Here is a 72089-nt window from a genome sequence, read left to right as displayed (position 1 = left end):
CATGGCCAAAGGCACCACAATAGAGGCAGAGGCCATTATCACATCGATGTTGTCGTTGGGCATCGGTTAATGGGTGGAACCAAGCATGGTCGATCTCCATTGGGGTATGGGGGTCGACCTCCATCGGGGTATGAGTATCATTGGAGGATGGCAACCATGGTGTGCTTGGCGAAACTGATATATATGGCCTTGTGAGTGGAGCATTGCGGGAGGAAGACGGGAAGCCTCGAGTCCCCTATTCCTTCTGTTGAAGCTCACAAAGACGATTATCACATTGAACAGTTTGGGAGATTACTTGAGACAATGATGTGGGCTCCAGAAAGTTTAAGAGAAGAGTCTTGACATCGTTTCAGAGGCCTCGACGAAATTGGTCGCATAAGGCTTGGTCATCCTAGCTGACATTGAACGCAATCTGACGAAACTCTGAAGCATAGAGCGAAGTTGGATGAGAGCCTTGTTGTAAGGAATAGGGCTTCATGAGTGTTGTTCATCATCGGTCTGTCTCTCCGAATGTGGCTCCAAACTTCACAAGGAAGGCATGAAAGTTGTCTAAGAGTGGGGATGAGGTCTCAATCAAGGGTGCAAACCACGCTTGTGCCGGCCCAGAGAGAAGGGTGCCAACGAGGCTGAGCCGAGAGAAATTGCTAGCATAAACGTTGGGGTTGTAAGCGGATGATAAGCCAAATTTGATTGATGAAGCTGCGAAGATGCGCCCTAGAGCCATTGAATTTGTCAGGTAGGCTGACGCTAGGTTCAAGGACATTGAATGTGAAGAGGAAGGGGTTGGGCTAGGTGCTGACGGAGGGTGAGGCTCGACGAGTGGGGGATTGTTGGATGTGCCATTTTTTAGCTCTCATAATGATTGACAAAGGCTTTCATTTTCTAGTTGAAGTTGTTACAAGACAACCATTACTTGGTTTACGTTGTTGACCAAGTCGGACATGGTAACAAGAAGAGGAAGGTGAACAAACTGTCATGGCCGACGAGGTTAAATACTAAGAGAGCGAGAGAGAGAGCGAGAGAGAGAGAGAGAGAGAGAGAGAGAAGAAGTAGACAAGAGGGTGAGAATTGAATTATGCTTCTGTAACTGGTGTTGTTCACATTGATTGTAATCAAGGTGCACCCAAGTATTTATACAAGAATGTGGAGATATGCATGTAAGGTAGGAAACATCTAGAGAGTGCATGAAGGTGCATTCTCTAGAGGTTTCTAGTGATTAACCTACAATGTAATAAGTTGAATCTTATAATACAATGCAATAATGCATAGATGGATGTAGCTCAACTAGTAAGGTTTCCCAATAAGACCAGGAGGTCATGGGTTCAACCCCCTACATTCCATCGTGTCCATAACATCTACAAGTTAAGAAACAAACGCCATACATCCTCCTCCTCCTTGAGACGGGATCGCTTCCCATTGAGATCATGGTCATGAAATGGTTGTTGAGTACATTCTTAGTCCCATTGAGATCATGGTCATGAAAAGGGTTGTTGAGTACATTCTTAGTCCCATTGAGATCATGGTTATGAAAAGGGTTGTTGAGTACATTCTTAAGGTTCAAAAAAGTCCCTCACATCGACTCCCTAGAATTGCATGGGAAGCAGGCAAAAAGACACACAAAAACAAAATGTTGTGTTTCGGTTGGACGCAAGATATGAAAAAGTGGTTTGGTAGATAGGATGCAACACATTTGCTTCATGATGCATCACTAGATTCCTTTGTAAATGAGGCCTTTTTGCAATGCCAATATATCATGACATGGGAAAAAAGTGGAGGCTCACGCTTCACACATTTATACTACACATGTTGCACCTAGTTACAAAATCATATTCTTTGCAAAATGGGTAAACCATACACATTGATACATGTTAGAGCCCATCCCATTGTCTGCCATCTGAACCATTGCTTTCATGTGACTTAACTCACATGCATTGTAAATGCATAGTTTGCCCGAAACAAGTTCAAGATTCTGAATATCACACTTTGATACAATGCTCTACCTTTGATCATATTCGACTAGTATGCTTTCACACATCTTTGACCAAACCCAATCCTTGTATGAATTGCCCTCACAATCACAATGTGCATGCTCAATTGTGATATTCATTGGTAATGTTTTTGAATATCGAGAGTCGCTACTCACTTTCGCATATATTACGTGAAATGTAATATTTTTTGTCTCATTGGTTATATTTGATCTCCAAAGATGATAGTAGAATCTCTCTCTCTCTCTCTCTCTGTTTATCAGGGTACAAGATTGTACTTCTAGACAATATGAAGAGAGCTATGGAACACTGTGACAAGAATATTTGGTTAGGAAATGGTTGTCAAGGTAGAGTTTCAACATGGCCTTGGACGAGGGAACTAGTCAAGTAGCAACCAATTAATTTCATGGAATCCGCAAGTATAGGGATAACTTGGATGGTTAAATACATGTCACTTTGCCTTCCAAATAAAGAAGACATATATTGAAGTAAAATTCTTGAAATGTAAGCCATACTACTCATTGCATGCATAGCCCTAAAAAGGTTTGTTGTGGGTTTTGGTTAAGTTGTCAATGATGGTTATTGACCTAACTGTTGATATCTAAAGAACAATTAGTGGGTAACCAAAGGTTGATTACATTTAGAATCACGATATTGATCACATGCATAATAGTCATTGGGCCGATTTAAATAGTTTGTAAAAATATTTGTTGAGAATCAAGCTCTGATACCATGTAAATAATCGGATATGACTCACTCACTCGACAATGAGTTCGGTGGCTTTGATGTGCCTCTTATGAGGTCACCCAAAGTTAAGAAAGCACTCACATCGACAAATGAGAAACTTTGTCTCCCCATTTGAGAGAAGAATCTGGTTAACCAATTCGACTACAACGACTATATGGCGTACCACTATGCCTTTATGATAAAGGTGGTAGCAATTCGAGAGCCGGAAAGTTTTTCCAAAGCAGCCAAGGATACACGAAGGGTCGAAGCAATGAACGAGGAGATGCAGGCACTATGCAAGAACAAGACATGGGATCTCATCCCCCACTCACCTCAAAAGAAGGCAATCAATTGCAGGTGGATATACAAAGTGAAGTATAATGTCGACGGCTCTATCAACCGCTATAAAGCTTGACATGTAACAAAAGGTTATGCTCAAACACATGGAGTCGACTATGAAGAAAACTTTGCCCCGGTGGCAAAGATAACGACTGTGTGGACCGTGGTTGCACTTGCAACGACGAAAGGGTGACATCTCCAAGGAGAATTAGAAGAGGAGGTGTACATGGTTCAACCACCCGACTTTGAATCGAACACACATCTAGCACCAGTGTGCCGACTAAAGAAGTCACTATATGGCCTTAAGCAAGTGCCACGGGCTTGGCATTCTAAGATAACACAATATCTTCATCAAATTGGCTTCAAAATGTCCAAATCCGACAACTTTCTCTATGTTAGAAGCGATTCTAGAAGTCCGATTGTCATCATCTTATACGTGGATGATCTAGTAATTGGAGGTGAAAATCTAGTCGACATCAACAAGGTCAAGTCCCTCCTCTTCGGAAAATTCGAGATGACGGACATGAAAGAGGTGTATTACTTCCTTGGCATCGAGGTAATTCGGACTCCAACCGGCATTATGATCTCCCAACAACACTACATCCTTAACTTGTTATACAAGTTCGGGATGACTAAGTGCAAATCTGTGGCAACCCCTCTTGATCGAAACCTCAAATTAGATGCCGACTTCGGCACCACAGAGTGTGAGTCAACTCAGTATCAACAACTGATCGGGAGCCTCATCTATCTCACAATCACTTGACCCGACCTCAGCTACCCGATCGGTCTCCCTAGCCAATTCATGCAAAAGCCACGTGACATTCACTTGGATTGTGCTACGCGAGTGCCAACGGCACAATGGATTGTGGCATTCTCTACAAATTGGCCACACCAATTTGACTCGAAGGGTACATAGATGCCAACTAGGCTGACTACAGAGCATACCGACTATCGACCTCTGGATTTTTCTTCTCTCTCGGAAGTCGAGCCATCTCTTGGAGTAGCAAGAAGCAACCAACTATTGCACTTTTGAGCACAGAGGCTGAATAAAGGGGTGTTGCCATGGTTCCATGTGAAGTCGTTTGGTTGAAGCGAATCTTGAAGGATTTGGGCATTCCCATCAAGGATCTGACTCCCCTTTACTGCAACAACATGAGCAATATCTATCTGGCTCGGAACCTGGTGTTCATGCACGCACGAAGCATATTGAAGTGCACTCTCACTTCATCCGAGAGTGCATTCAGGCTGGAGATGTCGACCTTCAACACATCAACATGAATATTCAAACAACCGACATCTTCACCAAAGCCTTAGGAGCCGACAAGCTTCGGCAATTCATGTAAGACCTTGGACTAACATTCCCTTACTTGCCAAGCTTGAGGGGGAGTACAAAGAGAGAATTGGACACCGTTCGAACCGGATACCAGCCGAAGTGGACATCAACTGAAAGAAGCCGACCAAAATTGAGCTTGAGGGGACATGTTGAGAATCAAGCTCTGATACTATGTAAAGAAACGGATATGATTATGTGCAACGAAAGAGATGTGTGTTATAGTGAGTTGATGAAGAGAGAGGGTGACCTTATATAAAGCACTTTCCTCCTACTTCATAATGTGTCAGTTGTTGCTCCGTGTAATGCTACATTTTTGTACATTATATTATCCTTGTTAATATATTTCTTCTTCTTGACTACTTCGTTTCTCTTATCTATCTCGTGTCTCTCTTTTGTCCTATCCTCTCCTCTTCACACACACACACACACACACACACACACACACACACATCTCTTCCGCTGCATGGAATCATATTTGATTCTTTACAATATTATTCGACAAGTAGTGTATATTAACATTTGTCTCTTAATGTTAACCATTGGTAAGGCTTATTGACGTGACTTTTAAAGCAAAATAAGGAGTTACATGATGAAATCGCTTTTCAATTGTAGACTATCTACTTCAAAATTAGATTTTTGTGTGTATATGTACAAAAAGTGCCATTTGGCTAGATAATATACATTCCCTCTAGACAACGAAAAGTCTAACACACCTTTGAGACAACGGATTTCATAGAAAGACTTTAAGTTAATACTTTATTGCCTTAGGGTTTGGTAATGGCTATATCTTGTGGAGTATGATTGTTGACATCTTCACGTTAGAGGACGCTTCCACTAGAGGCAAGCATTTTAGCAAAGAATAGTTGCCTTGTCGCAATGTTTTAGTCATCACAATGATTTTGCGTCACATGTGTAAATTATGCAAACACCCACTGTCTAGGCGTCAAATAACACCATGATAAAACTTGCCAAATTTGAGAAATGCAACTCCCAATTAATGTGTAATACAGAAACCAATGCAAATTGGTTCTATACAAGCATACCCTTCTCAAGATTCCCTCTTGCAACTTGTAGAAACATGAAAGAATCATTTGCCAAAGCTTGTGTTACTAGTTTCCCTCTCGATGGAAGGTGTAGACCCACAATGTCATCATTCGTTGCAAGCCTTGATAAAATCACTAACAAAGGGATGAGTAATAATAGCAAACAACAATAGACTAAGTAGGCATCCTTGAAGAACAGATCTTGTGAGGGCAATATATGAGTAACTCACCCATTAAGCATTACTCGAGACACCACATCAGCTTGTCCTAATAAAAATATGAGGTGAGACATACGTGGTCTAAAGCCTATTGTATGTGTTAACCCAGAAACAAAGGACCAATTAATATGGTCATAAGATTTCTCCAAATCCAATTGCACATAATCAATTCTTGATTAGTGTGTCGTGCATAGTCCATGGCTATTTGAACATTTAACACATTATGAGATATATTCTTACATGTAATAAAACCATATTGGGTGGTATGTATCAACTTTGGCAAATACTTTTGTAATATATATGCCAAGACCTTTGTAAATATCTTATATAGCCCATTCATCAAAGAAATAGGTCTCTATTGATGAAATGACTCGGGAGATGCCACTTTCAGAACTAATTTAATTAGACAAACCTTCCAAACTTGAGGCATACAACCAGAATCCCAACAACATTGAAACATCAAAGTTAACGGCCCCTTTAAAATGTTCAAATATCGCATAAAAACTTTATTTGTCAAGTCATCCCAACCAGGGCTCTTACCACTAGGAAGATGCCTTCAAACCCATGTCCACCTTATCCTCGGTGAAATATGCATCCAATTCATGACTAATGAGGTCGTGCACAATATATCCAACCACACCACAAAACTTATGGCATGCTCTACTCACCTCATTTTTCATTAACAATGTTGGGCCAATCAACTCCTTAAAAGTAATGAAAACATATTGCAATTATTGTAGCAGGATCCACTATAAATTCATCCCCTTGCGTCACATGTACCATAATAAATTGAGCATTGGTAGGATGTAACACTTGGAATAACAAATGAGATTGACACTGATTATCTATGAACCCATCCCTAAGTTGTCACATCTTAGCATAACGATAACTTTTGCATTGCATCTGAGTAATAATAATATGCAATTGAGTAGATAGATATCCAAAAGCTCATCATTTAATGGGTCATGTATCAATAATGCATTACACCTAGAGAGAACTTGTGAGAATTGTCGAAGAAGATCTCATCGTCGTTGGGCATTAGTTACCCCATACATATGATGAATTGATCTTAATGTTTCATAAAGTGATATCCCATGCTTTAACTCCTTGAAGATCCACTTCTTGTGGAAAATTCACCAAAATTTTCTCCATGAGAGAATCAAAGTGAGGTTGAAGCAAAAGAGAAGAGTTAAAGTGTAATGGAGGCTTTCCAAGTAATGATTTATACAAGTCAATTGCATGACTACAAACCTCCAAACAAATAGGAAAGTAATATGAAGTTCCCACATCTTGTAGAATTGTCATGAATACGAAGGGATGTCGGTAAAAAACAATCGTTGTGCATCACATACATTCTATCTAACCGACTCCATGTTTGTCTATCTTGAGCAGATTCAAAGGTAAAACCTAGTTCCTTCCAATGCAACCATGTCCAAACATCCAACGTTAGAACCTCCATTGCCAATGAAACCCAAACAACTTGCTCCAAATCATCCATGATTGAAAGTTTAGACGTAGATTGAGATGCATCAAAACACATGTTAAAATCGCCCATAATTAATCTTGGACGACCCACACATAGGGTCTAAAGGAGTGAGACTCATAATGCAATACGTTGAGTGACTTGGTGCAACCAACCACACAACTTGGTGAAGATAAGTGATTTCTATAACCAAAAACTGACCATGCCCGAATAATTATTACTAAGATGTCATGCATAGAATGATTAATATCCATGCAAATGAATTGTGGATCCTGCTAACTCATGACACTTATGCTCAACTACAAATAATATACCTCATTCTCTACATAACAAAGTTTCTCATAATATATAGTACTTCTTATGTTACGAGCATGACCATATAATATCCTGTGGTAAGAATTTACTGTAGTATTCTATACACGTGGATAAGTGTGAGGGTCAAACGAGAGTGTAAAGAAGGGGAGGATTACTTTTAATCCTCGGGATTGAGACAACCCATTAGGCCAAGTGTGAACTTGCCTGGGGGCCTTGGGTATCGCTATAAATAAGAGGCCTAACTACCCTCATTTGATGATCTTGTTGACTACGTCGAGACTCTGTCTTGTGGTGGGTCAACTCTTGTAGCGAGCGTGCCAGCACCAGGAACGACTCGACGCCACGACGGTGGTATGGGACGCCGATCGAGGCTCGAGTCCGTCTCGATCCCTTTGCTCAGGGGTGGTCGGGTGGATCGGCACCCTTCTTTCTCTCTCTCCTTTTTTTCTATTCATCTATATTCTATCCTTATCTAATGCTTACATTAGTCTATGTCTCTAACAGTTGGTATCCGAGCTCATTTTCTAATGTTTCTTTTGTTGTCTTTTGTGTTCTTGATTGATGGCGATCAATCTATGTGCAGTCGGCTTTCATGCAGACAAGGATCAACAAAGGAACTTTGGTAATCTTTCTTGTTTTGTTTTTGTCTATTTTTTCTTCTCCCACCTAATCATGTGTATGGTTAATATGTAGATTTTTTTCATTAATTCAATGATGTTGTAGTGGTAATTCATTGGTTGTATAAAACGTTTACATATGTGCATGAGGCCAATACCTCATTTGACGTATATTGAATATGTGATGAGTGTCGTATGCGCACGAGGTTAATACCTCAATTGCGTATTACGTTCACAAACATATGTTACGTTTGCGTATGAGGTCAATACCTCGATTCGTTGTAAATGATATGTGTTTGGTCTCGTATGCGTAAGAGGTCAATACCTCACTTGTGTATTACGATTAACCCTTATTTGTGGATGTCTCGTGTGCGTAGAGGTATATGCCTCGATTACGTCATTTTTTGCTATTAAATATAACGATTTCTTTAATATAGGCATATGTGGTCACGTGTATACGTAGTTGATCGTATATATGTGATAATATACATATGTAAATATACGTTATGACGTGATTTTAAATCGAATGTTTTCCTTTTCGGGGAAAGGATCTTGGTGGCCGTCCTCACATTTTTGTGAGAATAGCGTTGTCACCATCCCTTTTTTCAACAATTTTTTATTGTTGAAATCCCCGTTGGTGACTTTGATATTTTGTTATGTAAAGAAATGCCAATAGCGATAATGATGTTGAGTACATAGGGCTTGACCTACTTCATGTGAGGTCGCTCCTATGACACACGTATCCAACATCCTTCCCTCATTACATGGATATGATGCCACCATGAGATCATTCTTACGAGAGGCATTCGTAATGATGTGACCATGTGATGGGCCACGTGGGCCTACTACGAAAAGGGGGCTCATTTGGCTTGACCATTAGGTTGCACTTTGGCGTATGCCATCGTAATTACGAGACTTGAGGTTAGGTAACGTACCAACATAGTTGTAGTAAATGAGGGCGAAATAAGGACTCTTGACATATATGTTTCTTTTAAAAAAACATATATGGGCAAATGCCTTGCATATCTTTTATACGCATGAAACATTAAACATTCAAAGAAGAGCAATCTACTTGGTTGGCTCAAGTGTTTAATGCATTTGTTCTTGACGTCTCGAGTTCAAATATGACCAAGACCATACAACATCGTTGATACATATGCCTATAACACATGTTTAGACTTAAGGTCTAACTGCACTTCGGGGTCCTCGTAATAGGTCTTAAAGAGCTGAAACCACGTATGTGGGCACAGAAACATAGTTTATTGTTAACATTTTTTTCGTGTATAAACTACTCATGACACGGACATACATGGTTGAGCCTCGGGGAGCCGCCATATAAAATCGATATAGAGATCAGGGAAAGACATTCATTTGTCACCCCCATGGTTTTTAAAACACCTTTGTGTTACCATAGTAACCTGATCTTGAACCTCAACTCATACGTCTAGAGGGGTGTTGACGTGAGATCATGATATCGATTAATGTTTGCCCATGATATGTTTACATCACGACATGATGTTATGACTATCTCTCTAACCTTATCCTATTTCTTTTCCAGAAATAATCATTTAATGGCTCAAAATAACGACCCAATGTCATCCCCTCAAGCGGAAGGAACTCAAGGGAATCCTCCTGGACAAATGTCCATTGAGATGTATTTTTCTCAAATAACCCAATACCTTAGTTTCATCGCTCAACAGATGACCGAACTTCGGCAATCTCAAAGTGCTCTCGAAGCACGTGTCATTAGTCTACAACGTGAGACTAATAGACCTGATGAGCGACAGGGTGAACCATCGTTTGTTGTTAAGCCATTTATGGGAGACAAAAAGGAAAGAACCGAAGAAGCAATCTACACGTGGTTGGGCCGATGGGAGTCTCATTTTGAGCTCTATCCCACACCAGATAGTACGAAGATTGCATATGTCGGCTGAGAACTAGGGGGTAAGGTCGCCACCTGGTGGCGTGGGCTCCGTACTTTGGGTAAATTTCCCGATACCTAGACAAATTTTGTCAGAGTTTTCAAGGGCAAATTTCTGCAACCTCCCTCTCGAACCGAGGCAGCCCAAGCTTTAATGAACCTCTCTAGCAAGAAGTTTTCCTCGCTAGAAGACCATGTTCACCATGCTAGAACCCAAATCCAGAAATCGGGTCTAGAAGGGGACAATTGGTTAATAGCTTGTTTTGTCAATGGCATTCCCAATTCGGACTATCACTGGATAGTGCACGATAAGGATCCAAAATCCTTCGAAGAGGCCGTTGAAATAGTTCTTCGCTATCAATGCACTTTGATGAAGGACCACAATAAACCCAACGAAGCGCCTAGGACTAAGCAGTTACAATTAGCTGGGAAACGCAAGACACCCAACAAATTCATGGATCGCGATTGTAAGCGACAACATCCTTTTTGCGTATTCTGCAAAAAGAAGGGTCATACAAAAGAGCAATGTCGAAAGCTCCAACGAAAAGAGCACGACAACAAAGCTAAAGTTGCAGACCATAAAGGTCAGATTCCTAATGTCCTTCAGGTCTATACACATCATTTAAGTAATTATCAATGTTCTTTCCCTCACTATGTATTGGGACCCAGTGATTTACTGCGTGCAAACGGGTATATCAATGGATCTCCCGTACAATTTTTATTTGATTCGGGAAGCTCACACAATTTTGTGAATAATCATTTGGTTCAGATATGGGGAATCCAACCCACCGTAAGTGACCACACCTATAGGGTGCACTTGGCTAATGGAAGAGTACAATACATCAACAGGGCGATTCATTCATTAGGAATTGCTATTGATACTTATATAGAGGAAGTAGACTTCCATGTAATGAATCTTTGTACCAGTGATGTAATATTGGGTTATCCCTGGTTTTTTAATAAAAACTCTTCTTTATCTATTGATTGGGTTCATCATTCAATTACTTTTGTACTGGACAATTGCACTCATTTTATTCAATGTGTCAAAAAACAATCCTTGTCGATTGTTTCCTCATGTCCATAAATATCCGAGTTGTCTTGTTCTACTCTATTTTATTGTGTACTTGATCCGGACATTCATGTTTACAATATCGATAATGTCTCGGTTCAATTAACATATTTTGAACAACAACAACTTGATGAAATCTTAAATGATTTTCGTGATGTTTTTCCAAGTGAACTACCAGATGGTTTACCTCCTAAACGTAATATAGACCATCGTATAGATATTGTACCAGGTGTTGCACCAATAAGTATACCTCCTTATCGCTTAAGTCGATCCGAAGAGGATGAGGTATCTAAGCAACTCAAGGACTATTCACGAATGGGTTATATACGTTATAGTAAATCTCTATGGGGTGCACCAGTTCTCTTGGTTAAAAAGAAAGAGGGCACATGGCGTATGTGTATTAATTACCGACGCTTGAATAAAGTGACGATCAAGAATTCGTATCCATTGCCCCAGGCTGACAATCTAATTGACCGTCTCCAAGAAGCTCGGTATTTTACGAAACTTGATCTTCGTACTAGCTACCATCAAATTCGTATAAGTGAGGACGATGTTCCTAAAGCGGCATTTCGTACGCGTTATGGCCATTATGAGTTTTTGGTTATGCCTTTTGGTTTGACCAATGCTCCGACTACATTTCAACAAGAAATGAATGACATTTTCCAAGAACAACTTGGAAAATTTGTCGTTATTTTCTTGGTTGATATTTTTGTTTATAGCCGTACATTACAAGAACATGTTAAACATGTCCGCTTTATTTTACAAACATTGCGTGACAAACAGTTTTACGCGAAGATCTCAAAATGTGAGTTCTTCAAGAAATCAATTACTTATCTTGGACATCTCATAACCAAACGAGGAGTTGAAATTGATCCTTCTCGCATCAAGAAAATCAAGTTTTGGCCCACTCTTCGGAACATTCGAGAAGTTCGATCATTCCTTGGTTTTGTTAGGTTTTTGCGAAAATCCTGTTATTCGTTTAGCCGGACAAGGCCTAACACAAGGTGTCACGGAGACACTTCACCAAAGGGTGATTACGGCATAGGATTAAGATTCAACGATTACACCGACTTACGTAAGTTACACGATTAGATTGCTTTGGTTAATTACACGCGTAAGATATAACAGTGATTACAGAACGGAAATCAAGACAGAAGTATAAACATCAGAATCTCTATTAATTATCCGCTGTCATTACAATGGGGTCCGGGCCTTTAAATAGGTTTCCGGCCCGTAGTACAAAACGGTGCCTCTCGCACCTATTCGGGATCCGTCCGGATCTGGAACGGCATACCGTTTCCAGTCCGTCCGTCCACACTATGCTCATTTACAACCATATCTAATTAATTCCTTCACTCCGTATTTTGGACTCCTTGCCGGCCGGTAACACATGGCACGCCCGTGGGACAGTACCTTGTACGTCGAACCCTTCTCGGCCCCTTCATTGTTCACCCAAATTGTCCAAATTACTTTGTTCAAGAATTTCCACTTGTTCTTCCGGTTGTGGTTGTTGCGGCTGTGCTTGCTGCTGCTGCTGTGGTTGCGGTTGGGACTGAGGCTGCTCCGGCTGCTCTGCTTGTTGCTGCTGCTCCGTTTGTTTCGCTGACTCTGGCTGCTCCGTTTGTCTCTCTGGCTCCGGCATCTCCGTTTGACTGCTTCCGGTCCGGTCTCCTTCCAATAACGGTTCCTCATCACTGAGGTTGACCGTAACTGGTTCTCGTTCTTTCTCTCCCCGGATCCGGGACCTCTCGTAGCTTTCAAACTGGATCTGCGCCTCCAGCCTGTCGTCGTCCAGCTGAGCTACAAGTTGCCGGACTTGCTCTAGTTGGTCTTCTGCCAAGGCTTGAAAGTCTTCGGCAAGCTCATCTCTTATGCCGGTGAAATCTTCGGAAGTTAGCATATAGCAATCATCTCCCTCCTTCCGCCGGTTCTCTACGTCAGCCCGGAGCAATTGGAGTTCCGCCGCGTTCGTGGCCCACTTGGTCCACCATTTGACGGAGCCGTTGTCAATCAAGCTCTTGGTCTGGTTCAACCAGGCCCGCATTATATCTTGGATGCGACTTGCTCCCATTTGTGCTCTGCTTTCCACCACTTGTCGCTCCTCCTTCAACTGCTTGATGAGATTTGCCGTATCCTCCGCCTGCTCCCTGTAGCGCGTCAGCTGCCCTTGATATGTCGTTTGCAGCCTCTGCAGTACCTCCGCCGCTCTTTCTTTTTCCGCCTGCTGTTGCCTGAGGAGCTCTGTCCGAACCTTCTCCTCCTCTTCCAACCGTCTTCTGTTTTCCGCTTGTTCCTTGGCGAATGCGGTTGCGGTCCGATCAACGGCTTGCCGGAGCTCATCCGTCCGTTCCTTGTGCTCCGTTTGCAACCGTTTATACTCCCGGTGCAATTGCTCAAATTCCTCCGTTTTTTGTTTGAGCTTGCCGTTGATTTGGCGATGGTTCCGGTCCTCCCGGTCCTTTACCTGCCGGAGTTCCTCTTTCAGGCGCTCTACTTCTGTTTCGGCGTTCCTTCGGAGCTTGTCCTTCTCTTGCAGCATTTTCTCCTTTTCCTCCTTGAGCCGGTCGTATGCTTGGTGGCCTTTCCGTAAGCTCTCCTCGGCCCGGCGTAGATTCTCAGCAGTCTTTTTGAGTTCTGCCTCCGCTGCCGTCTTCAATTCTCTTTCGCGGCTCCTCAGCGCTTCTTGGGCAGCTAGCTCATCCTTTAAATCCGCAAGCTCTTGGCTTGTGCCGCATTTCTCTCCGGAACGGTTTCCGTTGCCGGGGTCTGATTGCTATGTACAGGTTGATTTGATACTTTATTCTGTACATTGCCCGGAGTCACCGGTGCTTGGACTTGTGTTTCCCTTGTGACCCTGTCCAAGTCTTCTTCAAGGCTCCGGATTCTGGACCGGGCCGTCTCTAGATCTACGGTTGTGACGAGCAACCGTTCCTGGTGCGTTCTCTCTTCCGCCTCTATATACTCGACCACTCCGGCGATTTGCTCGCCTACCCACCGTAGCCACATGCTACTGGTGCCCTGTTGCTGTACTGGTCGCGTCGCCTCATTCACCGTGGAATTGTCTGGCCTGATTGCCTGCATATGCCGTTCTGGTTCTACTCCTTGGCCGCCGTGTGCTCTGGCTGGGCTCGCCGGCTGTTGAGTTCCGGTTCTCGCCGTCTCCGGAGCCGTTGGACTGACTTCTTCTATAGAAGTCGACAAGACCGGTTCCCTACGTACCGGTTCCGGTTCTTCCCTTGTGGTTTGCTCAGGTTGAGTTGGGGGCGTCTCTGCCTCTCGCGGGTACGACCGCTCCCCTCCTGTCTCGGCGGTCCTACTTCTTGACCGTCGTTGGAGGTGCTCTTCTGGCTCCTCCGTTTCCTCTTCCTGTGTCACGGCATATTTCTGTGCCGTCAAGGGTTCCGGTTCCTTCTGTCCCGGTCTCCGTAAGGTTATCTTGACGGGTCGGACCGGTGACACTTCCTCCGGTTCTGGGGCCCGTTTCTTCCCTTTTGTCGCCTTCGACGCCAGCAGCTGCTGTCGTTTGGACGCCGGCTTCGAGGTGCTTCCTTCCGAAACTCTTGGCCGCTTCTTTGGCTGGGCGGTCTCGACCGGCGGCACGAGCAATGTTATCCATTGAGCTACGGCGTGCCACAGCTTCCGGCCCTCCTTGCCGTCCTTCCCTCGTACCATGTCGATTGCCATGCACAACCCGTCTGCAATCAACACCGGCCAGTCCACCTTGACCCCTTCATAGGTGGCTATGATCATCCCTGCCCGATTTTTTGGCATGACAGGGGGTCGGGGGTACACGTGACCGTACTCATGGAGCACTCGAGCTATCTCCCTGAATAGCGGATCTTCGCCGCCCTGCGTCCGATAGCCTTTGCCGGCAACAGAGTACTCACCGAAATATCGGGTGAGTTGCTCCGAGGTTGGGTTATCGATCTGAAAGATTCCTCCCTCCGGAAGGCCTGTTAGCGCGCGGATCGCTTCCTCGGTGATGACCTCTGTGGCGAGCTCCTTGATGACCCGGTCGGCTTCTCTGTGCGGCGGTGCCTCCATGATGGCCAAGAACCCCTCCAGTCCGTTTTGCCTGAACCATTTCCTGGCCGCTTCCGACAGCGTTTGTGGTTCCATGTCTGCTTCAAGGTCGAGGGAAGATGGCGAGGTAGAGTGGTGATGAGGGTGAGAGCGAGAAAGAGAGCGTTCTGAGCGCGGGGGTTCTCTGCGTGCAGGTTCGCGTTTGCTCAGCTTCCACTGCCTTGGTGCTTCTGTGCTTCTTGGCTCGCGAAAAAAAAAGGTCTCCATGCGCTCCTCTTTTTCTCTGTGCGTCTTGGCGCCTTTTTTCGAGCGTGCGCACGTCCTGTCCCGATTTAGTATTAAGTACGTGGCGTCTCTTAAATGCCCACTACGTACCTTTTCGCGCCTCGCTTTCACACCCGTTCATACCTCGATTTTTAATGTTTTTTTTTTTTTTTTTTTTTTTTTTTTTTCAATCTTTAATGACGGTGTGTGACCTTACACATCCGTAGGTCCCTTCGGACCCTGACCGTTTTCCTTACGGGTTGCTACGGGTTCCCCGTCGTCTTTTTCTTCCGAATCGATCCGTACCGATCCCGGACAAGTTCCTGGTGTAGTGCCGGTGAGCTGCATAAACGGGTTCTTTGGCATCGGTCCTTTATAGGGTTTTAGTCGAAATCCGTTTACCCACTTGCCTAGTACTTCACCGGCTAGTGTCCCTATCTGATAGGACCCGTTGTATTCCCGTGTCAGCCAATACGGGCCTGTCCATCTGAACCGGAGTTTACCCGGCATTTTGCCCATCCTTGTTTGGAATACTAGCACCGGCTTTCCGATTTCGAACATCTTCTCATTACCTTTCCGGTGACGGTCAACGAACGCTTTCCGTCGTCGTTGCTCCAGTTCCATGTGTAGGATGCTGGCCAGCCGTTGCTCCTCCAATTCGCATAGTGCTGCTAGCCGCATTTCCTCCGACTTCTTTTCATTCAGCCGTTCCCGTAGTTGGATCCGTAAGCTTGGTACCTGAAACTCGACCGGCATGACCGCTTCTAAGCCGAATGCTAACCGGAACGGCGTTGTCCGGATACTCGTTTTGTATGCCGTTCTGTACGCCCATAGCGCGCTATTGAGCTTTGTATCCCAGTCCGTCCGGTTTTCGTTGACGATTTTGCGGAGAATGTTCTGCAGCGTTTTGTTGGTGGATTCCGCTAACCCGTTCGCCTGTGGGTAGTACGGTGTGCTTCTTTTATGCACCACGGCATAGAACGTTGTTAAGCTTTCCACTACCTGGCCGAGGAAATGCCCTCCTTGGTCGCTGATCAGTTCAATCGGACATCCATATCGGCACCAAATGTTTTCGTACAGGAATTTTGCTGTGGATGACGCGGTGTTGTCTCTCAGGGCCTTAGCTTCCACCCATTTCGTGCAATAATCCGTTGCCACGATGACATAACGATTACCCGTTCTCATTGCCGGTGGCTTGAACGGTCCGACAAAATCCAACCCCCACTTCTGGAATGGCTCTAGTGGAAGTACCGGTTGGTGTGGCATCCGTGCTTGCTCCGTAGGCTGGCCCATTCGTTGGCATAGGTCACATTCCTTAGCATACTTGACGGCATCTTTTAGCGTCGTGGGCCACCATAAGCCGCTCTGCCATACCTTTCTTGCCGTCGCTTCCCCGGCATAGTGTCCTCCGGCAACCCCACAGTTTTGGCGACCACGATTCCTGCTTTCTCGCAGCGAACGACGGTAATGGATGACTAGACCAACGCACGACTTGGTTACAGACCGAGCTCGACGCATCGCCGAACGGCAAAGACGGCGTGAGACTTTCCAGCAAGCAGCGCAGGAAATTCGCTCGGATCGTTCGTTCTCCAACGAGATCCGGAGAGTCGCGGAGGAATCTCTCCGGTTACGGCAAACTCGCAACCAGGACGACGGAAGCAGTCTAAGTAGTCTCCGAGAAACCGAACGACTCCTGGAGGCGCTGGCAAGCGGAGAAAACGAGGCAGAAGCCTTTTCAGCCTACGAATCAGATTCCGAAGGGGGATACAGCGTGCACACGAACTACCGGAGCAGCAACGATACCCCCGGCGGCCCGGAAGACGACGGATCGGATACCGTGCCGACTCCAGAACCGGAACCGCTCAACCAGGGCTATCCGGAACCGCAAACGGAAGCCGTCAACCCACCAACACCGGAAGCGGAAGAAGCAAAGCCACCAACACCAACGAAAGAGCCGGCAAAGGTACCGGAAGAAGAGCCGGAAAAAGAACCGGAAAAAGGACCGGCAAAAGAACCGGAAGTGGAACCGGAGAAAGAACCGGCAAAAGATCAACAAACGCCACTAAACCGCGGCTTAATACTGGACGACGACATGCCGTTCCAATACTCAAAGTACCGCGATGATCCGGATGCGGAAGCGCATGTGGATGACTTCGAGCAGACATGGGAAGCAAATCACACGTCCCAGCGAATGACACCGGAGGAAGAAGAACGCTCGAAGATAGCAGAATTCGGAGTCACGTTGGAGGGACCAGCGACACGATGGCGGCGGTCGCAGGACCCGGCGACCATCACAACATTTGCAGAATTAAAAGCAAAATTCTTGCATTTTTTCCACAAGGAGGTCGACCAGACGACAATGGTGGGCCTGTTTTATACGATCCGACAGGAGGCAGGGGAAAGCATTCCCCAATTCGTCATCCGTTTCCAACGAATGCATAGCCAGCTTGCCCGTGCACCCCCGGAGGAGGAATTACGGACGATATTTTTAAACGCACTCCGGGAACCGTTACGCACGGTGTGTACGGTAATCGACTTTCGAGGATGCACCATCGATCAGGTCATTGACCGGGTCAGAGAAATGGAAAAGACAAGCTCATGGCTTACGCTGGGAACACTGCAACGGGCGTTACCCACCGAGGAAGATCTCCGGTTCCGGCAGGCAATTCAATGCACAATCTGCTTGAATGCCGGACACTCGGCAGTAGAGTGCACCATGCGCACTCAGTGTGTGATTTGTCAATCCAAGAGTCATACAACGGACCGGTGCGAGTACAACCTGTTAAATCGACAAGCACCACCCGTCCGACGGATCGAGCCAAGAAGCAGCCGAGACGAAGATGACGATCGTTGGCAAAGAGGGAACCGGTACCCACCGGCACAAGATGTCCGGTACGGAGACAGGCAAGAGAATGATGGCCGGTACGGGAATCGGCGTGATAACTACGACCGGTATGAGCGATCGGACCGTTATCGGGAGCCCAACAGGCGACACGAGCAATACGACAGAGACCATTCGCCTAGTTACCGACGGCACCAGGAGGACTATGGCCGATTTTACGATCCACCACGACCGGACTACCGAAATAAGAATAAGAATAATAAGAAACGTAACTTCAAGAAAGGTGGTCACCCTAGGGACCCGGAACATGGAATCCCAAGGAGCCAACCGGCACAGAACGCACCACTCGCTACGGGACCAACTCCGGCTACCAGCAATGCTGAATCCAGCAATACCCGTAAAGAGTACTGCTACTACTGCAGGCAGGAAGGCCACTACAGTAACCAGTGCCCGGTAAAGAGCTACGAGAAACGACCAGCAGTTAATATGGTGGTTCCGGAAGTGACGGATGTACAGCAAGTAACCACACGGTCGAAAGGCATGGCCAAAGAGTGGGAAACACAAGAGGCCATACGAAAACAGGCGACGGAATGGGTGAAGGAAGCCAATGAAAGAAACGTCGCGGACGCGGAACGGCAAAAGGCAAATACCATAGGGAGTGCCGGCGGTAGCCACCCAGAAAACGAGACATGGCAAGCACTGCAAGAATGTCAGATCACGTTGCCGTTAGGAAGACTCTTGCAGCTCGTGCCGCGATTTACGGAAGGGCTAAAAACGGGCATGACAGACGGCACAGCCCCACCGGCACCAGTCCTCTTCTCGAACCCGGAGGAGGGACCGACGGTGGTGGACACTAGTAGTCCGGCGATTACAGCTATTGTCAAAGGGCACGAACTTCCCGGCACGGTAATCGATGGAGGTTCCGGGGTAAACGTAATAAGCCTCCGTACGTGTGATGCCTTGGGTATACATGAATGGGAGCCATGTCCGTTCTGGCTACGGATGGCGGATACGAGCTCTGTACGGCCGACGGGCTTAATACGGAAATTGGAAGTAACCATAGGAGGCCACACATTTCACATCTCGGCTGTAGTGCTGCAACTACAGGCGCAAGGCGCGTACCCACTGCTGCTGGGTAGACCATGGTTGAAAACAGCACACATCAAGCAAAATTGGCGAAAAAATATGATTACCTTCCGGCGCGGAAAAGCCAAGGTCCGGGTACCGACACAACCACGGACGAGCAACGGTAAGGAATGCACACCGCTGTATGCGGAATGTGTGAACATGCTTGAAGGATTGGCAGACGACGAAGAAGCCCAGTACTTGGAGGAACATCCGAGGATCGTACCACTCTTCGAGATTGATGTAGCTGAAGCCGTAGCCGCATACTTGCCGCAGCGGGACGACGACACCGAAGCCGAACCAGACAAAGATGCGATTCGGGAATTACGGCAAGCACAGGAAGCATTGGAACGGGAAATGGCCGTTTCCCAACGGGTAAAAGCATCCCAGCTCGACGAAGTGAACCTAGGAAGCAAGGACGAATCAAAGCCGGTTCACATCGCCAAAGAAATGAAGCCGGAAGATAAAGCGGCGATGATCAAACTGCTTACGGAGTTTCGCGACGTATTCGCCTGGTCATACGAAGACATGCGAGGGCTGGACCCTCAATTATATCAGCATCAAATCCACTTAGGCAAGGACGCGAAACCAGTGGCGCAACGACGATACCGAATGAACCCCAACTACGCCGCCAAAGTAAAAGAGGAAATCGACAAACTCCTAAGAGTGGGCTTCATCCGGCCGCCTTCGTAATTACTCCCAATTGACAACGTTGTTTACTGATCTTTTAAAAGGTCAAACGCATAAGTCTACAAAACCTATTGTCTGGAATGCTACACTAGACCTCGCCTTTAAGGAACTCAAGGACCTGGTATGCAAGGCTCCTTCACTTCTTTTACCCGATCCTTCAAAACCTTTTGAGGTTCAAACCAATGCAAGCGATTATGCTATAGGTGCTCTCTTATATCAAGATGGTAAACCAATAGCATTCGAGAGTAAGAAACTTGATTTTGCTCAATGTCAGTATACCATTCAAGAAAATGAATTATTTGTAGGTATACATGCGCTCAAAACATGGCGCCATTATCTTTATGGAAATCGCTTTGTGGTAACTATAGACCACGAGTCCTTGAAATATTTTTGTGATCAACAAGACCTGAAAGGTCATAAGGCACGATGGGTTGATCTCATCCAAGACTTTGATTTTTCCATATGATATCGTAAAGGTTCCATGAATACTGTCGCTGATGCACTAAGTCGCATCTGTGAAGTTAACATGCTTAGCTTCACTGAAATTTCATTAGATCTTTATGATCACCTTCGAGGGAAGTATCTTGATGACAGTTATTTCACAAAATATTGGGCAAGAGTTGAGTCTGGAACAGACACCACCACATCCTCGAAGGAATACTTCCACATTATTAACGGTCTGTTCTACCGTAATGGGAAGGTTTGTGTTCCAGATTTACCCGAGGTCAAAAAGAGGATTCTTTTTGTATGCCATGATGCACCCTCAACAGGGCACCCTTGAATACATCGTACACTCGTTCTCATCTCCACTCAATTCTATTGGCCTAAGATGCGTCCTAACATACATAGTTATGTGACTAAATGTCACCAATGTCAGGTTAACAAAGCCGAGTGACTTAAAGCCGTAGGACTTTTACATCCCTTGGACATTCCCAATAATAAGTGGGAAAGTATATCCATGGATTTTATTGTTAGCCTTCCACGCACCCAAAAAGGCCATGATGCCATCTGGGTTGTGGTTGATAGACTAACTAAAATGGCCAGATTTATTGCTATTAAAACCACGGTAACAGCTTCTAAATTGGCTTACCAATTCGTGGACGAGTTATTTCGTTTTTATGGGTTACCGATGGATATCGTGAGTGATCGAGATCCAAAATTTACTAGTGAGTTCTGGACGCAAGTCTTTAAGTTAGAAACTACGTTGAGCATAAGCTCCATGGATCATCCTCAATCTGATGGACAAACAGAACGAGTAAATCAAATTATTGAGGACGTGCTTCGAGCATAGGTTGGTGCAAAACCAACAAAATGGGAATATTATCTCCCAATTTTGGAGTTTGCTTATAACAGCTCCAAGCATACGTCGACGGGATATAATCCTTTTATGTTGATGTATGGTTTTCATCCACGAGCCCCGATTGATGTCAATATACATCATGATGAGTTGCGAAGTACGCAAAACTTTCTTCGGGATATGCAAGATATGTTGCATATGGCATGAGATAATATAAAAATAGCTCAAGATAGAGCGCATTTTTATGCCGATCATCATAGGCAACCTCGTGTATTCAACCCTGGACAGAAGGTATTTTTACGTGTACCTCACAATTCTAAGACATTGTCTACGAGTAAGTGCGTTAAGTTAGCCCTACGGTTTTGTGGACCATTTACAGTCCTCAAACACATTGGGTCATCAACCTATCGTCTCGCTCTTCCCGATGGTGTTGGAATTCATCTAGTCTTTCATGTGAGTTGTCCAAAAGAACTTATAGGTTCTGGCGACAATACAGTTACAACTGAAACTCTAGTTACTTCTGAAGAATTATCTTCTAAACCACATGTACCAGAAAGAATTCTCGATGTTAAAACAAAAAAAATACGTACTAAAGAAATCCGAGAATTTAAAATAAAATGGATGGATAAATCAATAAAAGATGCCACATGGGAACGCGAAAATATTCTCAGAACTAACTTCCCTAACTTTCCATTGCAAGAGTGCAATGTTTTAAAGAGGGGGGGAGTATGTTACGGGCATGATCATATAATATCCCGTGGTGAGAATTTACCATAGTATTCTATACATGTGGATAAGTGTGAGGGTTAAACGAGAGTGTAAAGAAGGGGAGGATTACTTTTAATCCTCGGGATTGAGACAACCCATTAGGCCAAGTGTGAACTTGCATGGGGGCCTTGGGTATCGCTATAAATAAGAGGCCTAGCTACCCTCATTTGTTGATCTTGTTGACTACATCGAGACTCTGTCTTGTGGTGGGTCAACTCTTGTAGCGAGCGCGCTAGCACCAGGTACGACTCGACGCCACGACGGTGGTATGGGATGCGGATCGAGGCTTGAGTCCGTCTCGATCCCTTTGCTCGGGGATGGTCGGGTGGATCGGCACCCTTCTTTCTCTCTCTCCTTTTTTTCTATTCATCTATATTCTATCCTTATCTAATGCTTACATTAGTCTATGTCTCTAACATCTTATGAGGAGAACATGCCCCTCTCATATTCCATGTTACCACTTTTATTCAATCAACAATATTATGGGTACCCTTGCTCCTTCAGAGCAACAAATGTCATGAAACTAATCAAAGCATGTCCCAAAGCTACATATGGATTTTAATGCACCACATCCTTAGGGTTGTTTATCGAAACCTTTTGTTTAGGTCCTTCCACCTGACGGAAACCTCGAGAATTCGATGAATTTACAACCAATCCCAATGAATCAATTTGAAGTTGAAGGGGTAATCCCCTATCCGGAAATTGTTGTTGCCAATGAACTTTTTGAGGACCCTCTCTATTTCCTGAAGTACTTTGGCAAGTAGTCTCATGAGTAGTGGGCAAACTATTATGTTGCATATTCATTGATTTCCCCGTTGACTTCCCATTTACATGATGCCAATCTTTATCAACAACATTAATACTAGTCCTATCCAATCTTTTTTTCCCCTTTATCTGTAAGCACTAAACTTTGATTTTCCATATCCATAGATTGAGTTCCCTTATTCTTAGGGCCCAAACGTTGAAGTGAGGCCTCTTTATCACATGTTCTAAAAGATGTTCCTTCATCCATAACAACCACATTATCTGACACACCAACATTTCTCTCAAATCCTTCCTTACCATTCCCTTCATTAGGAACCTCCAAAGTTTAAGGACAATGACATTGCCATTCCACCATAAAGGGACCCCATTCACCACATCCAAACAATGACATGCAAATGTCTTCCACTTCAATTTAAAATAATGTCTTTTCATACCATGTGTGTTTATACACACCCATCCTAGCCTGTTATGACTTTTATCCCATAACACACAAAATCTGCACTTATTTGTAGCATTTGCATGTGGAGATACCAACACTTTACCCATTGGCTCACAACTTTGGTAAAATTGGGCATAGAAATGAATGCTTACAATCCACTATTATGCAAACGGGACATTCTTGTTTCAACAAAGCATGATAATCCACTACGATGGACCATTGCATTACATGTACTAATCGTTTATAAAAAAACTGTGGAACTTTATTGAACAATGCACTTCGATGTTCAGGGAAACAAAATACTACATCATAAAACCCTCGCAGGCCTGCATATATATTCTCAACACTTTTCGGTGACACGATAGTGTTGAACCATTTTTTAATCCAATTTATGTATAAGAGTTTCCCAGTACAAAATAATATAACCACACGATCATAATGATCATAGAATACATCAAAAGATTGCAACATTGCCTTAACATCAACTTCTACATCATGCACATCCTCATCGATGCATTCTTTTGTTGCGTTTTCATTTTCTTCTACAATATCAAACAACAAGGTATCGGTAATCCCCCATAAATTACCCCAATTACGATGATCCTTGTCAACCTCGTCTACATGTATTGCCTCGACATATGTCAATTTCTTCTCATTAATTTCCCCAAAATTGTCAAATCTTTTAGAGCTTCTAAATTCTTCCCTTTCACGATTACATTCTACCATCTCACTACTCTTTATTCGATCAATTGTGTCCATATCTGTGTCCCCCACAATGTGTGAGGAATTCATGTTTATATATGTTGTTCTTGATGTGATATCAATCCAGGATAAAAAAGAGTTTCCATGAACAAGAGAGAAAACTAGAACTCACTCAATTGAAGAGATTGAAGATGAAGAAGACAATAGGAGGTTCACAATGCGTGTTGAGTATGTCTAAATTGAAAACGCGTTATTCTTAATTTCTATCGTTGCTTCTAGTACAAACCACCAATTTAAACTTGCTATATATTGTCATGGAGCTCGAACCAAGGGTTTTCCAATGCTTATCTTTGTGCCAAATTTTGTTGCCGATAGAGAGTGCAGGAACAAAAACAAACTCTTCTTCTTCTTCTTCTTCTTCTTCTTCTTCTTCTTCTTCTTCTTCTTCTGGGCCTCTCCTCTCCTCTCTTTGTGTGTGTGTGTGTGTGTGTGTGTGTGTGTGTCTATGGCATGTCTATTTGCACCCAAATCATAAAGGGGCTTGGCGAGGGAATCATGGCCACAGATGGTGCAGGTTGCTTAGTTGAGGGCGCATGCGATCCACACCGTTTGATCCTCCTCCAAAAAAAACGCTCTAGTCAATAAGCTGACACCCTGTGTCGCTACACACCCGACCATTGAATATCTAGACACCTTACTCACGCTCTTCAGACACCCTACTCTCAATATCTAGACGCCCAACTCTTCGGAAGACGTCAGGGCCTACTCATACTCTTCAAACGCATTGCACCTAGGAAGGCGCCCTACTCACACTCTGGAAATGCCCTACACCCAAGAAGACGCCCTACTTATAATTATTGGGACTTATATTCAGGTATAAAACTTGATGCCTATCGATTTTTCAAATTTTTTGAAATAAGAGATTATGGTTTAGGAGGGATTGTTGATAGCCAAAGACGTGCACCCGACAACCACATGCACTTGCATTACAATCAACATCGCCACCTGCTCATTTTTTAGGTATGTATTTTATTACGCCTTTTTTTTGCTATATGAAAAAGTAGTTTCAAAGATTAGGGTTTTTGCGAATGGTTAATGTGTTCAAGTGGTTCAAAGTTTTCAATTAAAATGTTAAAATGGATTGTATAACTTTATTAAATCTGTTAAAATGTTAAAGTGGATTGCTAAAATGGAACAAAATCTGATTAAAATATAAATGATCACAAATGTAGGGGAGTAACTTTTCAAATCCAATGTTCAAGGACATTATATAGATGGTTGGAATGTTATTTGTAGACAGTTTCCTTCTACATATGACTCGAAAGACTTCGAAATGTTTGATGTCGAGTGGAGTGATGCATATCAGAGTGAAAGGAGGTATGTCACTTCCTCATATTTGAACAATGTATATTAGGGTACTTGTTTTAGAACAATAGTGAAAAATATGTTGAAACTTGTAGTGTAATGTTAAATTGCAATTCATCAATGCAATTTATACATATGAGATCTCCATGTCTATTTGGCAATGAAGAGTATTCTTACACATAATCAAGATAATGATGATAGGATTGCTAACATCTTGATATTATCAATGCAACTCAAACATATATATATATATATATATATTGTTCTCGACCAGAAAATTAGGGTTTCAGATGAAAACCCTAATTTCTGCCATAATTCTAATTTCGACAAAATTTCTTCCCTTCAGCCTGCGTCCTTGACTCCCTCTCATGCTCTACGCTAATCCTACATCCTATTGTCCGCTGCAAACTCAGGGTTTCAATGAAACCCCAAGTTTTGCGGAAGCCTTAATTAAATAATTATTAATTAATTAACTAATATTTTTCAATGAATTAATTAATGTTTTAATGAATTAAGATATGTATTGTAAATTAATTAATGTATTAGTGAATCAATTAATGTTTAAGTGAATTAATTAATTAATAGTAAATTAATTATTATATTAGTGAGTTAATTAATTATTGATGTATGTGTGTATATGTATCTATGTATGTGTGTATATGTGTATATGTATGTGTGTATATGTATATCAATATGTAAACGAATGGTTTTATAATATTCTTAGGGCAATTTTCTTTTCTCGAATATCACGAATATTACGGATGTCGAATACCACGGATATCACGCATGGGTCAATCTATGTGTATATATATATATATATATATGTAATAATGTGTGTATATAAGATCTCCTTTGACATGCAAATCACTTTCTCGATACATACATCAATTATGTTGCAATTGAAGTCTATCCATCACAATATATCCTACTTGGATGAGTCAAAATGAACTAATCCTCTCAAATAAGTTAATGTTAAATTGTATGTATAATCCGGAGATCACACCCATTTGCATAATTTGTACAAAGTAATTGACGTTTTTTAAGTTTTGTGTAATTGGAAGTTTTTAGTTTTTTAGTGGAATTTTGGTGTAAGATTTTGATGTCAATTTTATTTTTTTTTAACACTTGGAATTTTTTGAAGTTTTTGATGTCTGGATTTGAGTGAGGTGCCTAAATTGGGATGGTTGGGTGCCAACAATCAATCAATCAAACAAAGAGTAAGGTGGTTGGTGACAAAGGTGTCAAGCTTTTTGGATGACACATTTTTTTTCTTCCAAAGATCAAACGGTGCAGATCGCACTGTCCATGGCCCTCGCTAGTAACGATCGGCAACGGTTTGAGAGGGTCAAAACTGAACCGTTTAAATTTTTAGAAACCTGAACCGAATCAAACCAAACCACGAAACCGTTAAATTGAACCATTAAATTTTTTCCAAACTGTTAAGCCATTAAACCGGTAAAACCGCGGTTTCGATTTTTAGCTTAGGTCAAAATTTAAAATATTTCATTATTTCAAAATTTTAAAGATTTTCCTAAAATATGGGAATAAGGCATGAAAATGAAAAGATTGTTTAAAAACAATTTTTTATTATTATTTTTAAATTTAAAATAAAATAAAAAATAAATAACCATTTAAACCGCGGGTTCTAACTGTTAAAACCGAACCTGAACTGTTTAAATCGTTACCCCGCAGTTTTCGGTTCGGTTCGGTTCAAACCGAACAGTTGCCGATTGTTACTCACCAGCCCTCTTCATGATTTGATGGTTTCGGGTTTCGTTTCGGTTCAAACCGAACAGTTGCCGATTGTTACTCGCCAGCCCTCTTCATGATTTGGTGGTTTTGCGTTTCGGTTCGGTTCAAACCGAACCGTTGCCGATTGTTACTCACCAGCCCTCTTCATGATTTGGTAGCACAACAGAGAGCCTGTGTCTCTCTTAAGCTCTCTCTATCTCAGCAATTCATGTATCTGTTGATCCTCCCCATCTCTCGTGCAAAGACGAAGCTGAAGGATTGAAACGAACAGCTTCCTTGTCAATCCTTACCTCTCTCACACAGCTATGGCGCTATCTGAGCTTGTCTCATCGCTCGGCCTGAAGCCACATCCAGAAGGAGGATTCTACAAGGAGACCTTTCGTGATGAATCCGTTCTTCTCTCCGCCTCTTCACTTCCTCCACAGTGTAAGCATAATCCATAAAAACCAAACCTTTCTCGCTTCCTGTTTTCCGTGTGTGGCTATTTCCAATGAAGCTTCTTTTATTTTCACAATTTGAAAGGAAACTTAAAGGTACATTTTTCTCACAGTTTTAGACTTTTCCTGTATGGACATGTGTGATCGATCTTTCCTCACAATTGTAGATAAACCCAAAAACCTTCGTCTGGTCTTGCATTTCCTGTGTACATATGCTGGATCAAGCTTTCATTTATATTTCTCAAATTGTTTTTTCCTTTTTATTCTTTGCAGATAAGGTAGATCGTCCTGTGAGTACAGCGATCTACTATCTGCTTCCATCTGGAAGCATTTCAAAACTCCATAGATTACCTGCAGCCGAGGTTTGGCATTTCTACACGGGTCAAGCATTAACAGTAAGTCTTTCTTCTTGTCCTTGTCTTCCTCTTCCTGTTATCTTTCGTCCAAGGTAGCTGTGACTCTCGAATGTTCTCTTAAGATCCACCAAACACCAATATGTTTTTGCTTGATTGGCGGTTGGTACCAGTTCCCAAATGTCATGTTTAATTTCCTATCGTTCAGCTAGCATTGCATTGTAGTTTGTATGAAAGGTTGATCAAATTTTTAGAGCTGCTGCTGGAGCATGATTCTGGATCCATATGGATGTAAAACATATGTCTGCCAAAAACACTGCTCCTAGGAGGCATGAAAAGCATGGCATGGGCAATTTCAAGATTCATGTTTTTATTTCCTTTTGCTTCACTATTTTCAGATGGATTATAATGAGTGGTAAGTTTTATGAATTCATTGAGAGGTTCTGAAGGAATAAAATTCTTGAGTTGAATTTTACTACATCCATTATTTTCCATGAACAGAAAATTTCAGAAGCCAAGATTTCTGCTTAAGAATAATATGGAAACACAATAAGATAGAGGGCACGCACCCTGAAAAAACTCTTTAGATGTGGAGTGGTTTGAAAGAGATGAGATGACGTGGAGAACTACAAGGGAGTGGGCTGCTGTGTGAGGAGAGAAAAACTAGAGAAAACTGTGTAGAAAAATGGAGAGCAAGATCAAGCCGCTAAAAGTCTCCTATCTTGTTATAAGAGATTTGGGACCAATTCTTATTTATAAGTGACGTTTAGGTCATTTGGGCATGTTCACACATGGCCAATGAACAAAAGTTATAAAGATAATGTAAATGCCTATAAGCTCCCAAATTGGGCCCAAAAAATATAATAAAAATATGTCTAGACACATTGAAGGGTCAAAATATACCAAAAAGGAGAATCATCGGGGCCTTTATCCCCAACAACTTCCCACTTAAAGGAACAAGGAGGCTTCTTTAAGCTAAGTAAATCCCACCATCTTTATACATAGCTGATGTTGTGCCTTGGGTAGACACTTTGTGAGAGCATCTATAAGATTCTGTGAATTATTGACCTTGATCAAAGGGATTAGGCCATCCTTTAGCACCTCTCATACCAGATGCTCTTTTCCAGGAATGACATATACTTTTGGCTGTTTAATGTACACCTCTTCATCTATTACCATGCAAAATGGTTGTTTTAACATCCATTTGGAATAATTCCAAATCCAAGGCGGTTGTGAGAGAGAACAATCTTGGAAATCAATGCCCTCTTTTTGGGCTTATCCCTTAGCAACCAGTCTTGCCTTATACTAGGGTTTGCCGTCAACAATTTGATTTTGTATGGCCACTTGTTTGGAATGACTTTCCTACCTTTGGGCTACTCAACCAAATGCAAGGCTTTTATCTCTTCCTGCATGGCTAACCCCACGTCTTCTTTTGTTCACATAGTTTTGCCTCTTTATAAGAAAGAGGCTTACCCTCATCTGATAACATAATGTAATGTATAGAGGGGTCATATCTATTCACTTTCCTCCTAGGGCGTGTAGATCTTCTTACCCAATGGTCCATATTATCCGGAAATAGATCTACATCAGACTGTACATTGATATCTTCATCGTTAATGGGTTGCTGTATATCATTTCCAGCCCTGTTTCAACATGAATAGATGGCTGCATATGCTCATCAGGTGAGTCATTTTGCTGTCCAACATCATCTGGCTCAATAACCTCTGGCTCATTATCATTTCCAGCCAAATGTGGTGCATCCCGAGGGTTCATACCAGATTTAACTTGTGGCTGTACATGCTGAAATTTGACTCTTTTATGGCCACACTTAGAGGCACAATCATTTTTTAGCAGACTTACCTCATTAAGTACAACAACTTGGCTGTGTACTACTTTCTTGTGTTGAGGTAGCCAAATTCTATAGCTCATTTCACCTTCATCTGCATAACCCATAAACATTCCTTTGATAGAATTTGCATCTAACTTGGTTCACAACTCAGGCCTTATATGCACAAAAGCATCACAACCAAAGATGTGTAGTTAGCTGTATGAAGCTGGTTTGTCAGACCAAACCTCTTCAGGGATGCCACCTTTTAAGGACATATGAGGGGATCTATGGCAAACATGAACTGCAGGTTTTAAGGCCTCGCCCCAATATTCATGAGGGAGATTAGCTGTGGATAGCATGCTTTTCACCTTCTCACATAAAGTTCTGTTATTCCTTTCAGCCACACCATTGGAAGAGGGGTTGTATGGGACTGTTAGCTCTCTCTTAATACCAAGATATTCACAAAATCTATTAAATTCAGCACTTTGTAAACACACCCCCATTATCTGTGCGTAAGCATTTCCGCTTTTTACCCGTTTGGGTGGTTAGAAATGCGTGAAATTTCTTAAATGCAGGAAAGGCTTCATCCTTAGATTTTAGCAAATATACTGAAAGCTTCCCAGAATAGTCATCAACAAAAGAAATAAAATAAAGAGAGCCCCCCATAGATTTGGTGGACATGGTGCAAACATCAGAATGTCACTTAATGTAATAAGATGCATATGCAAGAGATAGGATGTTGGGTTTTTTTGTGAGAAAATATTTGTATTTAAAAAACATATTTGGATTAGTTAAGAATGATATTCTGCTTGATCTGTGAAAATGGCAAGAAACAAGTATAAAGGACGTAGGGCCAAGATTTGTGAAGTGGGTGACCAGTAAGTATAAATGTGCTTGTTTCACTTTATGTAATAAGATGCTTATGCAAGAGATAGGATATTGGTATTTTTTGTGAGAAAATATTTGTATGTAAATAACATATTTGGATTATTTAAGAATGATATTCTGCCTGATCTGTGAGGATGGTGAGAAACAAGTGTAAAGGACCTAGGGCCATCTTATGTAATAAGATCCACAGTGAAGAGATAGGATAAGGGTTTGTCTATTTAGTTAAGAATGATATTTGTAGAAAACATATTTGGATTAGTTAAGAATGATATTCTGCCTGATCTGTGAGGATGGCAAGAAACAAGTATAAATGACATAGGGCCATCTTATGTAATAAGATCCATAGTTAAGAGATAGGGTAAGGGTTTGTCTATTTAGTTAAGAATGATATTTGTATGTTAAAAACATATTTGGATTAGTTAAGAATGATATTCTGCTTGATCTGTGAGGATGGTAAGAAACAAGTATAAATGACATAGGGCCATCTTATGTAATAAGATCTATAGTGAAGAGATACGGTAAGGGTTTGTTTATTTAATTAAGAAATAAGCCAACAAGAGCTGATAACCAATATAAAGTTTGTTTTGTAAGAGTTTAAGAACTAATGTCGCTGGTGTTGATGGACAGGTTATGGAGATCAACGATGAAGGGCATGTGAAACATACAATCCTAGGGTCAGATGTAAATGCCGGCCAACTGCTGCAATATGTCGTGCCTCCTCTTGTGTGGTTTGGAGCATACCCCACCAACGATGTTGATACAGTATCAGATGATGGGTTGTCTATTGTCAGAAGTGAGAAAACTAAAGACCCAGAGTGTAATTTCTCTCTTGTTGGTTGCACTGTGGCGCCCGCCTTCCAATTTGAAGATTCAGAAATGGCCAAGCGGTCTGTCTTGTCTCGTCTCTTCCCACATGCAAAGAATTGCGTTGAATTCTTGACAGATGCCGATGAATGATGAATAAATGTCATTTCTCCACAAGATGAGACATCTATATCTTCACATGTTGCTTGTTTGCTTCTTATTGACTCATTTTATAATGCAAATTTTATTGACTCTAGTAAGCATGTGTGCACATGTTATATATGTGTGTGTTTGTAACATAGTGTGCTGGATGAATTATTTATGGGGCCATGTTTTAATTATAATATGCTCTTACTACGAGAAGAGTGTTCGGGGTTTGGGGTTTCAAATCTAGTAGCTTGACGAAGGGAAACCTGTAATGGCAGTTATTTGTTTGATTTTCTTTAGATTTGAGAAACAAATGACATTTTATTGGGATGTGGTTGAAGACCATCTATATTCATCCTATATGGTATTGAAATCTCTTTTATATTGTTTTAGCTGCCCAATTGAAAAGTGACCCTATCTGTAAGGGAGAAGTCATGGAGGAAAGAAATTCAATATATTTTCGTGCTAATGCCATGGTCTATCACAAAAACTGTAAACCAATTGCTATTTTTAATAATTAGTGGTCTCCACCATAAGATAGACGTTTGTCAGCAGTTTCTCACAAGGTACAAATTTGGGTTTTTAAGCTAAACTAAAAGATTTTCACAATCAAATTGATTTCCAATTCTCTAAATATGCAGGTTATAAATGACGTGACCTAAATCCTATGGTATGGAATCATTTTATGCTGCTATTTTAATGTCTCAACGAAATTTATCAGATTTTTTGGAAATTATAATCTTGGCATTTAGAATGAGGTAACAGCCTTCAATATAAAATATTAATTGCGTAACTCCATACAAGCGATTATTTACCCCTATGATGCTGTGCTTGTAGAGTTATAATAACTTGAGGAATTACTCAAAGAAAGTAGCAACAGACATTTAACAAAGACCAAACCTACAATCACTTCCTATGATATAATCTCATAACTTGTTTATTTCAATGAAGTCATTCCATATGACCAGAACTACGAATTCTAGCATAGTTCTATCCTATTATGTAAAAAGATTAATAGGCCACAGAAACCTATGGCATTTCCTCTTGTTTGTTTCTATGAGGTTGCACCTGATGATCCCTACCTAAACTAGAATGCATCATGATGGTCCACACAATCTTGTTAACCCTTGTGGGTTGACCAATATTTGCTTCGAACACAAAAAGAAGTTTCAAATAATTTCTCGATTAAGTGATCATGATAAATATAAGATTCCTTGACCATGTTACTTGTATAATTTTACAAAGTGAGTATTTCATTCATTGATTTGCTGGCTTCTCAAGATTATTCTTATGTTTTTTTGTTAGAAGATAAGAACATCACACTCATAACTCTTAAGAAATAAATTCCAGCTCTTTAATTTTGAATTTACATGTGAATTATGTGCATAACTTTGATCTCCTTCAATGAAATTGTGTGCCTCATCATTAACCTCCATATCTTTTCTATGTTGGACTGCATACACAGAGCTGTGCAACATGGAATCTTGATTGAAGTTTGATATAAGTGTGAATGCCAAGGATTTACCAAGACCCGTACCCATCACATGATATAGAAACGATTTTGCGAACTCAAGTTTACCATAAGTTTGGCAATGATTTAGCAAAGAAATCCAACTCACAATATCAGGTTCCAATGGCATTGTCTGAAGCACTTGATATGCTTCTTTTAACTGTCCTACACGGCCACAAAGATCAATCATACTGTTGTAATGTTCACGCATGGCTCTAAGGTTACACTCATCTCTCATTGTTATAAAATAATTGCAACCATCGGTTACTGAGCCTAGGTGGCTACACACTGACATTAGACAAAGTAAGGAAATGCCATCTGGTTTGACACCATGTTGTCCTAAATTAATACACAAATCCATTGCCCATTTGTATTTACCATTGAATGCACATCCAGCAATCATTGCATTCCATGTCTCAATGGATTCTTTCGACCCACTATCAAAAACCCTTGTAGCATCTTCAAGTTTCCCACATTTCGAGAACATATCGATTAGTGAACTCATGATATATGTATCCAACTCACAACTATCTTCAATGACAATTTCATGGATTAACATGCCCATTCTCGGGGCTATCACTATTGAACAAGCTTTTAGTGTGCTAAGTATTGTAACTTTATCTGGTTTCAAGCCACTTTGGTACACAAGATACAAGTACCGAAGAGCTTCGTCACTGTGACCATGTTCCACAAAACCTTCAATCATGATATTCCATGTCACCAGATCTCGATTTGGCAATTCCCAAAAGATTTTGCATGCATCCTTTATGTCCCCGTATTTTGTGTACAAATCGACTAGAGTGTTAGCAACAAATATATTGATATTTTCATTGTTTTCAGCAATTAATGCATGGACTAGTTTGTATAGATTTAAATCGACTGCAGTGCAACATGCTTTTAAGATACTAACAAATGTAGTGCTATCTGGCATTACACCTTCTTGTTGCATTTGCTTGAAAACCTTAAATGCCATGTCACCTGACTTGGTTTGGGCATATCCCATCATGATCGCATTCCAAGTGATAATGCTTGACTTGAATCCCTTTTGCTGCATTTCATGAAAGAGTTGTAAAGCTTCATTTATGTTACCATGTTGGGAATACCCCGCTATTATTGCAGTCCAGCTAACGACATCCTTCTTTTCAAACTTATCAAATATGAAGCGGGCCTCAATGAAGGTTGTGCACTTCGCATACATGTCAATGAGGGAATTCACAAAGAAAACATCCATTTCACATGCTATCTCTATACCAAGGGCATGAATAAGTTTTCCAAGAGATATATCTTGAAATTCTGAGATTACCTTCACTATATTTACAAGGGTGATATTGTCAGGACAAATTTGAGATTGGTGCATTTTCTCAAAGAGATGCATAGCTTCTAAAGCCTGTCCATTCAATGCATAACCTGCGATGATGGCATTCCATGTTACTACATCAATCATAGGAAATGCATTAAATATCACTCGTGCATCTTCGACACTACCACATTTACAATACATATCGATGAGAGAACTCTGCACAAATGCATCGACATTAGAGTTATCTTCTACAATATAGAAGTGCAATACCTTGCCTACATCCAAGGTTTCTTGACTTCTACATACTTTTAAAATATTAACTAAAGTAATAGCATCAGGTTTAATTCTTTCATCTTGCATTTTCTTGAAATATTGGAGAGCTTCTTGTACCATTGACCATTGGGAGCATCCACCGATGAGTGAATTCCACGTTACAATATCTTTTTTGGGGACTAAATTGAATACATTGTGAGCATCATACATATGACCAATCCTTCCATACATGTCTATGAGTGTATTGCAAACATGCATATCTAACTCGAAGCTACTTTCAAACACATGGGAATGTATCAGCATTCCATCTGAAATAGATGAAGCAAGAGAACATGCTTTGATAACACCAACAAAAGCATGTCCATCTGATCTTATATTACAATGTACCATCTGATAATACAATTCAATAGCGTGCTCAGCATAGCCATGGTTAACATATGATAGAATCATAGCACTACAAGCAAATACATTGTGTTCATGTATATGAGAAAATGCTCGGCTTGCATCTATTAAGCTTCCACATGAAGAGAACATGCGAATCAAACAGGATGCTAGAAAGCAGTGTGAATTCAGGCCTCTTTCTATGATAAAAGCATGGGCGTGTCTTGATGATTTCAAGTCTTTCTTGGTTCCTTGCAAGGTTACGTACATCTCTTCAATGGAAGGGAAGCTCAGGCATGGCCTCATCTGAACAGAGCATTTACTCCAGAACGAGGAACTGTGGGTGGGAACGATGCAGAATGGAGAACAGAGGTCATCGCATCACCATAGCCGAAGCACAAAAATTCTCTCAGCGTTTAGTGAAAACGGATTCACGATCATAAAAATGAAGAAAGTGCCACGTTTCACACCAGGATGAAAACACGAAGGAAATCACAGCCTTCAGGGAATGCCAAGGAACCCCGGAAAATCTATTGGTTCTTCCTTCACTTACATTTCACGTTCACAAGACAAAGATAGTAGACGTCGTCACCGAAGCCTGAATACCGATTTCTCATTTCGTGTCCCCGAATACTGATTGGGTCGTACATGACGGTTTTTCTAGATCATTCGGAACGTATAAACATTCTTAATTAGAGATTAGTCATGCCCGCAAGATCCTTTTGGAGATGCGCACACAACGTATGAATGGGTGCCATATAGTTTGCCAGTAGTAGTGATGATGTAGCAGTTGCCTATAATTATTTACTATTACTTATATGAACTGAGGTGTCCTCACTTATTTGTGTTTGTCTCTTTTGACAATGAAGCCCGTCTAACCTAGCAACCAAATCCTTCCAATTAGTTGAGTGGTGGGTCATCTCCCAAGCCATAATCATTACACAACCATGGTCAAATTGTGGCATCTTTACACAACTAATTGCCCCGAGAATCATGGTTCATGGTGGTGGGTTGGTTGGGAGATTTTGCAAGTGGCCAATATATGATACCAACAATGATCAAGAATGTCACAATTTTTGTAAAAATGGATGTCTTTTCCCGTGGCATGCAAAAAACATTCTAGTTGAACACCCTTGCTTATTGATGAATAACGATATTGGCATGGACAATTATTCCGCCTTAAAATGATGCATGATTACTTAATCCCCAAGTGCACCAACTCATTGCTTGTGCTTAAGGTTCAAATGCCAAATAATCACTACATGAGCTTCTTCTACAAGCAATCCTAATTATTGAGTAGTGTGCAACTAATTCACCAAATGCACAATTCATCAAGAACTAGGTGTCCATGACTCAAATTAATCCTCAATAATTCAACTTTGATGAAGCAAAATGACATTTACTAAAGAAAGAGATTGTTGTAATTTTTTATGAGAAACAATGGCTCATTCAACAACCCCCCTAGGACATACCATGCCGAGAAGTCGGTGAGGGATTTTGGAAATTAACTTGTCACATGTTGTACACAAGCCGTTCACTATCATCATGACAATTCAAGTTCTCGCATGTTTTGCTAGCCAACAAACCAAACACATAATAAATCGACAAAAAGATAGAATTGCCCCTTGACTTAGTAGCCAACGGTAGAAGCGAAGTGTGGCCCTGCCCCATATACAAACTGAATCTATGAATATCGAATTCTTGCTTGGTTTACGAGTTACTCGACAATCGAAAGCACCCGATTTGCGAAACACCCAATGTTGATGGGAACAATTTGTACTCAGAATGCTAGGCACTCATGTGAACAAGGCCTAATTAGAGGCATCCCTGTGGTATCAGAAGGTCTTCTGACATGAATCCAAGAGCTCGGGTTGGAGTTTTTGCCCATCTGCTGTGTTTTCACGGTTGTTTGCAAGTTTCCTAGAAAATAAAGGTAATACTGTGTTTTGGGAGATAGATAGATGGATTCTGGAATTAATCGATTCCAGGAATGCTGAATAGGTGATGGACTAATGAGGAAGAAATCTATACAGAGGAGCTTGAAGGGGTAATGCAAACAATTAAACTTTTCTCCTTAATACAGGTGCATTCATGAGTACAAGCAGTTTTGTTCACAAATTGAATGGCTGTGCAAGAAGATACATTCATAGCATGCCCTTGTTCATATATGCTGATGTTTATCAGAGAAGACACCTTCACCATACGCCCCAACCTACGCCCTTCTTAAGGTATGCTAATTGTTATGCAAGACAATACCTTCGCATGATTCCATTATTCATGCGTTTTTATGGTAAGCATTCAGCGAAACTTCGAGAAGATAAGCTAGATGCTTCTTACACATGCCTGAAACATCATTTCAGCTATGGAACTCTATCTTTGAATGGTATAAGGGTAGATAATGATGGTGATGCTTCCACATGCCTAATTCATCGTTTCAGCAATGGAAACCTATCTAATGCAACCACAAAGCTATGCGATCGTTATTATGATTCTACTACATGTCGAGAGCAACATTTCAACTGTGAATCTCTATTAAAGGAGACTAGAAAGGTAACAGATGATGGTGATGGTGATGCTTCTTCCATATGCCTGAAACATCATTTCAGCAATGAAACTCAATCTAAGGAGACTAGAAAGTTGTATAATGATGATCATGATGGTGATGTTTTTTCCACATGTGCAACACATCATCTCAGCTGTGGAACAGGAAATAAAGAGAGTGGAAAGCTATGTAATGATGATGCGTCATTATGTATGAAGCATAATTTCAGCTATGGAAATCGATCTTTGAACGCTAGCATTATACCTGCAGAACCTGAGCATGCTATATCTGATATAGCTAAGGAAGTTTTATCCCTCATGTTGGATGAAAAGGCGTGGTGTGCAGAGATTTGGACAAAGATAGAAAGAATCATAGGTAAAGTTACTCCTGATATTGTTTTTGAAGTGGTAAAAGGTCTTAAAGATCCTTCATTGGCTTTGCATTTCTTGAATTGGTCCAGTAGTAAGGAAGGTTATGAGCCGACAGTTGAAGCTTTTACTCACATAATTGCACGGATGACAAGAAAGAGAAATTTCAATGATGCTTGGCTCCTCCTCAATGAGATGAAAAAACATCATTTAAAGGCAGACTATGCATTTTCAATTTTTATTCACAGATTGAAGAGAGCAGGAAAGGTTGATGGCCTTGTCAAAGCAATGTGTGGCATGGATATCTTGAAGGTGACTCCTACTGTTCCTTTATATACTTGTGCGTTGGAGTTTCTTTTCAAACAAAATTATGTTGAAGATGTTGAACATCTTTACAATCGGATGTTGCAAGATGGGCTTATGCCAGACAAAAAATTGTTTGAGATTCTCATTAAAGGGTTTAGCAAAATGGGGAAATCCAATGCAGCCATGTTGGCCTTAGAAAGCATGAAAAATCGAGGTATTGTGCCTCATTTATCTGTGTATATAACAACCATTTGCCAAATGTCAGAGAGTGGAAAAGTAGAATGCGGGCATTGGTTTTACAAGGAAATGATCACTAGTGGTTGCTTGCCTAATATCTTTGGGTCTCATGAAGTAGCATGTGCTTTGTATGGAGATGATGTTATGAAGCAAATAGAGGAGTTTGAGAATGTTGTGCATACGATGCCTTCTATATTGAGGGTTCATTCCTTAAACAACCTCCTCCGATCCCTTTTTGACATTGGTAAGCATGATGAAGCAACAATAGTTTTCAATAGATTAAAATCCAACTTTTCAAACCAACCTGAAGAACATAAAAAGACACTCACTTGGAATATAGATTCTTATAGGATCTACATATTTGGTATGTATAAACTTGGGCATGTGGTCAATGCCATGGAAATGTACAAGGAATTATTGAGGAGAGGTCCTAAACCCACGAGTGATATCTCAAGCTTCCTATTGCTAAACTTAAGCAGTGAAAGTTTGGTAGATGAAGCTTTGGATGTGTGTAAACATATTATTAAGTGCCGAGATCCCATTAGTTCTGATGCACAAAAGTGTTTTTTTACTATGCTTCGTGTTGAGAAGCGCTTAGATATAGCTTGCAAATTGTTTATCACCATGAGAAAGAAAAGATGCATTGATGATGACTCTGACTTTGTAGCATTGGTTGGATTTAATGATGATAAGGATAGTCTATAGTCTTAATGATGAATGCAAACTAAAAAGGTCACAATGGCCTAGATTTTAAATAGTTGAAGCATTCAATATATTGTTTTTGCCTCTAATGGAGGATCTTGTCATGCGTTTGTCCTTGTTTAGATACTCGAATGCAATTACGAACATGCATGTTAGAAAATACTCGAATTTCTCTGTATATTTTTCACAAAAATCTTGGTTTGTAAGAGAGTTTTTGAACACAAGCTTCGAGGAGAAAGTGGGAAAGTGGGTGGTAAAAATGTAAAGTTTATCAAGAACACATATAAGTGTTTAGGAGAATGTACATAGTAGAACTTTAGGGTCTATTGAGATGGGATAAATGTTTTTAATGTCCAACTGAGACCGATTGTGATTTATGGGATGAGGCTAAGCCCATGGCAAAGGATTGAACTTAGGTTCTCGTGATGACAGGGGAGCTGGTAATAATATAAATGATATTTTCGTTTGCATATTTTGTCTATTGTGGTCAGCTATATGCCATCTTTTTCCAAGTGACTCCAACAATATGCTGTACTCATCTTGCTCCTGCTAATAAAGAGGTACATTTCATTTGTTTTGGTATGCAAACATCCAAAAGCAACTACTAGAGAAATATATGGATTCAATAATTCAATAAAATAGGCTCAAGCATCAGATTAATAGTAGTTGCCTCAATGTGAGGGAAGCACAACTAGCAAGTATTGAGGCATTGGATAGCAATGTCTTAAATAAATATATGTTTATGAGTGACTAAATGCTTTTTTATAGATTGAGTAAGAGAGATGCATCAAGGAATGTAGAAACATAATTCCACTAACATCAAGCGTTCCAAGTTTACTCTTGCTTGTTTCACATATCTGATTTTCTTTGTAAATTGGAAGTCTTGCTTGTGACTCTAGAGTGCATTGTACGCAGCTTTTGCAGGTTGATGTGGTTTTTCCTCTTGTGGCACATCTCTATGTTTGAAACAACCTTCTGTCTTTCGGCAAATGTAATGGATTTCTTATTGTTCTCATTGAGGACAAATATCGACGATTCTCAGCATTGTGACTACAAATCAACCTTTATCCTTGAGGTCTTAAATGATACAATTATGTCTATTGTATTAGACTTCCATAACTTGCTCTACCATTCATCTTTCTGATAGGTTTTTGGTTATGGTTGGGACACGTGAGAAATCCTTGGTGCACTTTGGATGTTTGTTATCATTTCTAAAAGGGCACATGTTGATGTAGTAGATTGAGTGAGTGGTGTCAGCATCCATCCCCATATTCCCTAAACCCTTCTCGAAACCATGCACGATGATTGGTCCTACAATCGCCAGCCATCCAGGGAAGGAGCATGTATAATCCAATTAGGATACCAATATAAATACGTGAAAATAGAACGAGAGTACAAAATTAAGATAGAACATTGATATACTTACAAACAGGTTGTTTTTTAGGAGCACGTAAAACATCGCATGTTTCCCTATGCCAAACCACAACTACATAAACCTTTGGTAATAGCTTAAAAAGGCAGAGATTAATTAAGTGTGTCGTCGTTATAATCTATCACAACTCCAATTTCTCCACTTAATTAAGTATCGAATAAGTATTGATTGTTTACTTCTTAATACTCTAGTATCTATCCTGATTGTCTACTAATCCCAATGTATTTGTCGTCGTAAGTTTGTGGACTCGGATCGCCCATTCCTGTTTATAGTGTACTGTGTGACAAGACACCTCAGCACGATGATATAATGTTTTGCACTCCATAACCTCTACTATCCTTGGTGGTGTTTTGTCAATGAGTCTTTGTCCCTTCTAATCCCTTACTAACTGATTGAGTTGGAGTTGATCACAATTGCTGAGATACCCATTGTAAACCCAAGCTAACAATTGGATGCTATCAAGACTATGAACCACACACGACGCAACCAAACTCATGTGCACTTGCCAACATGGAATTGGCTATATGGCTCATCACAAACATTTCTCATGAGCATCAACTTTTAAGTTTGTGGAGTAGTTTGTGAGTTCCACCTACCCATTGGTAACAATGATCACTCTTCTTTAAATGACAATCTTCCTCCATTTGGCTTGGCTTCACGCGGTGGTATCACAACACACCGGATTGTTTCAATACTTGTGTTACTACCATGGAAACTCCCTTGTTTCTGAATAATTGTTGTTCTACCTCTGAAATTTCCCCTGTTTCTGAAGGTTTCCTAGACCATTTCTCCTGAAAAAGTTATGTGAATTCCACTCTATGTCATTGTTCAACTTGACAACGATTCTTCTTCCTCTTAACTCATCTGCGACCATTTTCCATTTGAAAGTAGAACATCTGGTTTCCCATAACAAAAGTTCTTGGTGACAAGAAGCATTAATTATAGGTCGGATCTTCTACCACAGTAGCATCTTCTTCCGGGACCCACCCCCAGATTACAATGGGAATGGTCTGGCCGCAAATTCTATTAGTACTTGTGTTGTGGATGATCAAGAAGCACCATAATCAAGATGGTTGGTTGGAATAAATTCGCATTTTGCAGTGTGTCTAAGTACTTCCCTTTCTCGGATTGTTGTACCATTCTCTTGAGCTCAGTTCTCATGATGCCAAAAATGTATATCACAATCCAGTAGTAAATGTTTGCCAGATGCTTCGAAAGTTTACTTCTAAAGCATGGTTTTGCCATTGCCATTCCAACTTTATAAACATAAAATGAAAGTGGGAGGTCCATCTCAAGGACTAGAATTGACTACTTGGAGGAGGCAGGAACCAAATATTATTTTAGCATCCAGATTCACATCATCAATGCTCAAGAGTGGCATCTATGAAAGTAACCGAAGTACATCATCAAACTTTTAACAATTTTACAATGATTGCGATTGCTATAAAAACTTTTTGAACGCAAAATGGATGTTACCAAAAGGTCCACCTCGAGGACTAGAATTGATTCCTTGAGCATTGCATGGGCCAAAAGATTATGCTGCCATCTCTATTCACATCATCAAAGTTCAAGAGTAGCGCGAATGGAAAGTAATACTATGTAAATTACCAAGCTTATATTGATTTTTCAATGAGCAAATAAGTACATTTGAAGACAATTAGCAACACAAACTTCTCCATTTAACATATGCCGGAAATACTTTATCAACAAAATTTGATACATCTTAGCTGGAGCATATGCAAAAGCTGCATTCGTGCTTCAGGCATGGATTTATGTTACTAGAGTTCAATTCCAAAGAATTGTCACAGAATAGGAATTCCTGATTCAGCAGACATCAATGTCACTTTCTTTAATAGCCATCTGAAGCGTATAATATGTATAAGCATATGTACAAAATGGATATAAGTGGGTTGTATTTCAATGAACATTGAGTACACCATCGTAATAACAACACACCCAAAAGAAACCAATTTGGGAGCTCTGCCGAGAATATCTTCCAGAGATATCAAAGCTTTTACATATAGGCCACAACATATATATATGAGATAAATGAGACCATGTAAGCCTGTGAGAAAGATACATTCAGCAGGATCATATGCAAACCACGGCTTTACCATGACTTTATGCATCAGTAGAAGCCATAGAATTGACATATAGTAAGGACTCCTGATTCATCACCCCTCAGAAGCACTAGTTTCTATCGCCATTCGAATCTCTAAAGACTCTTGACAGAAGGAATTCTTGGGAGTAAACCCCGAGCGACCAGTATATTGGACAAAGGGATGCTCTAAAAGCTGACTAGCAGAAGGCCTCTTCGTAGGATCAACTTCCAAACAGGTTCTAATGAAATTCTTTGCATCTTCTGGTAATGAGTCAGGAATTGGAGGTGGCTCTCCATGTCCGACCTTCCACAATACACGATGCTATAATGGTACCAAAGAAAAAATATGTTATTACCAAAACATTCCGTTCATTTTCACTAAATTCCCTGAGTGCCCCTTGGTATTTCAAAAATCAGAGATTAATGAATAATTTGATATTAACAGAACTACATACCCATTCTAAGTCCCCAAAAGGAGGACCCCTTGTGGCCATCTCAAGGACAGTGCAACCCAAACTCCAAATGTCAGCTGGAAAGCTATACGTCTTCCTTGGGTCGATAACCTGAAAATTTGACAAAAGAAGATATAGCCACGTGTAACTGAGAAAGAAAACGAGAACGCAGAGATTTTCATCATTAAATGTCCCAAGGAATAACTCAAACATTTATGGGTAATGGGACTAGAGACTGATGTACCATAATCATTATTGTCCACTTCAGCAGTGCACTTTGGCACATGAAGCATTAGTAAAAACATGTTTAGTAGAGCCCCGAAACATGATTACAACAACATGGTTTGGTGCCACAAGAGCAATATCTACAGATCGTAAGTGAGAAAATACAGATGCAACTCAAGAAGTGAAATAGAAACTAAACCAAAATACTATCAAAGGTTTGATTATATACGGTAGGTATTACGCTGTCACTTTGGCGTTCACAACACAATCACTTGATGTATTTCCAATTTCTTATACCAAGTTTACCCATTATTACATGAATGATCAATTCATCTTTAGTTGATCAGAATTGAATTACAACTAGCATGTCCAATCATGCTTTCTAAGTACAAATACAACTATAACACAAATGGCACCTCAACAGGCACATACCTATAACTACCTATTCTAACTTCCTACAAGAATAGAACCCTGATAAGGTACCCTTATGAGGGGGGGAAAAGATTGATCTCCTTTCAATATCATAGAAGATGGATTGTTAAAAAGTCTGCTGAGAGAGGTTCATTGGTATATAAACAAATACACAGACCCATTTATGGGACTAAAGGCCATATGGATAAAACTTGATGTATCAAATTTCCTTATCAATAGTGGCTAGCTACACCTCTGAAGTATGAAACTTCTTGAGAAACGCTCGTTTACCATGCCATTGGAGAGACACAATCCTAATTAGAAAGAAACATGAATAAAATGAGATAAAACTAACCTCTGGAGCCATCCAATACGCACTTCCCTTACAAGATTTGAGCTCATCTAATTTTGAAATCTGCACACATTGCAATAATTTTCAACTCAGTTTTCAGCAACACTGCACCTAGAATGCTTTACATAGGCAGCAAAAAAATGAAGTACAAGAATGGATAAGCATAAAACTAATGAAACAGTTTGCAGAAACCTGTTTTGCTAGTCCAAAGTCTGCAACTTTGATCCTCCCATTAGTGTCTACTAATATATTTGCACATTTGATATCCCTAGGATGGCAAAATGCTGAAGTAAGCCCCATTATCGAGGTCCTTAAAAACCTAGTTTGCTATAAGGAGAACCACAAATAAAGAATGAATATTACCTGTGCATGATGTTGCGATCATGCAGATACTTTAAACCACTTAAAATCTGTCGGGTATATATCCGTATTTGAGAGTCAAATAATGGATACTTCTGATACAAAGAGGCAAGGGACCCCTTGGTGACCAATTCCAAAAATATGTACAATTTGTCTGGTTCCTGTCAACAAGCAAAAATAGTGTTTCATTACTTGATAGATACAATTTTCTAGTACCACAAATTTACATCGTGCGTGAAATTTTCAGATATAATCAGTTACAAACTTTTTACCAAAATTAAGCTCACACTTTTTCTGGACAAATAATGATTTGTGCATGAGAACTAAATATAGAGTTACAAAAAAGGCCATTATTAGATTGTCTTGCATCACAATGATAGAGATAACATAAATGAAAAAATGTGATCAGTCAACAGCTCCAACCCTATACACTCTTTAAGCATATTCATAAAACACTTTCTTAGCTATGATAAGTAAAAACATTGTCACTCTACTTTAATCCTGAATGTTCAACAAGGCATAGCATATTAACTAAGAGTATCATATGTTGAAGAGATTGCTACCCATTTGTGGCATTGGTCTGCTTTGTCTGATACAGGTTTGTATTGATTACTGCATCTTTTATGTCATTTTCTCTTCCCAGCATTATTCTTGTCTTTCTAGTTAATTCTTATAGTGTTTTGCCCAGACAATATTAGCCTTAGTGGATTTTCTTACGTAACTCATAAGAGAAACTGAGACAATACCATTATTTAATATCTACTCATTTCTTTCTCTTTTGAGACACTTAAGATGTAATCTCTTGTTTGGTCTTATAGGCCATTTTGGCCTCTTAAAAGACGTTAATATATATTTCCTTCTTTCTTTCTTTCTTTCTTTCTCCTTTGATATAGGGAACATAATTTTACCAAGAACGCTATTCTAGAAAAAAAATAAAGCCAATTCTAGATTTTTGAAACGAATATTAGAAATCTTAGTTAGATATTACTAACCTTTTGAGTACCATAATATCTAACAATATTCTCATGTTGGAATTTGCTAAGTACATCAATTTCCTGCAGTCACAACCAAATACTCCATAAGCCAAGTAATAAAAAAACACTGAAAGACATACTTGTATACACAGAGAGAGAGAGATAAAGAAAGAAAGAAAGAACGATATATTAATGCCTTTTGAGAGGCCGAAATGTTCTATAACACCAAACAAGAGATTACATCTTAAAATGTTGTCTTATCTTTGAGAACAGCAAACCAGAATGAATGTAACTAAATAATAATAATAATTAGAAATATAATTAAAAAAAGAAAGAAAGAAATTTTATGTCTACTAGAGGCCAAAATCAGTCTCTGAGACAAATCATGATTATGAATATGGATGAATTCATGCAAAAACAAAAGCTCTAGGTTTCCTAAACATCCATGAACATGATCTTAATGCCTGTGGTGGAATGATTTTGGAGATGTTTTATAAGCATTAAGTGCATAATAAAATGTACGGAAGGAGTATTTGGTGATTGGACATCATATTGAAGGTCGGTGTAGTGGAATGAGGCTTTGACAAAGTTCAACATGTGTATTTGGGTATACTTGTGCAGATCAGACATGGAGCAATTATCTCCCTGATCTAATAATGGTTTATATCATGTACTCGCTCATTGTAGTTATCATTCCTCTCTTGCTATGTGAATCCTTGGCACGTTGTAAGTGGAGGTGTGGATCATCAGAAGAAAGCAGGGATGTGCAATTGGCGTTGCATCCCACATGCTGCTTCAAGGGTTGATTGTCTATGCTTTTGAAGCTCAAGAAAGATTTGGCCAAAGAGTTCTGGGTCAGCCTTCTCCTTCATTTGCCGAATGGTATTGGTACTCATGTAACAGGTGACATATGTCTCTCTGATGTGCTTAATAATTGGGCACCTACACAAAATATTCCTCACTTCCGATCCCTTCAGATAATTTGAAAACTCTTTCGGTTTTAGGTATGCCAATTGCTTAACCTGCTTCAATCCCTAGTTGGTGAGATGAAACTCTAAGCTGTCCTATTGCTTTGTGAGCACTATGGGGGATACACCGCAGCCTCTGTGTGAGCTCTGTCATGCTCACGAAATAATCTGTAGTAGGCCATCTTTAGGGGAAGAGGCTCCCTCGTATGAGGCTGACAGCCATGTACCTCAGCCTCTGTATGATCTCTGACAAGTTCATGAAATAATCTTTGTAGTAGGCCATCTTTGGGTGAAGAGGCTGCCTTGGTATGATCCAAGTCTTTTGGTATAGAGCTGCCATAAACCTTGCAGCAATACTCAGTTCCATTCATCATTTTGAAGATATGTACAATATCAAGAGGATCGAAAGTTCCCAATGTTGAGGTCATTGTGGTTAAATAACTTCATCACCTATGAGGACAATGATCACTTTATGTATTTTGTCACTCATCTCCCACGATTCCAAGGTTCAGCTACTAATCATCAAGACTCTGCATATGCCTTCGACAAGGGGATGGCCAACATGGCCCCAAAACATTGACCATATAATTGCCCTATTGATCTATATTCAAGGAAGGAGCCTGCATGGGGGGCAATTCATAATATCTTGCTTTTGAACCTCAATGTTCTTTAAGGATATACCAATGAGAATTTGGCTGGTGGATTTAATTGAAATTCTAGGTTCCTTGCTAGTGCACCAACATTTTTGTTAAGAAAAAAGATTATTCAGGATTGAATAAGGTTGCGCCAATAGTTTTCCAACATATGGTAAATGACTTTGGATTTCCTCAACATTGTCACCATAGTTTATCTGAATGACATCTCAATCTGCTCAAAGACTGAAGGGGAGGAGGATTTCCACATTTGTCAAGTTCTACAACTATTGAGAGAGTAAAGCTTCTATGGCAAAAACTAGAGAAGTGCAATTTCAACCCCACTCAAATGGAGTTTCTGGGATATGTAGTCTCCTTAGGGTATCCAACGGATCCATCCACAATTAAAATGGTTTTAGATTGGGATACACAAAATTCTATTTTTGATGTTCTCCTTAAATACAATGTATGGAATGCATATCCCAGGACATTTAAACACCAAGAAAATGTATGCAAGCTAAAGAATATGGCAAGTGGAATCACGCCAACCTGGGCACTCTTCCTAGCGAGAATCATTCCAGTGGTTGACGGCTATGAGGAATCAAGAAATACTAGACATCAAGATTTCAAAATTGAGCCAGGTTTTGTATTTGGTTTGGCATAGCCACTTCTCCGATCATTCAGGGTGATAAACTTTTCTGGTTGATGAATGATGTTATATTGCCCCAGATGTTTAAGATCTTCTAACATCAATGAAGAGATCTTTGCAGATTTGAAAGGATCAAAAACAAAGTATGATAGCAATGTGATGAGAGAAGAAAAGAGAATGCTACACAGAATGCTAAATGGGCATCAGGGTAACAATAGAAGACAGAGGATAGAAAATAGAAAATAGAGAAGAGAGAAGAGAGAGAATATGGAAAAACAAATGAAACATCGGTATGACAACTTAATTCATAAATCTCTAGATGTGTGATGACATAAAAAAAAGACAAATGTATAAGCTATTTCATGTACCTGTTCCAATTGTGAAACACATTGCTGCGCTTTACTATCATTCTCTGACAAGGAAACTTCTTTTACTGCAAAATATATTCCATCCCTGCAATGATAAATGGAAGTTGAGCAAGCTGCAATTGAATGAGAAGACGCACTAAGTTTTACATGCTTAAAATAATCAATTTTCCATTTCGATCAAATACATACCCTGAGCTCAGATCTTGGATCATACCAAAATCCAGCAGCATCCACGACCATTAGAATGAAAGTTCTTGTGAATAATAGGAATCCTATCCCATTTAATTGCAGTCAAATGGAGACACATCAGGAAGTCTTTTCATAGTACATTTTCGTAGTGAAATGGAGATACATTTAGAATCCTTTTTCTAGTACAAATTCTTGAGAAACTATGGAGTGGGCAAGAAGAATGAATTCATCCAGCATTGTTACCTTGATCTAATCTGAAAGTGATTACTACCAATGGTGTACTACAAGAGTCGGTGGATTCTCGTTATTAGAGATATATATCAGCCAAAACAAATGGAAAAGAAAAGTGAAATTGAACACTAAATGGCATTCATCTCATCTAATAAGTTGATTTTGACGGTTAATGTTTAATGTAATTATCCAATAGTATAAAGGGTTAAATACAAGAAACACTTCATAGCATTTCAAAATGTAATTCTGCAATATTATAGGATGAAAATTTCTGACTACAGATTAAATGGAAAGAATACTCAAAAGTGTTCCAATCTAGTTGAAAACTTACTCAGAAAGCCCCTCGTATACTGTTCCAAATGAGCCACTGCCTAGCATATCCAGTTTTCTCCATGATGTGATGTTTACACGCGAAAGGGAAATTTGAGGTACTGGATCGATCACCAAAGAGGGGATATCTCTATCAGCGGAAATTTTATTTTGCTGTACAACTTGAGATGCGAACACAAATTCTTCCTCAGACTGTCGAACAAGATTGCTCTCTGAAACACTAGAATTCTCTAGATCTTCTGAAACAGTTGCAGGTTGCTCACTGACATCAATCATTCTGGATTCCTTCTCTAGATCCTGGGCAGAGGGAACATCATGAAGTGGTTTGCTCTGGTTTGGAGGTGGAATAAGTGAGGCTTCTCCTTGTTGGGTTGAGTACTCTGATGAAATAGGTTGATGGTTGAGATCAGCTATTATCAATTCCTCCATTTCATATTCAGCAGAGGTAGCATCAGGAAGTGGTTTACGTAGGACTGGAGGTGCAGGAAGTGAAGTTTCATGTTGCATCGAATGCTCAATTTCCCTAGTTATCCTGTGAAAATGCTGGAATCAAGTAAGAAAATAGGTGGATGCATCCTCTACTCATCTTTACTAGCTTTTCTGACAGCTATCAACTTCTCAAAGTAGGTGTTCATTCTCCTATAAAGCTCCCCTCCCCAACAGCCATATAGGACACTATTGAAATCGGTGTCCTAACTAGCCTTTGGAAAGCTATCAATCTCTCATCAAACAGTTTTTCTCTCTTCTTAAGACCTATCTTTTAAAATACCGCACATTGTTGACTATCTGATTCAAAAGATGTGAATTTCTTTAAAAACCTACACCTTGTATATACTGTATACTAGCTGAGATGTTTACATGTTTCATTATCAAAGGGAAATGAAAGCAAAAAAAAAAAAAAACTCTCCTCTGATGACCTTCCTTCAGATATTCTTATATACTTAGTTAACAATGAAAAATGACAGACAGAAAAACTTACCTTTCACTGACATGCTTTTGTTCATCTTTGGCAAGATGGAGAGCACCAGAAACAACATGATTTCTCCCAGGTAAAAGACCTTCAGCGATCTCTACAGAACCAGACGGGGTAAAAACAATACCAGATTCTGAGAAGAAAGAATCGTTCGATGAAGCAGACATCGAACCAGACGTGGTCGAAGATGAGAAACTGTTTCCTGAACCTGAGTCTGACAAAGTAATACGATCGATGGAATGTGTCCTTGATTTTCCTGCCTCCCACACATCTTGTGGTATAGAAAACGCATCAATTCCTCCTGAGAGCCCAAGTTCTTCACAAATTCTGTCGATTTGACTCTCACTATCTTCACCTGTCAGAGTCAAGCTCGTGGATTCAGTGTCTTTCTTGAAGAAAGGCCTGCGATGTGAAGAAGAAGAAGACGAAGAAGATCCCGAGGACGATGATGATGATGCTGCTGATGCTGAAATGCGAGGTGACGAAGGTTCGAATTCTGAAAGCTTGAGTGCGTTCCTGCGATCGAGTCTAGGTTTTGCAGAAACAGAGGAAGAATAAGAAGTTCTGTGGACAGAATCCATGGCGGAAAGAGAGAATAATCTGATCAGTGATGTGTGTGCTTCTTGAAGAGATGAGCATGGAACGGGAAGGGGAACGGAAGGGAAGGGAAGAGTTCCGTTCGTCGTCGACGACTTTCTTCTTTCTTATTTCTTCTTTCTTATTTCTCTGCTACTGCTCCTTCTTCTTCTTCTTCATTACAAACTTAAGACTTCGTCGCAAGTACATGAGATACAAAACATATTGACTTCTTCTTTGGTCAGCAGGTTCTCTTTTTCATTTGATCTCATGTCTTTGATTTACTTTATTGAAACCCAATTTCCTCGCAATTCTCTATTCTCTTAAGCTCCTAGTCTCGATTGGGCAACCTTACCAACTAACCTACATCCATATGGGCACTCTTGTCTCTCTCTCTCTCTCTCTCTCTCTCTCTCTCTCTCTCTCTCTCTCTCTCTCTCTTATCGTAATTAGCTTACCCTACATTACTAGCACTATATCTTGGGTTCAAAACCCAATCTTCTCACCTCTCTACTACTCCATAAATGTCTCTTATTTCACTAAATGCCACTATGGAATGTCTCTTATTTCACTAGATGCCACTATGGAATGTCGGGGTTCAACCCATGACCAACTGGTCTCCATTGGGCAACCTTACCAATTGATCTACATCCATTTGGGCTCTCTCTCTCTTTCTCTCTCTCTCTCTCTCTCTCCAATTGAAGATATATGCATAGGACTTAGGAAATTGTCCTTTCGAAAGGCGAGCAATCTTCGATGTATAAAGGCTAAAATGCTCAAATGGATGGGAAAGGAAGCACATACATGGATAAACGATATGTTTAATCATGCATTGCAACATGGTATGTCGTACAATTGGACTACATATTGGATCAAACCTTTACATAAAGGTGGAGATGTAAATAACGTAAACAACTATCGAACCATCATGGTTGGCTCACTAATGGCAAAACTGTTAGGATGCATAATGGAATCAAAGATAACTGCATGGGCTGAAAAAAATGGTGAGAGAGCTTATGTACAAGTTGGCTTTCGAAAACATCATAGCACCATTCATCACCTTGTCATCCTTCCAGTATTTATGGAAGAAAGTTGCATTGGAGGTAAAGATTTATATTGTTGCTTCGTAGACTTTAAGAAAGCTTTTGATATGGTACCTCGTGAGCATCTTTGGAGGTGAATGGAAGAACTCAAGGTGCCAAGTGAATATATGCTTGCAATCTCCCAAATATATGAGAATGTTATATGTTGTGTGTGTATGAGCAATAAACTTTCAAATTTTTTCAATAACACTATTGTTGTTAAGTAAGGATGCCCACTCTCACCAACTCTATTTGGTCTATGCATTGATGAATGGGAAGACATGGTTGCCAAGTTTGTAAAAGGAAGGTGTTGAAGAAGTTGCAATTGGGAATGTTTACATTATGCTTTTGTTATATGTAGATGATGTAGTGCCTTTTGCAAATACTTTAGGAGATGCGCAAAAGCTTATGAAGGCATTGGAAAAATTTTGCATGCATATTAAATTAAGTGTCAATAGCTCTAAAACTAAGATTATGCTTATGAACAGCCAAAAAAAAGATAAGCTATGCATCATGTACAATAATGAGCCAATTGAATGTGTGGAATGCTTCAAATATCTTGACCTTGAAGTTCCTTCAAATCATAGATGGAATGAATGTGCTACACATCACTTAGAGGCAGGAAAGCGAGCATATTATGCATTTGAGAACACATGCAATCATGGAGATATTAAGTGTTGGGTCCTCAAGAAATGCCTTTTCGACACTTTGGTGACACCGATACTTCTCTATGGGGTGGTAGCATCCCTAAATCTACTTGGAAAGAGTTTGAAAATATCCAAAAACATTTTATTACAAAGTTTTTACAAGTTAAGAAACAAACGCCATACATCCTCCTCCTCCTTGAGACGGGATCACTTCCCATTAAGATCAGGGCCATGGAAAGGGTTGTTGAGTACATGCTTAAGGTTAAAAAAAGCCCCTCGCATCGATCTCCTAGAATCACATGGGAAGCAAGCAAAAAGATTCAAAAGACGCATAAAAGCAAAAACAATTGTTCCGGTTGGATGCAAGATATGAAAAAGTGGTTTGGTAGATGGGATGCAACACATTTGCTTCATGATGCATCACTAGATTCCTCTATAAATGAGGCCTTTTTGTAATGCTAATGTATCATGACATGGGGAAAATGTAGACGGTCATGCTTCACACATTATACTACACATGTTGCATGTCATTACAAAACCATATTCTTCGCGGAATAGGAAAACTGTACACATTGATACAGGTTAGAGCCCATTCTGTTGGCTTCCATTCAAACCATTTCTTCCATGAGACTTAGCTCACATGCATTGTGATGTGCGATGGGGCGTTGGGGCACAAGTGATGAGAGTGGTCGACTATGTACACTTTTCCCTAAACAAGTTCGAGAGTCTGAGTATCACACTTTGATACAATGCCCTGCCTTTGATCATATTCAACCATGCTTTCCACACATCTTCGACCAAGCCCAATCCTTGCACAAATTTGTCTCACAACCACAATATGCACTCTCAATTACAACATTCATTGGTAAAGTTCTTGAACATCGAGAGTCGCTACTCACTTTCACACGTATCACGTGAAATGTAAATTTTTTGGTTTCATAGGTCATATTTGACCTCCGAATACGATAATACAATCTATCTATCTATCTATCTATCTCCCTCATGTCCACCTGATCTCCATTGAGCAACCTTACCAACTAAACTACATCCATCGAGGCTCTCTCTCTCTCTCTCTCCCCCATTGTCAAAAATTCATTCGGGTTCCCCACATCAAAGAAATAGAACTTTTATTTGCAAGTAAGTATTCGTTCATCTCAAATAGGGTGTATTCATCAAAGTTCTCAACATCGAGGATACGAAATTTTTATCCTCTTCGATAAGATTGATGAAGAGACTTGATAAGTAAATTGTATCTATTTACTACCTTCAATAGTAGTGAAATTTGAGGTTGGATATTCTAGCATGAGACACTCTTCAAGTTCCACCAAGAGCAATGAGTCTCATGTTCATTGTTGAAATGATCAACACCCTTGACCATTACCTCATTCTCAAGTTCGAATCCCATTCCTCCACCTCAACCAATGGATATCGGCCTTGGCTTGAATCACACAACTAAATCACGATTTCCCACAAAGGCTGATGAAACTCTTACCTTGGAGAGGTACACTTGTAAGAGTCAGTACCGAGTTTCACAAGGTCACCTTCGTCTTGATGGGATAACTGAGGGATTGGGGGGACGTCACTCCCCAATGGCAAAGACCACATATATATCAACACATAAAAGCACTTACCTCTCCACTCCATGCAACAATTGAAGCCTCAAATGCTTCTTAAGTAGATATAAAATTGAAGCCTCAAAGGAAACAGGTAGTCAGAATCTTAATTAATGCTAAGCAAAATTAAAGAGGAAAAGAAGGAAAAAATGATGCTAATCCACATGCCCACCCCCTAGTGAAGGTAAGAGAAAGATCCAAGTCCCCCCCCTTGTGTCCCATACCACCGTGTATGGACATGGATCATATATTGGGTTTCAAGAAGAATGAGGCACATGTGAGTTGTCTGGCACCATAGGATTGAGATAACTAAATCCTCACCCTTCATCCTTACAAAGTAACCCACAACTAGGGTTATGGTTATGCTCGTAACAGAGGCAATTAGTAGATGTAAATGGGAGAATGAGAACCAAAAGGTCACTCCAACGTTAGAGCAACCAAATGCCTTTTTTTTACATGCCCTTTTATATCGGCGCAAACCCTAAAGGGTTCCTTTTCACATTACAATCCCATTGACATTAACTATACCTATTAAATAGTAGTTCCCAACAATTTACAATATGCCATGTTTCTTATATACATTTAGATTCAAGTTCTTCCTCTCATATTGTCGGTCCCTAACTGATTTGTCTCTTTTGTGAATTGATGCCCCAAATCCCTTGCTTGCATGTACCCTTTACAAGAAATTTTTATGTCTACACCAATGTCCATCCCTACTCCCACAACAATTATTGTTATGGTAGTTCTGCTTGCTCTAAAGTTTCTTAGTGGTACACCACAAGAGACCATGTTTTCCATGTTGATGTATCCTTATCATGTCATACACAACACACATCCTTATGTTGATGTGTGTAGTGTTTTTATTTTGTTTTGTTTGTTCATCTTTGTAACTTTCCTTGATTATCCACCTCTTGGTCTAGAGAGTCGACAATTCCACCCACAAAAGCATGATTCGTAGTGGAAGGAAATCTTCATAACCACACCTCACCCACCTAGTGTGCCCCTCCTCCCGACATAGATCTCGCGAGTGAAAGGACCTAGGGCCAAGGATATTAATGTACAAGGGAATTATGAAAGGCAACTTTGAAGTTTTTTCTACCCTGTCCTCAATCTCCTCATGTCTATGTTAAACCTTTTCGTTTTCACAACTCTCTGTCTCATTGTAATCTTGCTTAATGAACTCATCAACACTTAAGTATCACATATAAAGTGTTTTCCTTGTACTTTTTTATGTGATTAAGCATTTTAAACAAGATGAACGTGTCTTGGTTATTCATTAGTATAAAGTGTGGTTAATTTAAGGTTTGCTTTAGTAGTTAGCATTAAGTGTTATTAAGCTTAAAAATGGCACACGTGCCTACAAGTGTCGCCAATATTAGGGTAAACACTAGTTTGACCTCCTCTTAGGGTCATGGTTGGACATCTAGTGTGCACCACACTATAGGAATATCACAAAAGAAGAACATGTAAAGCATGTGTACATAATGAATCCATGACATTAAACATGTTGGCATATTATTCATCAATTGAGAACATGTTAGGTGCCACATATTTTTGCATGAAGGAAATCTAAATATTTTCTTGATACTTTATAGTTGTAGTTATACAATTGAAGTCTTTGTTACTATACCATTGAATTCTCTATTACTTATATGTTAATAAATGGAATTATTTGGTGCTTGGAATTTACACTTGCATGTGCTATTTATGATACAATTTGAATTGAGACAAAAAATGACCTTTTACCACATCTTGCAAATGTTTCTCCTCTTTGGAATCACACATCGTGTGATGCCCTTTTGCAACATACAATGTGCAAAATGCTTGGGAAATTCTAGATCCAAGCTAAAGCACTTAATCATTTCCCAATGAATAAAGTGCAATTTAGTTCACACCGTCCTTCAAATACATAAACTTGAAAGTTGATGTCAAGCTCTCAGGATTTCCAAATTATGTGTGGAGAAGTTATATTCTTCTAACGTTTATAGATGACTTTGCTCAAATGTCTTCTAGATTCACATCATTCCTTGTCCACTTATGTTAAATAGAGCTTAGGTCATTTGCATGATTTGACATTTATGGAAGCCTCATTCATTCGATGCCATCCACACAAAGAAGCGTATGTCATTGGTCATGCTTTACGAGTGCTTTATTGCTTCCAATTCTCATATCCTAGTGTTTCTCTGGCATGCACTTGATATTGCCTAGGTGATGAAAATGAGAGAAATTGGGAAGGCACAACAACCAAAAGTGGTCAAACTATATGGCATGCACTTGACGTTGCCTAGGCAATGAAAAGTAGAGAAATTAGGAAGACACAAGAACAAAAAAAGTGGTGAAATTGAAACTTCGCCCAATTTTGCTAATGAGGTCTCTATTTTCTATTGTACGCCATTTTTCTCTAAACTAATGATGCCTAATGGCAATATGAACTTCTGACATGTAATTCATACAATGCAACGCCTCTCCCCTTTAATATGTATCAAGGACATGTTAAGAACCCATACAAATGGAAAAAGTTATGGAAAAAATGTTAAGAACCCATACAATTTAAGGGTTCACCAGAGAGACTATGAACAAGAGAAAGAAGAAGCTCCTTCAGTTAGGGAAAAAGTTACCCCAGCTTACAAAGTCAACTCAAGGGCCTCGATGGAACTATAAAGTCCCATGGATCCTTTCTTGAATATCAGTGAATCACAGCAGAGTGCAACAACAAATTTCAATACCTTTTACAAAGTTCTATCTTCGGTCTTAGGATTATAGTATATCATTGTACATGGAAAATTGTAAGCTTTTTGGGCACACAAGCTTACGTTGTAGCATTTACATGTCTTTTTTTAATACTACTGAGGAAAATCTTTGAAGAAAAAAAAAACCATACAGATATGAGAAGCCATCAAGAAGGCTCCAACCATCCAATACAAACAATATTGGTAGAACATCAATTATATAATTTTTGTCACAATTTATAGAGACAACTGTGTCTTGGCATTTACTAAATTTTCTTATATCCAATATCTGGTGATGAAAACTAGCATGAATTGTATGGTGGATATTAGATCACTTAAAACACGTTTTGCAAGGGAAATGATGTCTATTGGCTTGTAACATTTAAAGATCCCCCCTCTATAAATATGTACATATAGCATAGGAGACTTTGGGTGCGACTACGATGATGAATTATAGCACCGTGACTTGTTGGTGAATGTTGGGATAACTTTAATGTTTACAAACTCAACCTTAATGTTTACAAACTCCCATCAACAGACTTGATTAACTACGAGGATAAGTTATATTGATGAATAATGGATGGGAGCATCCAACAAAAAGGAAATGAGACATGTATGTTTTAAGATCTTCGAAATATTGAAGCATTTTACAACATATAACATTTACAGAAGCATGGGGGGGAGTGAGAGTAATGTATGTATGTATGTATGTATGTATGTATGTCATTGGGAATAATAGTAATGGACCTTGGGCCCTAACTTCTGGCCTCTGTCTTGAGTTGTTTGGTGTAACGAAGGCAAGAAATCGGCGAGCTTCCGTCCACTCTTGTCGGAGTCGGAGGACGCCGCCTTTTCCGATCGCGGGGATGCAGGCTTCAACGTCAATTGCGGCTTCACAAATCCTGCAGGCGCCCCCGCCGCCGCCGCCGCCAGGAATTTGGCGACGTCTGATGGCTTATAGTCCAGATCAGGCCGCCGCCTGCCATCATCATTGGTGTGCAGGACGTAGTGATAGTGGTGGTGATGGTGATGGTGAATGTGGAGATGATCTGCTTCCTCCACGATCTGTTGCTCCACATCCACCTTCTCGTAAAGCAAGACATCGGGTATCGGCTCCTGATCAGGGAGCGACAACACCCCGGCATGCCTCACCTGTGAATTACGGTGGCCATGATGCCGTCTTGGTCTGCTATGGTGATCCGCATCTTTCGACAAACCATGGCGCCGCCGCCTCCGCCTCCGCCGTCGGGTATGACTGTTGTCAGCGCCGTCATCTCCGTCAGACGATTGGGAGGGGCGTCGGCTGCTATGGACGTCCTCAGGGCGAATCTCGTCCTCATCATCTGATGTTTGCCGATAACTGCTGTGCTGTCCTTCTTTCTGAGAGTAGTGGCGGGGCTTGGGAGGGTCAGCAGACTGCTGCTGCTGGTAGCTACTGTAGCGCTCGCTATGGCGTTCGAAGCTGTGGTAGTCCGGCTCAGAGTGGTGATGGTGGTTATGGAGGCGCGACGAGTGGTGGAAGGAATTGGAGAGGCTGTGGAAGGAGTGGGAGATGTGGTTATGGAAAGCTCTGGATAAGCTGTGAAGCGAAACCACGTTGAGGTTAGAACCGCCGCCGCCGCCGCCGCCGCTAGCGGGGCGAGGTTTCGCCACCAAATTGGCGGCGGCGGCGCTACAACTAGTGAAATGGGCGAGGTGGCCATACCTGCTGCTCTGCTGGGGATGGCGAGGAGGCCGTTGATGGCGATGGCGGGTGCGATGAGAGGCTTCTGTGGTGGTAGCAGCAGCTGCTGCTGCAGGCGGAGGGTTAGGGTTAGGGTTAGGGTTAGGTTTAGGGTTGGGGTTGAGAATGTCGAGTAGTGGAGGTGGTGGTGGCATGGGTGGTAGTAGGGAGGTGGGATGTAAAATGGACGAGCAGGATGGCTCATGGGGTTGGGCGGAGTCGGAAGGCCGTCGATCTTCTTCTTCTTCATCGGATAGTGATGGTGGTGGGGGGGGGACGGCTGTGCAGCCGAGGTCGATGGTGTTGGACATGGCCACCAGCTCGAAGGAGTCGAAGAGAGAGCTCCCACAATCCCAATTCGGGCGGAGGCCGTCTTTCATCGACTCCTCCTTCTCCTCCTCGTAGTAGTGCTCATCTTGGGGCGGGGGGATGGTCCGCTTAGCAATAGCGGCCTCCAGGAGGAAGCGGGAGGGCGGGCGGGGTCCTCCACATTTCAGACCAGGGGAGATATTATTGCCATTGCCATGGAACGCGCTCGACCGCCCGATGGAGGGGGCCAGGGAGGCAGCGCTTCTCTGATACCACGCCCACGCGGCGGCTTTTGAGCGCGCCAACCGCTCGCCTTCGCCCTCCGCCGCGATCATAGTAAGGAGGAGGAGGAGGAGGAGGAGGAGGCACTACTACTACACTACCTACTACCTACTATCTACTACTACACCACTACACTACTCTTAACCACACAAAATACACACAACCCCCCCCCTCCCCTTGGAACTAAAGTAAGTAATGGAAAACCTTCATACTAAGGAGGAGGAGGAGGCCTATGAAGGAAAAAGGAAGAAAACTTGCAAGGAAGAAGAAGAAGAAGAAATGGTGGTGGTGGTGGACTCTTTTGTTGCATCCATTTCCCTTCCATTCCATAGTCATTCTTCCTCTCACATACATCGTGTGGGCCTCCCCTTTCTTCTTCTTTTCTTGTGGCTATATTCTTTCCCCTTATTCTCTTAAAACTAAATATCCATCCTTTCAATACCAGCCACTATCCTCTTCCTCCTTCTCATCTTAATCATCGCCCATTCATCATTCCAATGTACCAAGAGTCATCCATCCATCGTCCTTCTCTAGAAACACAACATTATCATTTTGGACTCCTCTTCTTGTAGTTTTTGTACCATCCCCCCGGGCATCCCAAACAATCAACCAATCTTCTTCTGTAGTTTTTTTACCATTCCCAACAATCCATTGTCTTTTTCCTTCCTCTTCCCCACCACCACCAGCTTACCAAACTCTCCCCATAGATAGGTAGTCTTCTTGTGTGCCTTTTGATCGAGATACATTTTTATGCCTCCCGTGGATCCACACTCTCATCGAATTACCACACCGTTATCTACATCAATACGGAGGAATGCTATGAAGGAACAACTCAATGATGAAGTGGATGGATGTCCTACACTACCCTTTTTATCTTTGATCGTTCTTCGTGTATGTATTGCATGTCATTCGAGAGCCATCCTTTAATGCCAATGTCAAAAAGTGATGTGTGGGTAAGTATGGGCTAGTAGCCAAATATTGGGGGACCACCTTTCATGACTTAATACATCTTTTATAAAAAGTCCATCATCCTCCCTTCCTTTGCATAGGCCACTTCGTGATGTACACACATTTATCGTCCCCTCTTGCAAGATGGAGCTATTATCTCAAGAGAGCCACGCGTCTCATTCTTTAACATCTCCTTCACTTAATTCTCGATTAAGTCGACTTATCTCTTTACCTTCAATAATATAGTGCTATTGATAATATATTTGTCATAGTCAATAAATGGAGCACTGTATTATGGATTGTTTGGTCCAATATAAGATGTACGAATTTCAATACCTTTTTCTCTATTTATGAAGTATTATTATGTGTAAGCAAAATCCTTGTCCACCACTGGATGATACATGGATACAAGGAGACAAAATTTGGCAATTCTTCTCTAGTATTGTGATGAATCTTGTGTTTCTTTTGTTTCTTTGTGGGAGTAACACGTTCCAATAATAATATGCATGCATTCAAACTTCATTTTTAAAGCCAAATTTATATTAATCTAAGCTCCTAATGATTTAGAGCAACCTCAAGCAACATGTGCAAATTTTTGAGTAACTAAGAAATCACATGTTACCTTGTTTAAACATTTTTTTTATCTTTTTGTGCATAAACATTCACTCTCTAAATATAATTATTTCACTACGAGACCTCACCACGAATTCTATTCTTAATGAATTCCTGATAACATTTTGTGTGCACTACCTAGTACCATTGTCAAGTAAGATAAACTAGAACCTTTTCTGTGTTCCCAAGAAATTATTTGAATATTACAAACACTCGAGGTTCTTGTGGTTCCTTTTCACCTAAAGATATCTCACTATCTCCATGATAAATTGATGCATGCTTTTCATCTCTCTCCATATTATTGTGAGTAAACTCGTATAAGTTTATACATAGTGACATTTTTGCTATTGTCATGAGGGTTAAAGTAAATGTATATCATGGTGGGTCATATAGAACTTTTCATCGTATTACATGATTTGGATATGTCCAAGAGTTCTTGTAACATTGAGAAATGTGTGGCTAGTAGAAGAGATTACAAGTCTTGAAATTTGTTTGTGGTTGCTTACAAGATGCGACAAGGATTTGGCATCAAAATTTTAATAAAATGGGAAATGGACAATTTCAAACATGTTTACTCGTTGATATCACTTTTTAGGATGTCAATATCATATTAACTACTTATTTGAGTCAATGCAAGACATTGTGCCCTATTGCAAATGAGAGATGGATGGCTCAACTCATTTATAACCGTTTTAATTAGACATCAAATGTATTAAAACAAGAAGTAGTAGTAAAGCATGGATTCTATATTTATAATGACCTTTATAATATATGTGTCCGAGGTTACATTCACTATGAAAAACATCCATGTTTTATGTTATAAACTATCATTTAACTCCCTAATGTGGATTAAGAAATTCAAATTTCAAGTAGGTCACATGTCCCAAAGTTGCCATGACTCTTTGACCTCAACACGTGCATGCTCAATGACAAAGGTTGCCCAATTTGATCTAACCAACATGGCTTAAGAGATTCAATTTTCAAGGTAGTCACTAGTCCCAACATTGTCTTCACTCTCAAGCCTTTATGCTTGCATGCCTAGTACCAAGGTTGTCCAATTTTGTTTACCCATTCAAACCCTAAAAGTTGAAGATGGTATTTGGAACCTCCCTTGTAGCCAACTTTGATCAATTTTCAAAGTAACTTAGAAAATAAGGATTTGTGAATTTTTCCATGATCAAAACTAGTTTACACATGTCACCGAGAAAAATGGTTTTATTTCTACACAAAAGTTTTCTCAGTGTCATAGTAACCATATAAACTGAAATTACTTTTTCCCATGATCGAAACTAGTTCACAATGATCACCAAAAAATTTAAACCCCCTTTTATAACAAAATAAAAAGATAATTGCAAATCAAACTTTTCCTCTTAAAATTGACTTTGCAAATAATACTTTTGGGCCAAGTTAGGGCTCTCTATCTCATAAATTGTCAGTGCCATGGGATTTGCATCTCACTTACAGCTAATGAATTTAAGTTTTCTTTTAGATGACATCTCTTCGTCTTGGTCGTCATCTCACGACCAATGACACCATTTAGCGTTAAGTATCAAGTCATTATATGCTTGTAGTCTCTAGAATATATGATAATGTATCACATCATATGTGATTAAATTGATTGCCTTGAACAACTTTGTCAGCCCAAGTACCATCTACTAACACATGCTCCGATTTCAATTATGCTTCCCCACATTTTAGGCTTCATGAAATACTAAATTCTAATGTTAAGTTTTCACAGTGCAAAAATAAGACATATCATAATTATTTATTAAAAACCCCATAACTATGAAAGATGATATTATCCACATGTAAAAAGTGTAACTACACAAGCTGTTGTAAATTGTAATGATATTTTTACATGTATGACATGACCTATTCATTAGTTAGTTAAGATTCTACTTTTTTTGTTTTTCGTAAATAAAGTTTTATTAATTATGAAATTTAAAAAAACAACTACAAATAACTAAAGATAGACGACCATGGAATCTCAATCAAGATCCAATACACTTTAAGAATACATGTGACGAAAAAGCCAATACAAAAGGCGAATATGATGCCTCATATTATTGTCAACAATCCAATTCATCTATCCTTCATACCCTTCCAATTGATCAACAAAAGTTTATATGCTAAGTGAAGTTGTCACAAGTGATGAATAAACCAATATATTGTGCACACCTGGCTGTGATTGGAGAGAGAGAGAGAGAGAGAGAGAGAGAGAGAGAGAGCCAATAGAACAAAATAAAATATATTTTTATTGTCCATGAGGAGGCCAATTTTGACTTATGGGACCAAATCAAGAAAGCGTATTGAATGTAAATTGCTTCCTAAGAAAGGGTTATGACTTTGTAATAGAAATTCTCTTTTGCTATAAAAACTCATGTGAAAATAATGCACACACATGTGTTCACCCTTCTTATGTGGAAATTTGAGCATGTCACATAAATAATCATGCCCATGTAGTGAGTCATTGTACTTCTCGTGAAATAACTTATACTAGGATTTTATTCCATACCATTTATCCTCGACTAGGATTGCATTGCATACCTTGTTGTCGATTGCATAGATAAAATATATTTTTAACATTCATGGGAGATTTTTTTTGGGAAAAAAAAAAAAACATTCATGGGAGACTAATTGCGATCTATGAGAGAGGCCTAACCAACAATGGCAAGGATCAAACTTGTATTCACTAAAATTATTACTTTAATGCTATGACGCAAACGACCAAGCCAACAACTAGAGGGAGGGAGACAATTTGGGTTGCCCCCTCGCATGGTAACCATGCAATATTTTAGGAATATGATACTTCTACACATATTCCATGAGACATTCATTGATCAAATTTATGTTCTTGCTAAGTCTTCAAATTATCATTGTGATCAAACCTTTGAAGCATGCACACTAACTAAACTAATCAATTTTTGTTTCATGTGGTGCATCAATGGCTACAAACATCAATAGACATAAAATTGAAGAGAGAGTTGGGTTTGATCTTATTCATCTTGGAAAACCCTCTTTCACATGCAACTACATTATAGTGGCTAAACAAGAAGCATCCCTCAAACCTTCAATATACATAGAAATATATTGCTCCCATTTGTCACATTTGTGATAAAATTTCCAAGACTCGCTCATATTTTTTTTCTCTATAAATCTTCTACCCTCTTAATAAAAGTTCATCTTTCTTCTTTAGGGTCTTCTTGATCGACCAATGAATCCTTCCCAATACGATGGCATAAGACTTGTATTCTTTTCTTGCACACCAATATTATGCAATAATCTTGGGAATGATTCATTGTTTGCCTAAATATTTATAGTAGCACACTGAACCAAAGAACTTTGCAGCTTCAGATATATTAAAGTCATTCCTAAAACAATCACATAGTGTAGAATCCAAAATCTTATACGATTTTGACATAAATTGATCATATGAGCATTTTCCATGTCATACATTTTATGCATATTCACCCAGTAACCTTTATATGTTGAACCCAAATGTAGTTGATGTTGATATTGAAAGCCTTCAATGTTGATAAGTGTCATGAACTCACTATCATTAATTACCTTTGTCATGAAAGAGTTAATATGAAATACATCTACAACACTCTCAAAGTAACATCCCAAAAACAAAACAGAAGTGCACCTTACAATGAGACAATATTGATTCGATGTTGTTCTAATTACTTACATCATAGAGTTTTTTAGTATCAAGAACTTAAAAGTCGAGAAAGAATAAAAAGTTTGGTACATATTACATGTATTTATGATATGCTATTTATTTCTAAATAGTGAGAATTGCTAGTAGCTAGGAATTCATAGTAGGCTGTAGCCTGTAGCAGATTACAATCATTACATTATCCTTAAATACATTACCAATTATGCCATAAATTATATTACTTAATTGGATGTGCACTTCAAAGAATTTAAGATGTCATTTGACTCTATCAAATGCCTTCTTAAAAGGGTGGTAAGTTGTAACCAAACATATATACAAAATAACATAGTCCTCGGACCTCAAGATTTGAACTCATAACTTCTTTAAAGGACACCATTACCTTGATATCATAACTAATCATTATTATTTTCTTATTACTATGAGATATTGTCACCTAGCAAACTATTTAGCATAAATGATATCATAACTAATAATTATTATTTTCTTATTATTATGAGATATTATCACCTAGCAAGCTATTTAGCATAAATGATATCATAACTAATAATAATAATTTTCTTTTTATTATGAGATATTGTCACCTATCAAGCTATTTAGCATAAATGCCAAGTGGCGATCATACAAGACTATGAGGTGGCAATCATGCAATTGTCTAACCAACGTAATCTTTTCATTCTTCATAATACACATTGCCATGAACATCATGGTGTCACTTGAACTTGAACCCAAGACCTTGTAATACATACTCGAAAACCCAACCACTAAACTAGCCTAATCTCATATAATATAATAAAAACTATTTTTTGTAATATATTGATTATTGTAAAAACTCTGGAACATTCTAGAATATCCTAGAACGTCTTAGAACATTCTAGAAATCTCTAGGCTATTCTATAGGAGCCTATAAATAGAGACGTACATGTCTTCTCAAATAAATTCGAATCAACACTAGTCTTAAGCTCGTATAACCTATCTTGTATCAAGTTCCTCTTATTCTCATTCTATCTTAATACAACCTTTCTTCTAGACTTATCATTTCGTTCCTTTCTTCTTGTGTTCTCTTCACATCCTTCTTCCATCACTCTATCTTTTACTTTTGGTTTTGACACACACACACACTCTCTCTCTCTCTCTCTCTTCTTTCTTATTCTCTTGTTTGATTACATGTTGTTCTTGACTATAACTAAACAATTGGAATAGGGAAAATCTATTCTTTATTTTGTTTTTTTTCTCTCGAGGAACTCCTCGCCCTATCTCGTTAGTATAACCATCAATACCGACGAAGAGTATATATGTGTTCGTATAGATCTAGAATGCCTAATAACTAGGTCATGATCATGGAGCTCCAAGAGAATCATACGCTTCTCAAGGATTTACAACAAATGAACATCGAGAAAGCTCAACAACATGAGCGATTAGCTTAGAGAGTTCACCAATGTGAAGCGGCATTAGTAGCTTTGCAACAACAAGCTTTGAGAGAGTAAAGCTCCCCAAACAAACCCAAGATAAGTCTTCCAATGAAGTTTGATACTACTTGGTCACAAATTTGAGAATTCCTAAAGTAGGATTGTTTCATGTTGTGAAAACATCGCACCAAAAATTCAATGGATGCAACACAAGGAGGGTTGATTAGGACTGTAATGATTGGTACAACCATGTTAGAGTCTAACTAAACATTTAACCAGACCATAATAAAGGAAATAGGGGTGCAAGACTGCACTAACAACTGCTAGCAATGGTCTGAGACAGATTTGAACATCCTTGATGTTCCATTCTATTGAGCGTTGATGTGAGTCATACCTTGTGTTCTGCAAAGGTTTCACATGCTTAGCTATTAAGAGCCATAGCCACTCTAACTTAGTCTTAATATAAGTAAAGCCTCCTCTAATAAGAAAGCAACTATCTTTATTATGTAGGTAGAAACCCAAGGCTTTGGTATGTTTACACAAGACTTGACTACTAGTATGAAGTGGTCAAGTTATACTACACTTAATGGTTATATCACATTGTAGGATTGTAATTCAATTCATAACCTTGTGCCTTTCCAAATTAACCCACATGTACTCATTAGAAATACATTAGAGAAAACTATGGAAAACTTATCTCATGATATGTTGTGGTTATACATGTGATAAACGCTAACTTGGTTGGTGCCATTACTAGAGAAAAGGTCTCCTGGACTAAAGAAATTTGGCGAGTTTCCTAAGGAATTTAAAGCTTATTTTGAAGATATGGATAAAATGAGAAACATTATCAATAAGATTGATGGTTACAACTAAGTGATCTCCCAACCTCGGTGTTATAAACACAACTTTAGGTCCAAATGGGAAGGCTAGTTTATCATAAATAAATAGACGAGGGATGACCATTAACCTAAGATTTGATGCAACCTAGCATGGTCAACAACGTGTAGGCGCCTACATAGTGGTCAAGAGGCCTTTGGCTTAGGAGATAAACATGGAACTAACTACTTCATTTTATGGTCTCCTTGGGAAAGCATGTGTATCAAGGCACCTATCATCTGACCTAAGCCAAGTTGCATCTCTAGACCAGATGTAGTGGTATGAGACGCCATTGGGGTTTAGGGAATCATCTTAAGTCCTTTGCTTGAGGGTGGCCGGGAGGAACGATGTACTAATTTATTATTTATTTCCAATAATATCACCTAAACAGAAGACTTGGGCTATGCAAGTAATTTTTGCCTTTATACATGTGACATCCCTCGGAACAAAAATGTATTAATGGATGAATTTCAACAAAGCCTCCATAATGATGTGGAGGATATGCTTCTCACATTTTATGAATAGTATAAATCATTTACAAATGTGATCAATCGAGTTGTAAGATGTGACAACAATCTAGTCAATCAAAGTTTTAATTGTTAACAATGGTTTCATCCCATATTAGAGCAAATATATACGTTGATGACAACATTATTATCATTTAGAACTATCCAAGCCTCTATCCCTATTCCAATAGATGGCCCCATTCAAATGGATCTTGATGCAACATGTCAAAGGCCCTTGACAAAAGTTGAAAAGCAACGACATCGAGCAAATCATCTATTGCATACTATGGGAACCTAGTACATATAGAGATAAATATTCATAATCAATCTTGTTGAGATCGGATCGTAGATCTATGAGGAAGATGAACAAAAATAGACAATGCGAAAGTAGAAAATAACGAAAAACGCAAAACGCAAAATGCAAAACACACATAACACAATATTTTGCGTGGAAACCCTAAACAAGGGAAAACCATGGGCAATAGAGAATGACTACTATGACAGAGATATACAAAGGAAAAAATAGGTTACAACACTTTGTCGGTACATAGTGTATCAGTCATGCAGGGCTCTTGGCGTCTAGTCTCACACAACAGTTATGGCACCGCACACTCAAGCGCTCTTGCGTCACACTCTCTGTTACACTATACACACAATTGTCTTCTGTGCACATTCGCTGCTACACTCTATACAGAAAACTCTTCATTATGTTTTGTACCCACTCAAATAAGTTTTGCCCTAACTTTTCATATTTATAGGAGGGAGGAAGTTATTCTTATTAATATTACTACTACTAATAATAGTCTTTACTCAGCCGACAAATCGACTAGCCGACCCCTTTGTCGACTATCAAGTCGGCTTGACTAGTCGGCCTTGTCTTTGACTTAGGTCATCTACTTCCCTAAGTTATTGACTCTCCACATCGACTCTTCTTTGTCTTTGACCGTCGGCTCCTCCTTGACCCGACTAGTCGACTATTCTTTGTCTTTGACTGTCGGCTCTTCCTTGTCCCGACCAGTCGGCTCCTCCCATAGGGGGGACATAGCTGTAACAAATCCAACTGTAAGGTTAATAAAGTGTGTGCTAATGGTAAATGTGGGCTTGATGCTCCAATTACATCGATCAATCCCAATAGCCCTAAAATTCCATAGGTTAGAAGTTCTTAGTCAACTAGACGAGGCGTTAATTTGACTTCGTACAAACTCTAATAGATATTTTCATCACTTAAAAAATGTGTCGCTATAGAGTTCTCACCAATTGAGTCTTGACAACTTTTACCGTAATGATGGGGATAACTAGTCCCTTTATATAGCTCAATACATAAGGCTTCGAGAAAACCACTTGTTTCCAAGTGTCGAATTGGTTTGTACAAGTTTGTCCCAAATCCAGGATAACTAGTTTCCAAACTCCTACCCTTAAACAGTCAAAACAAGATATAGAATTTGTTTGTAATGTTATAGGCATAACATTGCACTCCCAAATAGTTACATTATGATTATCCTATCGATCTTCAACCAAGGAAAGACACACCGTGGGGACTAAATTATAACCTATCACCATTATAGCTCAATGTTCTTCAATAATATATTGTTGAATTTTTGGCAAGTGGATCGGTGGATCACCAATCTTCTTTGTAAAAAAGAAGATGTATCACTTAAAGAAACTCACATCTTGAAACATGTATGTTTTGCAAAGTATGAGTGGGGGGAGCCAAATGTGTTACAAAGCTAAATCTTTTCAGGTGGGTATAACCTTAATTCAATTTTGTTTGGGCAATGAGTGGAAGATTGCGTTTCCCACTCAATATGGTCGTGGCCGTTGGTCTCACAAATGCACAAACAAATTTGCTTAACATATGGCCGGCTATACTTTTATGGGACTTCTCATACGTATTCACCATCATTCATCTAGATGAGATTATGGTCTTTTACAAATTACAATACATACTCAAGAGGAGCAAGTTGAGTTGGAAGGTACATATATATTTATATTGGATCGAGGGAAGGTGCATACAATTTCTAAAGCTATTTATATTTATATGGATCCATGTGTGATGTCAAATGGTTTTTGGGGTTTGAAGTCTGCACTGCAAATTCATTAAGAATTAGTTTACATAGAAGAAGAATCAACCATTTCCATGCCAGATTTCAAAGTCTAATTCAGGCATTCGGTAACAACTCCTCCTTCAAGATCCCTGTCAATCCCCCCCTCGAACCTCGCCATATCTGGCAAGCGGCAGAGAAAGGCTTTGAAGAAGTGGCTGCGGGTATGCTCTTCTTCTTCTCTTCTGAAACAACATCTTCTTTTCTGCAAATTTAATTTGTGTTGTTTTTGTTGTTGTTCTTCTTGTTCTTCTTGCGATTGGCCTCCTTCTCTGTGTGTTCTTGCCCTCCTCCTCCTCCTCCTCCTCCTCCTCCTGTAGGTACCCGTTTTTGTTTCTATTTTGTTGCATTCTTTCCGTTTGAGGTCGAGCTCTAATAAAGGATCATTTGGAAAAGAAGCCCGCTATATAATATATTCTTCTCCATCTCTTGTACAATTTTTGCTCACATTTGCTGTAGGTATGCATTACTATATTCGTTGTTCTTTCTAGTACGGTGTCCATTTTACTACGTTCCTTTTCTTTTGATGCTGATCCTGGGGATGCCATATCTTATTGATTGTTTCTTCTTTTACTGTTTTTCTTCTGATTTGTGAAAGTTTCGTTTCATGAACTAAACTTAGCTGAGGTTCTGCAACTTTTGAGTTGAATAGCTGGAAATAGAGTAATGGTTTAGAGTACTTAGGTACTCATAACATTAAATGTTGCGACTTTAGAATTCATTTTGGATGAGCGGTAGAAGATACAATAAATCTTCATCTATGCTTTGGAATTGGTGACGAGAGAGTCGATACTAGGACGTCATATATTTCAACAATACAGTTCATTGTTGATGACTAATAGATGACCTTTGCCATGTTAACATGACTATAACCAATAGATATAGCCAATGATGTAGATAAGCCGATATCACTACGTTATTATTGACAGGGGGCGTGCTATATAGGTCCCTCAGTCCAGATTCCACTAATAGATATAGCCAATGATGTAGATTAGCCGATATCACTATGTTATTATTGACAGGGGGCATGCTATATAGGTCCCTCGGTCCAGATTCCAGCCGGGAATTTCATCCATTTTATTTGATGATCATTTACTACAACATCTTGTACATGCTATGCATGAACTTAGTGAACAAAGGTATACTCACTGAGATATATGTGGTTATGTGGGATGCACTTCATAAACTTTGAAAAACCAAAATGACCATTCCATGTTATGATCAGAAGGACAAGGGAATAAAACAAATTAACATCCCATATTATGTTGAAAACAGATATTTTAATGTTTTTTTGGCCTTTTATTATTCTTGAATCAGCCATGTTTACTCACACGAGCTTTGAAAGGAGATTTTGTATCTTCATCCATCTGGAGGTACCAACACCTGAGCCTCTGTATTTTGGTATGCCTCACAATGGACAAAGATAAGGCCAATTACGACATTCAAAGTTCTCGATAAAGGGCTCACCTGAAAGGCTTTTTTCTCCCTTCCCAAATTGTCTCATAAGTGTGGCAGATTACAGATGATACAAAGCCCATTCGATACTTTGGCATGCATTGTATCGCTCAACTTATTTTATCATCTCTTACACACATTGTCATATGCTTACTAAATTTGGAAGCCCAAAATAATTTAATCTATCTCCCCCCCAATCTGAGTCTGACCAACCAATTAGTTGGCTAGAGGGATTTGTCCATCCTTGCACAAGTGTGGTTGACTCAAATTGTGTGGCGGAGTAAGTAAACGCATAATTTTGAGTATGCTTCAAGTATCTTAGTAATCTTTTGAGCGCGATCCAATGCTTTGGTCCTGGATTAGCCATGCAACGAGAAAGAAAACCGGCGGCAAAGCAAATATCGGGACGTGTGCAACTTACTAGATATCTTATACACCCAAGGATTTGTTTATAGGGTACATCCTTCATTTTAGAAATTTCTCGTTTATTTTTGGGAGAATCATCATTTGAAAGTTTACATGGAGAGGTAAGAGGAGTACTAATAGGTTTATTATGAAGCATATCAAATATTTGGAGAATAGAATTAATATAGTCTGATTGTGATAATGAGATGATATGATTTGTTCTATTTTGAGTTACTTTGATGCCTAGAAAATGTGTCATAGGGCCTTAATCGGTGATAGGAAAGACATATGTGAGTTCCTTCTTTGCAATAGCTAGATCATATTTAGAATTAAAGATCAAGGGCAAATCATCAACATCTTAATCTCCATGAATAAAAGTCGTTTGTACATCCAAGTGATGCAACTCTAGATCATGTTGAGCGGCAAGAGCAACGAGCATTCGAAAACCACATATTTTTAGCGTTGGACTAAATGTATCTTGAAAATCAATGCCTGGTACTTGAGAAAATCCTCGAGCAACAACACGAGTCTTGAAACGAATTGGATTACCATTACTATCTCGCTTTATGCGTAAGACCCATTTCGAACCAATTATTTGACGATCTTTTGGAGGATCAACGAGGGTCCACATACCATTTTTAAGTAAAGCCTTCATTTCTTCTTCCATAGCGTTTCTCCATTTGATAAAATCTGATCCGGAAAGTGCATCTTTGGCCGATAGATTTGTGTCATCATTAAGGGTTGGAATATCTTCTTCTTGTATATAACCTTCATGGTTCAAGTCCACAAAATGTGCTTCCATTTGATCAAGTTGTTCATAAATACTATTTAGAGATCTATACTTTGGAGGAGAGGTTGGTGGAGAAGTTGGTGATGAAGCTTGGAATGAAGGATTAGGAGAGGGAGGGGAGAAGATAACATTATTTGTATTGTTAGAGGGAGTTAAACAATTTGTATTTAAAGGAGTATGAGGAAGAGAATCATCTAGAGATTGGAATGAGGGAAGATGAGAAGAAGAATGAGTTGGTTGAGTAGGATTGATCTTTGCCTTGTGATTAGATGGAAGAGCAACACAAATAGTGGAAGTAGAGGATGACCCAATGTTGGTTCCTTCAATATGAGAGCTATTAATATTAGAGATGGTTCAGGAAGGTGGTTGTAAGTGGGTAGGGGTAGGTAATAAAGGAGGTAGATTAGAACAGAGTGAAGAAGAAACCTTTATAGAAAGCCCATTTTCTTGAAATATCACATTGCGACTAAAGAATATTCTTCACTTTTGTGGATCGTAGAACTTATATGCCTTGTATCCCGAAGCTTCTCCATATCTGATGAAAA

General features: G+C 39.9%; 6 protein-coding genes across 9 annotated transcripts; 3 read left to right on the top strand and 3 right to left on the bottom strand.

Moving 5' to 3' along the window:
* The first annotated feature begins 27349 nt into the window (after positions 1-27349).
* On the top strand, positions 27350-31651 carry LOC147868966 (RmlC-like jelly roll fold protein). Its single transcript, XM_087325213.1, has 3 exons — positions 27350-27507; positions 27792-27913; positions 31215-31651. Exons 1-3 carry the CDS (start codon positions 27387-27389, stop codon positions 31542-31544), a joined length of 573 nt encoding a protein of 190 aa, XP_087181339.1. The 5' UTR covers positions 27350-27386; the 3' UTR covers positions 31545-31651.
* A 1188-nt stretch (positions 31652-32839) lies between these two features.
* Positions 32840-35071, bottom strand: LOC147868965 (pentatricopeptide repeat-containing protein At3g57430, chloroplastic-like). The gene has a single exon (XM_087317192.1). The coding sequence runs from the start codon at positions 35069-35071 to the stop codon at positions 32840-32842; it is 2232 nt and encodes a 743-aa protein (XP_087173318.1).
* Positions 35072-36825: 1754 nt separating this feature from the next.
* On the top strand, positions 36826-39173 carry LOC147868964 (pentatricopeptide repeat-containing protein At5g15010, mitochondrial-like). 2 transcript variants are annotated; one of them, XM_087325210.1, is made up of 2 exons: positions 36826-37372; positions 37451-39173. In XM_087325210.1, the coding sequence occupies exons 1-2, from the start codon at positions 37094-37096 to the stop codon at positions 39158-39160; spliced, it is 1989 nt and encodes a 662-aa protein (XP_087181336.1). In that variant the 5' UTR covers positions 36826-37093; the 3' UTR covers positions 39161-39173. The 2 variants fall into 2 exon arrangements, with proteins under 2 accessions (XP_087181336.1, XP_087181335.1); XM_087325209.1 differs by having other exon boundaries at positions 36826-39173.
* A 3305-nt stretch (positions 39174-42478) lies between these two features.
* LOC147868963 (mitogen-activated protein kinase kinase kinase 1a-like) lies at positions 42479-50475 on the bottom strand. 2 transcript variants are annotated; one of them, XM_087325205.1, is made up of 10 exons: positions 50013-50475; positions 49811-49901; positions 48833-49363; positions 48082-48166; positions 45483-45545; positions 44494-44651; positions 44323-44398; positions 44134-44193; positions 43146-43253; positions 42479-43012 (listed from the first exon to the last, which is right to left on the bottom strand). In XM_087325205.1, the coding sequence occupies exons 1-10, from the start codon at positions 50383-50385 to the stop codon at positions 42764-42766; spliced, it is 1794 nt and encodes a 597-aa protein (XP_087181331.1). In that variant the 5' UTR covers positions 50386-50475; the 3' UTR covers positions 42479-42763. The 2 variants fall into 2 exon arrangements, with proteins under 2 accessions (XP_087181331.1, XP_087181330.1); XM_087325204.1 differs by having other exon boundaries at positions 49811-50475.
* A 6470-nt stretch (positions 50476-56945) lies between these two features.
* LOC147868962 (uncharacterized) lies at positions 56946-58932 on the bottom strand. Its single transcript, XM_087325203.1, has one exon. It carries the CDS (start codon positions 58816-58818, stop codon positions 57175-57177), a length of 1644 nt encoding a protein of 547 aa, XP_087181329.1. The 5' UTR covers positions 58819-58932; the 3' UTR covers positions 56946-57174.
* Positions 58933-68831: 9899 nt separating this feature from the next.
* On the top strand, positions 68832-70527 carry LOC147868961 (uncharacterized). 2 transcript variants are annotated; one of them, XR_015530304.1, is made up of 2 exons: positions 68832-69058; positions 69933-70527. XR_015530304.1 is itself a non-coding variant. In XM_087325208.1 (2 exons), exons 1-2 carry the CDS (start codon positions 68839-68841, stop codon positions 70319-70321), a joined length of 330 nt encoding a protein of 109 aa, XP_087181334.1. In that variant the 5' UTR covers positions 68832-68838; the 3' UTR covers positions 70322-70527. The 2 variants fall into 2 exon arrangements, 1 of the variants encoding a protein (XP_087181334.1); XM_087325208.1 differs by having other exon boundaries at positions 70212-70527.
* Positions 70528-72089: the final 1562 nt, after the last annotated feature.

Source organism: Azolla caroliniana, unplaced genomic scaffold, assembly GCF_043228905.1.
Source record: "Azolla caroliniana isolate FFs.n. ecotype wild unplaced genomic scaffold, voAzoCaro1.0.p SCAF_1, whole genome shotgun sequence".
NCBI classification, from domain to species: Eukaryota; Viridiplantae; Streptophyta; class Polypodiopsida; order Salviniales; family Salviniaceae; genus Azolla; species Azolla caroliniana.
Note: the sequence above shows the minus strand (reverse complement) of the source record. Positions and strands in the feature narration are given on the sequence as shown.

Bases quoted from the DNA above. Each gene is read 5' to 3' on its own strand.
- LOC147868961 (XM_087325208.1), top strand. From the start codon at position 68,839: ATGTGTGATGTCAAATGGTTTTTGGGGTTTGAAGTCTGCACTGCAAAT. The intron at 69,059-70,211 runs GTATGCTCTTCT...TTCTTGAATCAG, and splicing joins CTTTGAAGAAGTGGCTGCGG to CCATGTTTACTCACACGAGC.
- LOC147868963 (XM_087325204.1), bottom strand. From the start codon at position 50,385: ATGGATTCTGTCCACAGAACTTCTTATTCTTCCTCTGTTTCTGCAAAA. The intron at 44,652-45,482 runs GTTAGTAATATC...GCTTGTTGACAG, and splicing joins GATATTATGGTACTCAAAAG to GAACCAGACAAATTGTACAT. The intron at 44,194-44,322 runs GTTTCTGCAAAC...CAATGTGTGCAG, and splicing joins ACTTTGGACTAGCAAAACAG to ATTTCAAAATTAGATGAGCT.
- LOC147868964 (XM_087325209.1), top strand. From the start codon at position 37,094: ATGAGTACAAGCAGTTTTGTTCACAAATTGAATGGCTGTGCAAGAAGA.
- LOC147868966 (XM_087325213.1), top strand. From the start codon at position 27,387: ATGGCGCTATCTGAGCTTGTCTCATCGCTCGGCCTGAAGCCACATCCA. The intron at 27,508-27,791 runs GTAAGCATAATC...TATTCTTTGCAG, and splicing joins CTCTTCACTTCCTCCACAGT to ATAAGGTAGATCGTCCTGTG. The intron at 27,914-31,214 runs GTAAGTCTTTCT...GTTGATGGACAG, and splicing joins ACACGGGTCAAGCATTAACA to GTTATGGAGATCAACGATGA.
- LOC147868965 (XM_087317192.1), bottom strand. From the start codon at position 35,071: ATGATTCTATCATATGTTAACCATGGCTATGCTGAGCACGCTATTGAA.
- LOC147868962 (XM_087325203.1), bottom strand. From the start codon at position 58,818: ATGATCGCGGCGGAGGGCGAAGGCGAGCGGTTGGCGCGCTCAAAAGCC.